General features: G+C 39.1%; 7 protein-coding genes across 7 annotated transcripts in view; 4 read left to right on the forward strand and 3 right to left on the reverse strand.

Annotated features, from left to right (window-relative positions):
• The window catches only part of tubgcp2 (tubulin, gamma complex associated protein 2), a 7,793-nt gene extending 7,596 nt beyond the window's left edge, over window positions 1–197 (reverse strand). Inside the window, exon 1 of the mRNA XM_044013639.1 lies at window positions 95–197. The gene's annotated coding sequence lies outside the window, so the exon portion shown is untranslated. The remainder of the gene's footprint in view (window positions 1–94) is intronic.
• A 773-nt stretch (window positions 198–970) lies between these two features.
• kctd2 (potassium channel tetramerization domain containing 2) lies at window positions 971–7,199 on the forward strand. Its single transcript, XM_044013640.1, has 6 exons — window positions 971–1,676; window positions 2,446–2,554; window positions 2,676–2,767; window positions 2,969–3,064; window positions 3,538–3,663; window positions 4,321–7,199. Exons 1-6 carry the CDS (start codon window positions 1,308–1,310, stop codon window positions 4,348–4,350), a joined length of 822 nt encoding a protein of 273 aa, XP_043869575.1. The 5' UTR covers window positions 971–1,307; the 3' UTR covers window positions 4,351–7,199.
• A 4,390-nt stretch (window positions 7,200–11,589) lies between these two features.
• slc16a5a (solute carrier family 16 member 5a) lies at window positions 11,590–22,004 on the forward strand. Its single transcript, XM_044014805.1, has 5 exons — window positions 11,590–11,744; window positions 14,989–15,462; window positions 17,984–18,127; window positions 18,614–19,453; window positions 20,930–22,004. The coding sequence occupies exons 2-5, from the start codon at window positions 15,093–15,095 to the stop codon at window positions 21,202–21,204; spliced, it is 1,629 nt and encodes a 542-aa protein (XP_043870740.1). The 5' UTR covers window positions 11,590–11,744; window positions 14,989–15,092; the 3' UTR covers window positions 21,205–22,004.
• Window positions 22,005–24,238: 2,234 nt separating this feature from the next.
• On the forward strand, window positions 24,239–32,318 carry tap2t (transporter associated with antigen processing, subunit type t, teleost specific). Its single transcript, XM_044013347.1, has 12 exons — window positions 24,239–24,489; window positions 25,332–25,877; window positions 26,236–26,350; window positions 26,505–26,635; window positions 27,170–27,375; window positions 27,742–27,939; window positions 28,575–28,703; window positions 28,813–29,001; window positions 29,081–29,254; window positions 29,482–29,641; window positions 30,482–30,618; window positions 30,907–32,318. Exons 2-12 carry the CDS (start codon window positions 25,376–25,378, stop codon window positions 31,099–31,101), a joined length of 2,136 nt encoding a protein of 711 aa, XP_043869282.1. The 5' UTR covers window positions 24,239–24,489; window positions 25,332–25,375; the 3' UTR covers window positions 31,102–32,318.
• Window positions 32,319–32,391: 73 nt separating this feature from the next.
• acsf2 (acyl-CoA synthetase family member 2) lies at window positions 32,392–50,893 on the forward strand. Its single transcript, XM_044013348.1, has 16 exons — window positions 32,392–33,032; window positions 35,675–35,870; window positions 36,830–36,958; window positions 37,203–37,256; window positions 37,349–37,467; window positions 38,267–38,429; window positions 38,513–38,608; window positions 39,112–39,263; window positions 40,521–40,612; window positions 40,701–40,777; window positions 47,723–47,830; window positions 48,064–48,215; window positions 48,327–48,468; window positions 48,797–48,907; window positions 49,019–49,087; window positions 50,211–50,893. Exons 1-16 carry the CDS (start codon window positions 32,932–32,934, stop codon window positions 50,271–50,273), a joined length of 1,824 nt encoding a protein of 607 aa, XP_043869283.1. The 5' UTR covers window positions 32,392–32,931; the 3' UTR covers window positions 50,274–50,893.
• On the reverse strand, window positions 41,506–45,996 carry chad (chondroadherin). The gene is made up of 4 exons (XM_044013349.1): window positions 44,999–45,996; window positions 42,791–42,954; window positions 42,411–42,569; window positions 41,506–41,935 (listed from the first exon to the last, which is right to left on the reverse strand). The coding sequence occupies exons 1-3, from the start codon at window positions 45,782–45,784 to the stop codon at window positions 42,428–42,430; spliced, it is 1,092 nt and encodes a 363-aa protein (XP_043869284.1). The 5' UTR covers window positions 45,785–45,996; the 3' UTR covers window positions 41,506–41,935; window positions 42,411–42,427.
• Window positions 50,894–51,209: 316 nt separating the features above from the next.
• Window positions 51,210–53,279, reverse strand: armc7 (armadillo repeat containing 7). The gene is made up of 3 exons (XM_044013350.1): window positions 52,840–53,279; window positions 52,242–52,385; window positions 51,210–52,155 (listed from the first exon to the last, which is right to left on the reverse strand). The coding sequence occupies exons 1-3, from the start codon at window positions 52,922–52,924 to the stop codon at window positions 51,809–51,811; spliced, it is 576 nt and encodes a 191-aa protein (XP_043869285.1). The 5' UTR covers window positions 52,925–53,279; the 3' UTR covers window positions 51,210–51,808.
• Window positions 53,280–59,890: the final 6,611 nt, after the last annotated feature.

The raw sequence follows: 59,890 nt of genomic DNA on the forward strand, positions 1-59,890 counted from the left end.
CAGAGTGTATCGTTCTCGTTTAAACAGCAGAATAAGGTAAGTCGCAGTAATTACAGCCGTTATTGCGGGTCAAACGCAGGTGTTAACACTGTACCTGTCGGCCGTGTCCCAAACACAACACCAGCGGACTGAAGCAGCAGAGATGCGAGGGAACACAACGCTCCCACAACTAGTCAAATTCTTCTTCTTCAGCTATTGTTCTAGCATAACTACTCTGTCTGCGGCAACAGCGCAACAGCGCTCCTACAGGTCAATTATGACGCTGCAACTGTATTTTTATTGCAAAATGACATTACAAAGCGCATAGAAACAGCCATATATAAAGTCATTAAAACACAGCAATATAATTAGCATTTAAATAAAATATATGCATTCCCACCTTGTGGAATGTGTGATATGATGTTTATTATTATTATTATTTGTTATCATTATTATTATTTTAAAATACATATTAGGTACAGGATAAGACTATACAAATATATATATATATATATATATATATATATATATATATATATATATATATATTATTAAAGATTGAGCAAATATATACAGCGTGAAATTGACAAATAGACAACAAAGAAAATAATAATAAAATAATATTATTTTATAATAATAAAATAAAAGAATAAAAATATTATTATTTATAAAATGCATTGTAAAATAATACATACGTGAACAAATAAAATAAATTTAATCATGCAGATAAAAGCAAGCAATGCAATTTTTTTAAAAAAGGTCTAAACATAAAGGTCAAATCTACAATGCATTATATTACATTACATTTTTTAGGTTTAAATCGAAGTCTTTCAAGAAAACACAAAAAGGGATTACATTTGGATTTGTGAATATGAAACGTCGTTAAAAAAAATATAACACGGTTGATTCAAAATGTATTGCTCTTTAGGAAACCAAAAACTATACAATTATTACAAGTATTTTATTTAGGAAAAACCAAGACACAGCGGAAGTAAACAATAATCACGTTACAACCCGGAAGTGTTGCATTTCTCTGATAAACGTTTGAATAGACAAGATAGACCAATTTCTCATAACAAGAGACCGTAAAACGCGATGCTGCTAACATCAAAAATCTTATGATATTCATATTTGTGTATTACTACTCGGCGCTGGAGGCAGAGGCGACCGAATGTGAGCAGCAACGCCCTGATGCCAGGCTCCCAGTCGGAGAAAAATAAGCTCGCTGTGTTTACAACTCGGTGGAGAGAGAGCGGGGCTATTTCCCCGCAGTGTGTCGTTAGCTAATCGTGCGGCTGCGAGTGTTTTACAGGCGAAGAAAAAAAAACATGGCTGAACTGCATGTCGTGGAACCGAGCGGTACTGGCACCATAGAGCAGCCCGAGTCACACCGCGATGTCCGCGGCACCGTGCGCCTGGCTTCGCCCACTCTCATGGTTCCTCCGCGGAACAGCCAGCTCAGTCCGGGCGCGGTGTCGAGTAGTGCCAGCGGTGGTGGAGGACGCTCGGTGTTCGGGTTCCCGGTGAAGAACAACCTCGGCTCGCCGTCCGAGTCGGGAGACAAACCCGGTTCACGCTGGGTCCGACTCAACGTCGGTGGAACATACTTCATCACGACCAAACAGACGTTGTGCAGGGACCCGAAATCCTTCCTGTTCAGACTATGTCAAGAAGACCCAGACCTGGACTCTGACAAAGTGAGTCTAGTAGAGCTGAACGATTTGGTGAACGTATCTAATTTCGATAATTTTTGGAAAACATATTAAGTGTACGAAAATACGATTTTATCATACAGTAAACCACACAATTCTGTCCGGTCTAAAGATGTTATATAATAACTTAACCATGCAGAGTTGTCAAAGTTTCTAACCAGATTTTAAGAACCTTGTTATATAACCCAAATATTATAACCCAAAAAATGATAACACATAACCAAATGTGATACAATCAAATTATTTACTACTACACTGTAATGCAGAATTACAGTGTAATTCTCTGTTCATAACTTAGGAAAATAATAAATTAATAATTGCACATTTCATCTGTTTTTACCACCCTGTGTGTACAATTTGTATTATGTGCAATTCATATGCAATGTACGTACAAAGTGTATTTTGGAACAGCCAGTGTTGCTTTGCATTGTTTATGTTGTTCATGCTGATGTGGCTGTGGAAGCGTTTAGGTACCCTGCGCTTGAGTCTAAGACCAAATATTTCCATGGGGATAAAAGGTTTATTGTATAGTGTCATTTAGAAAATGAGATACATTGACTGAGGAAATAATGGAGATGAATGCAGCAAAGTTGTGAAATGAGACAATGTTCAGGATTTACATATATTGCTTTCTTGTTTTAGGTTTTTTATATTTAATTTACTTTAGCAATAATTCTTACTTGGCAGCTTCGTGGCACCATCTTGGATTATGGTTGTAATGAAGTGATGCTATGATTTGGTGTGTTCCCTACAGGATGAAACTGGAGCATACCTGATTGATAGGGATCCCACATACTTTGGCCCCATCCTGAATTACCTACGACACGGAAAACTAATTATGGATAAAAATCTGGCTGAGGAAGGTAAAGTGTCTTATTTTCCCAGCTGCTGGATTTTGCCTCTTCAAATTTGATGATCAAACCAATGCATTTTTAATGTAGAGTAACCAAACAATAGAATCTGATGATTGTTATCTTTTGTCAGGAGTCCTTGAAGAAGCAGAGTTCTACAACATCGCGTCACTGGTGAGGCTGGTCAAAGAGAGGATACGGGACAATGAGAACCGGACATCTCAGGTACACAAAACATAAGCGGAACAGGTCCGATGACTGAGAATAGAAGTGTCAGATAATTTTGTGTTCTTCAAGTACAAATATACCTAAAATAGTATTTGTATTTTTTTAAAGGAAAATAGAAAAGGTTTGTTTGTGTGCAGGTTAATATTTTAGTTATAAATTCTATCTTTTTTGTGTGTGTGGTTTTGCTTTGTTGCCCAGGGCCCTGTGAAGCATGTGTATCGTGTACTGCAGTGCCAAGAGGAGGAACTCACACAGATGGTCTCAACTATGTCTGACGGTTGGAAGTTCGAGCAGGTGCAAAGAATTCAGCTTTTTCTCAGTCTTCATATTTTAGTTCCTGCTTTGGTTGCTTCAAAGCAGCTGTTATAAATTCAAGTTTAGAGACGGGCCTAAGAAGAGAATGTACTACTATGAGAGGCAGAGGCATGTGGGTTTTTTTCTTAAATGTGTCCATGGGAACAAATATCAGAAACTCAGATAGTCACTTTTTTTACATTGCCAATTTAATTTGTCAAACAGTCCAAAACCAAAAAGATATACATTTTACTACCACATTTAAACAACTTTACCATTAGTAACATAATTTTGATTCATAACAGCAGCTGTAACCAGTTAATTATTAGCATTTCAGTTTAAAAATCTACTCAAACAATTAATAGTTCCTATTTTAAAAAAAACAGAATAGCACCTTTATTAATAAAAAGTTCAAGAGCATGTATTGTGCATAGATTTTAATGCTTTTGCCTTTTTTCTGTGCACATCCTCAGCTTATAAGCATTGGCTCCTCATATAACTATGGCAACGAAGACCAAGCGGAATTTTTATGTGTAGTTTCCCGGGAACTCAACAACTCCACCAACGGCATTGTCATCGAGCCCACTGAGAAGGCTAAGGTGAGTGACCTACACTGACACTAGTCTACATTTTCCTTATTACTACATGCATATGTATGAAGTCCAGCAGTTGTATCTGGTGGTCAGGATCCCTGGACCCCCAACATGCTTGCAAGGGGCTGTGAGATTATTGACAGAACAGGAAAATGGGAAGGACCTCTTTTTGCTACCGAACTGCTACCTCTTAAGGTCTTAAAATGATCATGATAACAGTCTTAGAATTAGAAAGCCATATTGCATCTGTGATTTTAACAAAGCCCATATAGTGCATGCAATGTGTCTAAAAACTAAAATGCAGTTGTGTTGGTGTAGTCTTTACATTACATTACATGTCAATTAACAGATGCTTTTATCCAAAGCGACTTACAATGGAATTGAGTACAATCAGCCAGGGGTGGAGTCGAACTTGCGACCATTGCGACCATGATGTCTTTCGCGCACAGGGTACTGGTCTTAACCACTGAGCCACTCCACCCACCTTGAGCATGTGGAAGAGAAGAATCCTTTTGCGTGACAAACAACCTAAACATTGACCTGATCACATTAGCGTCTAGCTCCAGCTAACAACCATTGCAAAAATGGAAAAAATAAAAACATTAGTCAGCTTCAGGTGGATAATTTTTAATGAATGATTTATTTCTCCCTGTGTCCTCACAGATCCTCCAGGAGCGAGGCTCACGGATGTGAAGAGTGAATAACATTTTATCAACAAAAGAAAAGAAAACAACAGCGTGAACATATTCTCCATGAGTTTACCCCCTCTCCTTTACTTCTGTGCCATCACTAAAACCTTCTCCATTATCATCCTCCCCTCCTCTGGTGTGCCTTTCCTCAGTGGGGGCTCCCCAACGCCAGCCCTCTCTACCCATGCACTGAAACATGGCCCTAACTCACCTTTTCATTTCCTCCCCTCTCTCACAGCATTAGGAGCAGTTTAAAAGAAGTAACACGAGTGGTTGTCCTCATAGCAGCATTTTGATGGTCGGTGTTGCAGCATTGCAGGCTACAGTGCTGATTGTAGCCTTGTGTTGTTGCGAGTGGATTGGACGCCCAGCACAGAGCTGCTGTACATCATCCTCACCATCAACATTTCTATCATCCTAACTCACTCTCTCTCACACGTGTGGCTCTGTGGACTGCGCAGAAACCTCCTCAGGACTCTCACTGGACATAAAGGAATGAACCGAGCCTCCCTCTCTTTACATGAATCTGTTAATGGAGCGAACATCAGTGCCCACTGTCTCTATCTCTGCCCACAGTCTCCTTAGCTGATGTCTGAGGCAACTCACGGCACAACAAACTGAGCCAGGGGGTCCAGAGGTGGAGGGTAACACCAAGCAGTTGCAGGCAGTATGACGCAGAGTCCAATTGCTCTGTTTAAGCCAGTGTGGTGTGGCATTTCCTCTACTCCTGTGAGTCTTTTCAGAGACGGCTTAAACAAGTGATCGATTTTCAACTAACTGAAACCCTGCTTTGTTTTGGCGCGGCAGTGGCGCTGCTGGAGAATCTTGGCACTCGGCTCCTCCTGTTTGCTGTCTTCTGGCTCAATTTGGTTTGCTCCCACAGGGAGAAAATTTTGGATATTTAAGTGCAAAACAAAACCAAGACTCAACAAGACTATCTATGTACAATTTGTCAAGGCATGTGAGGAATCTATATAACTATATAGGCTACATGATGAAATTATATGATAATTTGAATGCAAATGATGTACTTATTGATTTCTGTATCATAGTTGTTATATATTTACATATACCGACGGTTGAGTTTATTTAAAAGATGGAGAAAATATCAGTTTCCGTAAGGTTTCCCACCTGCCGACATGGGTGTGAGTATGCGTATGCAGTGCCTCTCTGCTTTCTGACTGAAATATCACACATTTTTTCAGCTGCACGTTTTCTGTAGTGCTCCTCAAAGAAAGGTGTTACCAAGTTTTCTCGTAATGCTCCGACTTTAATCTCATGCATATCTTAAAATTGTAATTGGAGACAAAGCAAAGTACTTGGTGGCATTGCCATTCGTCCACACAAGTGTGTCGACGCGGGGGATTGGACTGTCTGTATGCTGCCTCAAAAACCCTGAAGCACCCTTCTCTCCCTGGCCTTGTGCTTTTCTCATGCTCATATCCAGTCACTTTGCCGCTGCTTCTGTTGCCACTCCTCAACTCACACCCCAATGACTGTGTTACCTTACATTGTGCAGCACTTGTAGCAGCTCTGGCACAAACATGAATCGTGCTCCTCATGCTTCAAACCCCAAGACACCAGCACAGAGTCACAGACATTATCACAAAATGTTCCTTAGTATCGCCGAGCCTGCCGCGTGCGGTGTCTGCAGCTATGTGAGCTTCTGGGAGGAGCCTTTATTTCAGATGTCTCTGTAGACGCATTCATCCAGGTATCCGTTATCCAAAACAACTGGACTGGATTTCATTCAAGAGGCCTCTTCAGTTTTGAAAGTTTGAGGTGAAACCCAGGAAGTTTGACTTTTTGTGAAAGGTGGGCAGTGCTCACTGTAACTCCATTGTGCTTTAACACCCTGGAGCAGCCCAACAACTGTCATTATTTCACATGTTGTATGACATGTTTTCAGTGCCAGCAGATGGGCACTGACTTGGCTCAACAGTTGTGTGTTTCTCTTTAAAAAAAAAAAAAAAAAGGCTTGACATTAAGTTGCTATGTGATAGTCCTCTTTTAAAGACATGTGACAACATTGGAGCTACATTGCAAATGCAGTATAGTAGCCTGGATTAGCTGCATTCAGCTGCCCACAATCTGAATTTGTAAAAAGTATTTTATTTGATAATTGCATTTATCAATCAATATTTAGGCATCTCCTTGTTTACTTATTCAATCAGACGATAAACTAAATAATCATATTTTGCAGCATTTAGAATTTAAACTTAAACATAGTTTAGTTTATAGAGCGTCATAAGATCTTATCTTCTATATTTTCAAACCTATAAAGAAGCAAATTATTCTATTTAAAAAGCTGCAAACTGAATTTTTGTGGCATTTGATTAAAATAAGTAGTACCAATAAATGTATGTAAGTGTAATGTTACTGGTGTGAGTGCAGCCCTGTTACATGAGCAACTTAATGCAACATTTGAGCCATGTTTACACATCACAGGAGGAAAATCAAAACATCTCACAAAACTGGCTCTGATTTGAATCGCTGCACCTTTTAAGCTTAAGGGGTATAGAGCCTTTATGTGAGTGACACCTGTCACTGACATCGATCACTTTGCTCCACTGCCCTTTGTATAAATATTTGATGCAGTTATGTTAAGCATGAAAAAGAATGCATATACTGGGGGAAAATGTACCTTTGCTGTCGTGAAGCTCCTAGACTGTTCAGTCAGGCCTCAAAGCTCAAACGTTGATGTAAATTCTTTGCTCCTTTTTTCTATTATTATTATTGTTGTTATTATTTGTTTGTTTTATTTTTCCTGTTACATGTGTGCCGTGCAGTTGTATTCTTCTCCAGTCAGAGTCGTGTACTGCTGAAAATGCCCAAATCTATCAGTGAGGAACACTTTTCACTCCCTTGTCGTTCCCTGGGTGTTTGCAAAGCACCGTTGGTGTTGTTTTCCTTCGTCTGTGTCCAGTGTTGTGCCTTTTGACCTGTGTTGTGCACAGTTGTTGCCCCTCTTACCACAAGGTGCCTCTCGTACCTTAAAAAAAATCCAGTAGGCACCTGCCTGTGGTAAAAAAAAAGTTGTTAGTGTTTTAGAGAGAGGCAAGCCAAACATATACACTATCCCCCTGCCATTGTTTTATTATACACAACTGCAAAATGAAAATGACAAACCGCTGCTTTATCTGTGCCATTGCATTGAGCTAAATCCACCCACACTCCTCTACACTCCTGTCGATCCAAACTCGTGTCTGTCTGTGCTGTGAACACTTCTTGATTTACAGTGTAATGTGTTTACAGCACTTCCAAATGGGAGGGAAGCAGGGTCGATCAGTTGAAGCAAGTCTCCCCCTCCTCTGCTTTTATCTTAGTAAAACTCCAGCAGTGCACTTGTTATCAGAAATCAATTGAACTATGAACTACTACCGTTACTTTGGGTTCAACTTTTCCTTCGATTGCATGCTGAAGCCATCTTTACCGATCCCCATTTTTAAATGTGTGTGTAATCGACCTTTAAAGCACTTATACTGTACCTGTCACCTTTGTGAACACCGTTTGATATCTACCTTGGTTGCATGGTTCAGTGGTTCCCAACCTGCCAGAAAAAAATGTTAATACTTTGATTTCAGATTTCTGTCGAGCGATAAGGCTTATCATTTCTCATAACTGCTTCTTTTAAGTGAGGCTCTGATGGTGAAGAATGATGTAAGAAAGTATTAGCATACAAGAGCCAATAAGGTTAACAAGGTAAAAAATGAGAACTGTTAAATATAGGCATATTAGCTTTTAGGGGGAGGAAAAAAAAGCACCACTTCATATATATATATATATATATATAGCTGCTTAAGAACCCCTTAACTAACCACTGAACTACAGACGGATAGATCATAACAGGATTATTTCAATTTTGTACAGACATTCATGAGCTCGAGTGGTTTTTTTTTTCTGCTTTTGATCGTCTGTGCTTTAATGCTAATTTGCAGATGCTGTGCAAACATGGCATCGCCCTCTCTGGAACGTCAGTATTTCACCAGATGGTTTCACTTCTTCAGGATTTCAATGGAACAAATTGGAAAAAAGGCCCCCCCCCGAACTGGTCGTACATGGAAACTGTGTAACCCATGACGAAAGCTTCAGCAATCCAATTGCGCCTAAACGGTTGGGTACCACTGGCATAGCTAAACTTTTCTGTGTGAGTATTGTAATCTTTGACCATTTCTTTTTTTTTTTTCTAACAAACAAAAAAACAGACTTTTATACTTTGACCTGCACTAGCTAATCTACAAATAATGTGCAATGTTAACAAATCTGCAAAAAAGTGTATATATATATATATATATATATATATATATATATATATACACATATGTATATATATATATATATATATATGCATACATATATCTGTTGTTTAGGCACGTGAAAACATGAGAGCATGCATTGTTCCAGAGATTATGATGTTTTGTACTGGGTTTTGTCTGACCTCTGTGTTAGTGCAAAGTGTATGTGATGCATGGTGGGGGTGGGGAGCAGAGGGAAGGCCTGGGTGTGTGGTTCGTAGGTTTCTTGTGGTCTTCAGTCGGTCTTCGGCCAAAACATCTTCTCTATTCCGCGTGTTCTGTTTCCTTGTTGTTTTTTGTATCTCTCACACATCAGTATAAACTAAACAGCAGACAAACTATAGCTTGTTTTTGAAGACAAATGAACCGATTAGATATCAGACCCAATCCTCGCCCCCTTCCGTGCTTTATAGAGCGTTTACGTGACCCGCTGCACCACACATACACGGAAAAAAAAACGAAAAAAGATTTTTGAATTCATGGGTCCGTTTTTTCCAGTAAACCTGTAAACACCTGCATGCTTTTGTGGGACATGCACACTTGTACACTCATTTAGATGTACTGAATAACGTCACATATTAACAATTACTTTGTGTTTGTTTATCAACAGTATTGATGTCAAATGTGAATATTGTCAATGGAGACTGTGGAGAAATGTTTGGAAGCTGACAGAAAACGTTTTGTCCGATTGTTTCACTTTTATTTATTTTGTATTTTTTGAATTTTGTCTACCAATGTTGTTTCTTTACATGTAACAATTTTAACAAAACCCAGTCTGGTTTTAATCATAAAATGTGTCTGTGTTTAAAAACAAAAAAAAAGAAAGAAAAGATGTTCATTGCTTATTTGTCCATTCTATTTATTGTGGATTTAAAATGAGGAAACATAATCAACAAAGTGAAGCTCTTCTATTCAGTACACATATTGGTTCTGAAGACTTTAAAAGAGGTTTACAGAGGAGATGAAGCACTGAAGATTATGACTGTGGTTCAATTTATTTTTTATCTAAAGCAAGATTTAGCACAACAATCAAATTTGAGGTTATAGATTTGCCTTAAAAAGTGCCTTATTTAAGTAGTTATTTGTTATGGAAGCCTGTTTTCTGCCACATGGAAAAAATATGTATACCTAAGTCATTATTATTAGATAGTAAGTCATAATTTTGTGATCATATTCCATACTTACGAGATTCTACGTCATAATAAAGAGGTAGTATCTCATAAATATGACTTAGTATCTGCTAAATTTGAGGTACCTTCTCATATTTATGACTAAGTATCTCATAATTATGGCTTACTAATATATATTTTTATTTTTCAAGTGAAAGTGGCTTCCACAATTTGGTAATTCAATGGTATAATGCGCAGGTGTTGGGTTCATAAAATGGATTTTGGTAAGGAGAGAAAGAGCGGACAGTAATATAAGAAGACAGTCCTTTTCTATTGAGTTTTACTCTGTGTTCTGATATGCACATATATATATACACACACACATATATATATACACACATATATGTATATATATATATATATATATATATACATATACATATATATATACACATATATTTGAACAAGCAGAGGGCAAAATACCTCAAACAACAGAACAAAGAGCATCCTGAGAGCATCTGCCCCAAAATCTCAGATCCAACCCAAATATTTAGAAGACAGACAGCATGCAAGATGTTAGAGTTAGTGATGGCAACGTCAGAAAGACAAATCATTTGGATTTGGACTTAAGGTAACTTTACCCTTCAGTCTGAGTTTCAAAATGAGACTGTGACCTTTTCCCCAGCTCCAAGTGTTTTGCCTCCTCTAGATCTAGGGCTTGATGCCAGTGATGCCTCTCACTCATGGCCAAGGGGCCACAACAAATGTGTCCAGCAGGGGGAGCTGGAGTAGTCAGAACGCAGAGCTGCTTCCACAAACGGAGAAAGTTGTGCTTACGAAAGACTGGGTGAGATGAACATTTTATTTATTGATTTATTTTAATTTTGTTGGTAGAAAATGCATATCAATTAATGATGTACATTAAATTAAGAAAAATTAATTATGCTGAAGAAGAGAATGAATAAGAAAATGTTGCTTGGTCTGAATATTTCACTAATTGTTGATCTACTTCGATTATCGCATATATATCGCATACTATAATTTATAGTATATCACATACTATAAATTATCAGGTGAGTGGTAGATTTCTGAGCAAAAAACGACCTTGTTGATGCCAAAGGTTAGAGGAGAATGGTCAGACTGCTTAAGTTATTCAAATAACCACTATTCTGTGGTCACAAAAGGCATTTTGTAAAATATTACATTATGTCAATGGTCATCATCATTGAGATACAGTCAGGTGTATTAATGTTTAAAGCGTTTAAAGCTGCACTGCATACCGATTAGCACCATCAAATAAGTGTGTCCTGGAACTACGGTGGCTTTCACGTAACAGAAAAGATGTTGCTCTTTTTCGTTCACCTCAAAACACGAAATTCATGCTATGGCTTTTTTTGTCTGTAGAAAGATGGTGGTGCAACATGGCATCCTCCGTATAACAAGGCCTTGCCTAAAGTACATGTAAGGTTTGACAAGAAGTCACAAAACACACTAAAAACATGGGTCACTAAAAAGGCTGATTTTTTTTGTTTTGTTTTATGTTTATATAAATGTATACACATTTATATAAACATACTTATGGGTAGTATATTCACTGCCGCTGATAAAACCTCCTACATGTTACACCATTGACCTTTTAGGCTAAAGTGTTGTAAAGAGTTACTAAAAACACACTGACATTTAGACCATATTGAATCTCTCTGCTCTCTAAAGTGTGCCACTGAGAGTAAACATTGGCGTGGGTGGGGGGTGAGGAGATCAAATCAAAGTCCCACATCCAGGCTTACTGGTGCCCGGGTGTACCTTATAAAATGGCCGGTGAATGTTGTCAGTCTCCTCCCACCGTAATCGGGCGGACGCTGGGACTCTGCGGTCAACAGAACAAACAGACCCCGGCTGCTGCTGCTCCCGCTGCTCCTCCTGAGGTTCTTCCTTCTCCGGCAGCCAGCGCGACCGCGCCTGTAGAACATTAAACCTCCATCAAACACGAAAGGGTGAGGATTGTTGATCTATTTTCTTCGTTTAAATGCAGTCGCTCACGGAGGAGGCGACACACTCAAGTCGCTTCCTCTTTGGTGCGTATGAGCGCTGAGGCAGTGATGTAGAGGATCTTCATCCACCAGACTTGATGGAAACCAGAGATATTTTTGTCTTTCCTTTGTTGTTTTTTTAATCTTCTCTTAGCGGAATTACTTTGTGACATGTCTGGTCTCTAAACCCGTGTTTAGTGTTAGCTTAAGCTTTCTTTTACACAACGTAAACAAGACCGAAAATGTTGAGGAGTCGCCACGTGTGAGACGTTACTATAGGTAAAGGGGGGGTAAGGGAGTATGTGTATTTAAAAAAAATACTCATTCAAATGTACTATCAACATCTAAAGTTCTTATGTGTTGTTATTCTCATCCCTCGACGGGCTGTCTGCTCTGCTGTGTCCCACAGGACGCATCTGCTGCTCAGCATCACTTTCATTAATCTGTCCACACACACACACACACCCTTTTCACTTTAGTAATAATTAAATAAATAATATACAGCAGAAAGGTGACAGTGTTAAGGCTGAGAACCATTCACCATTTGAATTAATGCAATTTAGGGACAATATGGGGGCAATATCTAATTGTTGATCCAATCTGAGTCATTTCCAACATAAACAGGTTTATTTTTTTTACATTTACATATGAAATAGAGCAGTCAAATTAAAATAATTGTATTTGCAGCCTTTGTGACCATTGTTGCGCGGTTTAAAATTGCCTATTTGATTTGAAATCATACCATTACTTGAATCCAGTTGCAGATGAATGGTTTTTAATAGCACTTTTAAGACTTGAAATGGTATCACACCATGGAATACTGCAATATTTTATTTCCAACAGCCCTAACAAATTCAAGTCAATATTTACTGCTATGCTATATTCAAGTTCTGTTTTATGTAGCTTATATTACAATTAATGTGTGTTTAACTTTGGAACTATAGCACTATTCTATGGTGAAATAATAACTATCCCCACAGTTCTTCAGGAGTAAAGGTGATCTACACTGCGTATACAAACAGTGGCCATGTGGATTGGCATCTAACCTCGGTGCAGCTTATTTTTACTGCATTAGGCTCCTGTTACAGGCCAGATTCAAAAACAGAACTGCTCTCAGGGACTTCGTTTGTTTTGTTGATTCTACTATCCAACCCCAGAAAGCAATCACGTGACTTGACTCTAGTGATGACTTAAGTCGTATATTTGAGGACTTGAGGCTTGTTTGACTAACGTTGGTAAAAGCCTCGACTTGACTTGGACTTGAGACTCGACTCAGACTTGAGTAAAATGACCAAAAATGATTTAACTTATGGAATATTTTTCTCATTACATTTTCTCAAATATTTACAAGTTATTGTTAGAATTTGTTGTTGTTGTTTTTTTTTATAAAACACTGAAAACATTGGGCAATCGAGTGACGCCAACACCACTACCTGAAATTCCATTTGAGACTTCCGTTTTAATCTAAATTTGCTACTTTAATCTAGCGCTAGTTAACATCTTGGTGGCTCAAAAGGTTGCCATTTTTTTAGCCTAACATTTGAAATTAATTTCCATAGTGTAACGTAGGGCTAATGTCAGTATTGTTTACATTTTAGGCCCTGTAGTTGTATTTATTTTAATTTTTATCTATGTTAATTATATCTATTTTTTTTATAAACAATTCAGGTGTGTGGGACCATGAAGCAGTCTTTTCATTGTATGAGTAAAACAGTGTTTCTGTTACAGATACAATTCTAAATATATCTAAATGTGGAATATGTGGGAAATCTCTCATCTTCTACTATATTCATACGACTCGACTTGACTTGCTCGATTCTAGCAAGAATGACTTCAGTCTTGCTTGAGACTGGAAGGCTAAGACTTGAGACTTAATGCATGTGACTTGCATACGTGCGACTTACTCCCCTCTCTCTGGCTCATATTGCTGCGTTGTGGATTTTCCGAGGCCTGAGCCACGATGTACTCGCACAGTTTGAGCAACAGGATGGGAGGAAGTAAGAGAGAAGCACTCTGGACAACCCCTTGACCTCCCATCTCCACAAACATGTTCAGGGGAATACGCATCTTGTTGTATTTGTTTAATGCAAATAAATTCAATTTATTTGCATTTCTAGTTAAAAACGTTTTTTGCATTTTCAGAATCACAGTAGATTCAATCAGATGATTGAACCCCCACTCCCTTCTCTGGTTTATGTCAAATGTTGCCTGGAAATACAGAAACAGGGCTCCTGACTGTCCTGACAAACCACTGTACTTAACAAGGATATGGCAGGGATCTTTTTCCCTGCCATAATATTCACACTGTGAAATTTACATTTTTAGTGCTGTACCTGCCGGACCGTTAAATGGCTGTGAACAGTAATCTACAGTTGACGCCCTGGAAACAGTCTGGCACATCACTTCCCTGTAGAATAGTGAACTGTCACATATCACTGGCTTCAGTAAAGCAGATGTTAATTACCGAGCCATGGAGCAGAGGCGCTACTCTTCTGTTTGCTATGGTTACCTTTAGAACACACATTGTCTGTGTAAAGCTAACAGCTGCATATTAACTCCATCCAAACGGAATATGTTAGTTTATTCGTTTTAATAACTAATAATGATCACATGCTGAGGTAAATTCTGCACTCAAATATTATTAAAAGATTATTGTAAGAGGATTTTTTTGTTCACAGTTCACTACAAAAATGATTTATTGTGGTCCTGCAGTGAAAAGTCCTTTGTCAGATAAACATGCTGAGCCAAAGTTGAGCCTAATATTATTCCCACACATTGGTGCGCAGTGCTGTGCCGGTGGTTATTTTCTCAGGAAAAGAACCCCGGTAGATGTTTCTCTGCTCAGTGGTTGACACAACTGGATATGATGACACCTGACTTTGGGAAATTCAGCTTTGCACATAGGGCTTTTCATTCAAGGGTTTTCTCACAACCACATGTTAGTCTGATGCTGGTCATCGTTTCTCTGAATACAGACACTTCCCTTTTCTCGATTTAGTTTCCCATAGAATGGCATTCATGTATTTACTGATTGTAAATTCTTGACTTTATGATCTTCAGGCCCTAGGCTCATTGTGATATTTTAGCATCTATCAAAGTCCTGGACCACTAACCTGATAATTACAGTTTATTATATTACAATTGCTCTCCAGAGTCACAACTCTTGCTGCTCTGCACGGTCTTATGTATTTTGCTCTTGTCATCGTAGGTTTCGCAAAACGGCCGTGGGAGTCACAGTGACATGGACAGCCACAGAAGTCACACACCCTGCAGAACTAACACAGGAGTCGTGCCTGAAGTGCCAAGCAGAAAATGACTCAGGGAAATGGAATCAAAGGGACGAGCGATTGTTGGCTCCACTCCGAGGACAGCAGCGTTTGTGAGCAGGCCAAAGGTATGGAGTGTGACAACGTTTATGAGGCCCACGACTGTGAACCCAAAAGTGGGGGACCGGGGGAAGAAGAACCCAGAGACTCTGAGGCTGTAAGGGGGCCCGTCACAGCTCCAGATGGCGGATGGGGCTGGGTGGTGCTGGTTGCCACCACCTTGGTCCTGGCTTTGACCCTGGCCTTCCCTTCATGTGTGGGGATCTTTTACACAGACTTGCAGAATGATTTCCACGCCTCTAACAGTGCAACCTCCTGGGTGCCCTCCATCATGACATCCGTGCTTCATGTAGGAGGTACAGCAGTTTATTTAGTTAGTCCTTTTCACACTCTAGCAATGTTTACTTTGATATGTTAATGATTAACATGTGTAATTAATTTGATGTGTCAGGGCTTGGTTGACTTGGTTCCACATTATTTGAGTCAAATCAACATCACAGTTTATCCACCGAATGTTTGTTATTCTATTTGAGCTAGTATTCAAGCACTAAAGCATAGCTAGCAGTACAATAAATAAATCCAAATTTCAGAATAAAACGGAATAATCATAAAAATACAAAATTACAGTTAAGGACATCATATAGTATTGATGTTAACCATGTTCGAATGACCAGCACCTCTTGTCTCACTAACCAGCATATATTATTATTATCGCACACATGTTCAGCATCAAAGATTATAATTGCACATAGTAGTAAACAGTGTATTGCACACCAGCACTGAGTATATGTTCAGTGAGAGGTTACGTCAGGCTCAGGAGAGATAACATAGTTCAAGTGTGGTAGTCATGGTTCCTGGATAGTTTTGTTTGTCTAGTGTACAGGTTGATCTGAAACACGTCTGACGGGAGGAACTTCACTGAGCTGTGTCCAGAATGAATGATGAATGAGGTCCTTGATAATGATTTTAGTCCTTTTCTTTTCACTCAATGAGTCTTGTGAAGAACAAGCTCAGTCTTGTAGAGAATGTTCTGTTTTTCACCAGCAACCATGGTAGTGTTGATGTGCACCTTGTCCTGTTAGTGGTCTTTATTGACTGAACAAAAACCTTGAAGTTCAGGTTTCACTCATGTGCTTTATTGCTGTACCCTGCTGGAGAGCTGTCGATTGGTTGTATTACAGTGAAACGTGGGGATAATATGAAACCTAAGAGTGGGAATTTGGTTTCATTTGAAAATTATTATTCCATGAAAAGATATGACCTGCTCATTGCCTGTGAGTGGCAAATAAATATAATTGAAGACTTTAAAAGCCACAATATCCAATTTCCTAAAATGTAACTAAACCCATTAACCACTTTTTTTGAGGTGAAAACCGGTGTATATGGGTATCTTTGTCCAGGTGCAAATCTTCACAGTTTAGTTTCCTGACAGCCCGTGTGTGACTGTCACACGGAAATAACACAATTGTAGACTTTCTTTTAATTGCATCTTATTTTGAGTGACTGAACACCGAAGGTCAAGGTCCTGTAATATTTGTATCAATTATTAAACGCTAGTTACTGATATGATGCATAAATGAAAGTTAAGTTGAGAGAATAAAACAACAAAACCTTGTGGAGTGATTAGGAATGTCCCATAAAAATATAAATACATTTTTAAAATAAATTTCTCTACTGTCGTGTCACGGAGCCTTATCAGTGCACGCTCAGTGTAGCTACGAGAATTATGTAACCTGCATGAGATCTGGATTATTAGTGTGTGCCTTACAAGGGCATATGTCCTTCGTCCTGTTAGCACCACATCCCACTTACAGCCCTCAGGGGACAACAGCGCCCCCGTTTTCTTTTGCACGTAAAACACACTTTTAATCCTCTCCATCCAAATCTACAAATCTAACCTTTCTGGTTAATTGAATTCCTGGAGGCATCATGTTTATGAGTTCTTCCTCTCGTGGTCATGACCTTCGTATCTCAGGAATGCTTAGCATGCTTGTCTTCAAATTTGGCTCAGACATTTGTGCAGACTTGAAGATGAACCGATTACGTTTTGGTGGTCATAGGTGACACGTCAAGGTTCCTGCTACCTTTTTGAATTTGATTTATCAGGAATGCAAGGAGGGGTTTTCATTTTATCTTCAGCACAAATTTTCATTTGGACTCACACAGGTGTCTCGATTTTAATTTTATAGATTTATATATGGCCAGGCTCCATATTTATACTTGTGTTTTTGCTGTAGCCCTGGTTGCACCACAAGCATAAAAATTGTTATTATAGATTGACATGATGGGAACCTCCTTATCTTTGTGTGTAAGAGATCAAGATTGTGGTGATAATAAAAGGTGACTTGCATTTATTCATTGATACAGAGTTTCTCTCATGTCTGTTACATAAAAGTGACTGAGCTGTTTGCTCAAATATGGGTCAAATGTGTCTCACTGCTTTCAGCCTAAGCTGCATTTTAAAAAAAGAGGCTTTAGATCTTAGAGCACTCTGACATCTGTGTCTTTGCCTCTAACTCATTAAGTATATTTATTATCCACGCCACTCACTACCTTGCGGCCTTGTTGCATGACAACAAAGGCACCAGATTGTTCCAACCTGACGACTCTCCTGTAGTAACCTTTAACCAACATACACTATTGCCACCACTATAGCACTATGCTTAACATGTACAGTATATCCTGTGCACTCTGGGATCTGTCATCGTGAGAGAACCAGTCATGCTTTCAGTAGACTCATTCAACCAGTAAGGATTATGGCTAAGCACAAGTAATGTGAAACATGCTGTAGGATTAGAAAAAGAACCCAGTCTCTCTTTTCTTTGCTTTTTTTTACCCTGTCTGCACAAAACTAAGAGAATTATGTCTTATCCACAGGTCCCTTTTGTAGCGTGTTGGTGGAGAGACTTGGCTGCCGAGGCACGGTCATGTTGGGTGGAGTCCTGAGTGGGCTTGGAATGGCTGCCAGCTCATTTACCCAGTCCATCACCCAGCTATACATCACAGCTGGGGTTATTACAGGTCAGCAAACAAGTCAAACACATGATTATACCTGACTATGTTAACACACTGCAGTAAACAGCCGATGCACTTACAGAGCAGCTGGCGAACATCTCCAAACATTGAGCAACTAAAGAGTCAGATGTTTATCTCAGGTTCTATTGTAAAAACAATAGAAATATTGTTTGACATAAATGATTAAACTAATGATAAAAAAGTACAATTGTTGTGTCATTTCCTGCCCCAAGTGGCCAAAAACTTCTAATGCTTCTTTATTAAAATACTTAAATTATTCCAGTTTAAAATGTTATCTATGATGAAGTCATAGATAACATTCACTTTCACTTTTAGTCATTCACTTTCTAGAGGATGGTCTGAAATGTGGGAATTGTAATGTGACATTATCACAATATAAAATCCAACAGCAACACAAGCTGATTTTGAGTGACACAGAAGATGTTTGGTACCCACTCAAACTCCCTACTTCTTCTTCTTCTTCTTCCACAGGACTCGGTTTCTGCTTCAGCTTCCAGCCAGCTGTGACAATCCTTGGACACTACTTTGTACGCCGTCGCACATTTGCTAATGCCATGTCCTCCACGGGCACAGCCCTGGGACTGTGCACTCTGCCTATCCTTGGTAACTACCTCCATACAGAACTGGGCTGGAGAGGAAGCTTCCTTGTTCTGGGGGCCGTGCTGCTCAACTGTTGTGTTTGTGGCGCAGTCATGAGGCCGCTCCAGCCCCGCAAGCACAGAGGCAAGCCTCTGATGAACCATGATCCCCATCCATCAGAGAAGGAAAAAGCCAGCAAGGAAAAAGGCTGTATGAGGATAGTATTTAACTACCTGCTTGCCTCCCTGAGCAAACACATGGCCTTTGACCAGTTCTACAACAACCGACGTTACTGTATGTATTCCATAGGCATCACCTGGATGATGCTTGGGTTTGTGGTGCCGTTGATTTATCTGGTTCCCTATGCCACCGCAAACGACATGGAGCAGGACCGGGCCGCACTGCTGCTTTCCATCCTGGGAATTGTCAATATTGTGGTGCGACCTCCAATAGGGGTCATTTTCAACATGCCCTGGTTCAAGGGGCGACACATTTACATATTTGCCTCGGCTTTGCTGGTCAACGGGCTCAGCAACAGTATCTGCTGCATTGGGCCAAGTTTCCCAGTGCTGTTGGCTTACGTGATAACCTACGGCCTGTCCATGAGCTTGGTGGGCTCCCTGATGTTTACCGTCCTCATGGATGTAGTGGACATGAGCCGCTTCCCCTCATCCCTCGGCCTACTTGCTGTCATGGAGAGCGTCACGCTTCTCATTGGGCCTCCTCTGGCAGGTAATGTAAAGCAAGCACAGAGAGTAACAGATCAAAAGGAAAGACAAGGAGCACCAGTGTGATTTTGTAGACTGCAGGCAGTATAAAGTATTCAGGAACTCTAAAAATAGACGTGCTCTTCCTGGAGGAGTCTGAGGCCCTGTTAAAACAGAGAAAGTGAATCTGAGAGTTTCAGCCTCTAAAACGGGAATATTTTCTGTTTGTTATGGGGTTTTTTGCTCCCTATAACAAAGAAATTATTAAAACGGAATAATTTTGGTTTCTGGACAAAACAAGACATTTGAGAACATCATCATTTACAGGTTTGGGAAACATTGTACTAAAATAAAGCCAAAAAAAATTGATGTAGGCACTATCATCCATCAGTCGTTCACTCCATGTTTATCACATCAAAACATTCCAAACAACTTGAAAAAAACTTTTTACCTAAAAAGTTCAAGATGTTTCGGTTTCATTTTTGCTGAAAGGATGTTGGCTGCAAGTCCAGCTGTAAAAAATGTTGTTCTTCTACCTCTGATAAATATAAATGTTTAAAGTCAAACTGTACGTGTCAGTACTGGACAATCAGGAACAGCTACACGACTACTAACACAGAACATGAATCAGAAATGCCCAACACACTGAAGTTGAAGTTGAAGTTCGAGTGCACCGTTAACTAGAAAGCACGAGCGCGTGTGTGTAATGGGATAGACCCGTGTCCTGCGGGTGAGTTGTCACTTGTTTCGAGCGTACACATTTCTTCCCGTGTGTCATTTGAGCTGGAGAAATACAGGAATAGAAGCTGTGCCTCCTCTGCGTTCAAGGCTGCTGCTGTTAATAACATTCAGTTTTGGCTGGTTTTGGCTGGTACAGAGATGACAAAAAGCTGCCTCCACCTCACATGACAGGACCCCCTGTTTTATTTGACTGCTCATACAATCTAGCACTATTTATTATTATTATTATATTATTTATTTATTTATTTATTTATTTATTTATTTATTTATTTATTTAAGTGGTCATCATCTTTGTCATTGACAAATTGACAAAAGTTGATCTCAAAGTCACTTCCTGCTAAAAAAATTAAAGCCCTACACTGCTCTTCTGTCAAGTTTTAAGAGTAAAAGATCTGGATCTGGATCTGGAAAAAATCGAATTACGCAATGAATTAAACAAACAGCAGCATCATAATGATTCAAAGTTAATTCTTCATTTGATCAAGTGGGAAAAATGGGTGAAACCGCCCTTTAACTTATACTCACGTAAAATTGTCACAGGAGAGAAATAAACTTTTCAATTTATTTGAATCATTTTCACTTTAAAATGACTCGGTTCTCACAAAACAAGTTGCGGCTGAGTGTATTTAGTTTCTGCTTTTCTGTCTTGTCTGTCTATCTAGTCTGTTGACACCGCATAAATGTCACACAACTTCTTGTTGAGGTCCTGACATTGGTGGTGTCAGAAAATGCTGACACCATCTTTTTGTTTTCCTGACAGGGATCCTGATTGACTACACTGGCCAGTACTACCACGTATTCTTTGTCTGCAGTGCTGTTGTCGCCTCAGCCGCCGTGTTCCTCATGGTGTCATTTTACTGGCTGGACAAGCAGGAGAGGAGAAACGTGCCTCAGCAGAGTCAGTCGTCCCCTCTGCCTAACCCGGCACCACCTGCTGTCGACATAGCTCCGGGCTGCCAGTACAGCAGTGTGCCCACAGAGGGAGACAAAGACAAGGTGTCGACCAAGGGGGCAGAAAACAACACCAGTGTCTGAAGCTGCTCACACAGCGTAAGCTTGCCTGGTGCACCAGATGGTGCAAAGTTTACATTTTAGTGGTTGAAAGGCTTTGCACACCTGACCTGGTCTCAATTTTGCCCTGTGAGATAAACATCTGCCATCTGGTCTGCCATAAAAGTTAGGGGGGAAAAAATATATATCGTTCTATGAATAATTAACGCAATATGATCTCTCAGAATCAGCAGATGTGCACTTGCAACCACAAAGTGATTATACTGTTAATTGTAAAAATGCTGCAGATCGTATCCATAGGATCACGCCTTCATACGTCATATGAGATATCTCACTTTATTAAGTCAAGTCATTTTATGCGATCCTAGGGAAATCTTACCAAAAAAAAGCATTTCAGATGTGTACTGTTGAACACTGGTATAGTCAGCTTAACCATCAGTGTTTTATTCACTTAATTACCATCAGTGCTTGAAGTGGTAAAAAAACAAGTGCTGGTACTCCCCTTATCCAGATACATGTCTGTAAGTATTACTTCATCATTTAACAATAAATTATGAAAATCTTCAGTAAATAAAAGACACCATAAGATGTAAGTAATGTTCACAACATCTATTTATTTAAATATTCAGTCTATATTAAAATAAATAACTTACTGCATGTTTCACATTTTTGCCAGCTCGTTTAGATTATCCTTTAAACTTTATAGTTGGTGAATATAACTAAGCATTAATGAAAATCTTTTAAACGCTTTTAATAGATATTGTTCTTCTTCTTCTGCCTTTAGGGGTTGGACACAGCAGATAATCTGCCTCATAGATATAAAATTCAAGACACTAGACTCATGTGAGAAAGGGTACATTTACATTTAAGCATTTAGCAGACACTTTTATCCAAAGAGAGGAATAAGCTACATAGAAGAAATCTTGGAAAGAACTCCACAAGATGGGAACAGTGGACTGATAGAGGGTGAGAGTGCCGAGTTGGATCCAAGTGCAGAAGGAGATAGGGGAGGGGCTAGGGTCAGTGCTAGGACAGAAGATGCTCTTGGAAGAGCTGGGTTTTCAAGAGCTTCTTGAAGATGGACAGGGACGCCCCTGTTTAGGTAGCGCTTGGTAGGTCATTCCACCAGCATGGAACAACACATGAAATAATAATAGTAATAACAACAATAATAATAATAACATTGATTTATAAAGCGCCTTTCACAAAACCCAAGGCCGCTGTACAGTTGAAAACAGAAGACAGATCCAAAACACAAACACTAACAAACAAACAATCATGTGGCAATCAAGTGTTGCTTCAACATGGTGATATACATGACTCCAGAGTTAGTGCCTGGGGAGTAGTCAGAGGGAGTGAGTTCCAGAGGGTTGGAGCAGCGACACTGAAAGCCTTGTTGCCAAAGAAGAGAGGAGACGAGACTGAGGTCAGCAGACCACATCCTTTGATGAACAGAGTAGTTGAGGAGTAACATAAGCATTTAAATTGGTTGGAGCAGACCCATGAAACACTTAATGAATAATGAATTGAACAGATAAAATAAGATAGAGTAAATAAAATGTATTTAAAATAGTAAAATGACTGCATACCGGACAGTACTGGCCCACTTCAAGCACTGGTTGTGATCAAATAACAACGTAGCTGTAAATGGGCGACATCAAGGTGGTAGAATACAAAGTAATTATCAAGGAAATAGTTATTATTTGTTATATTTTTCTTATTGTCAAAAAGAAATCCTGCATCATCATCAGGCCGCAGAAATATTACTGTACTGGGAAAATACATACGTCGTAGACCATGATGCTCATGATGGTCTGAGGTGTTTCTCTCTGAAATATCCTGGTGTATGAGGAGTCGTATTATACACAATAGAAGAGGATATTGTTGTTTGTTTATTTTAATTTTCTTTCATTCTCTAAATGTCATCCAGTTGCTACTGATTTAATTACATGTCTTTATATTTTGAAGGTGTCGATTTCCGATGTTCCTCGCTGAAGTGAAGGCGTCGATGTTGACTTTAAAACTTTGAGGTTGCATTGAAAAACAAGGTTGTTCACTGTTGCATGTAGAACATCTTATCTATTGTAATAGTCAGCATATTAATTATGTTTCTGCTTCAATGTGCTCTTTATTTCTTTACGGAACAGTGCCTTTTTATATGTATATGTATACATATATATATATATATGTATATATATATATATATATATACAAATTCTCAAAGATCATTAACATCCACAGGGTAATATCAGACCCTTTCAGGAACAAACATTTCATCACAAGAGCGCACTGAGGAAACGTACACATTTAATGACACTTTAAATGAGTTTACCTGCAGGTCCATTCAGAGTTTATGTGACAGACTTGTCCTTCAATGAGTGAACACTTGGACATTTGAACAAAGCTATTTTATTCCAGATGTGACTGACAATGATTATACTGTACATTTCAGGTATAAGTGAAAAAAAAAAAAAATTAACCAGATGCTCCTCTACAATGATATAATTTATGAGTTGTTTTTAGAGCTTGTCTTGCTTTGGGCCAAATTATACCTTTTATTATAAATTCTTTATTTATGCAAAACATAATGATTATAAGGAAAATAAATGTTTGATTATCAGTCATTTCTTTATTGTTATTTTGTGCTTTATTGTGTGTTTATTTATTTATTTAGGTTTTGCCATGGATGAAGCCAGTTTTGTGCATACATAGCTTTGGGTACAGACATAATTCTTAAACAGTGTCAAATTACATTTAAAAAAAATATATATATTTAAACAAAGTAAACTGTGCCATTACTTTGAGAAGACAAGGACAGTAGTTGAAGAATGAACTAGCACTGAGATTTATACTATTACAAACGATTTTGAAAAGTAAAACACATCTTCACTTAATTCAGTGTTCTGTCTTAAAACAATGATTTAAGAGCTATACGAAATCAACAGCAGGTGGCGATAATGCTCCGAATGTGTGCAATTCGCTATTAAACAACAATAATAAGAAGAAGAATATTGAGGAAATGGCAAAATTGTTATCCATGGAAAAAAGTCAACACCGCCATCTTGTGGCTACACTGTAAACTGACGTGCAGTAATTCAGTCTGTTACGTCTTTAAAGCTCTACTTTTCCTGCGAAATTTATATAAAACTAAAAAGCGAACCTGGACTTTGGTCAGTGCTTGATATGTCGAGTGTTATTTTTACTTTTGTTCGCGTCATGGATCACCGTTCATACGCCACCCCAGTCAAAAAGAAAGTGAAAGTGAATGACGGAGCAGTTGGTAGCTAAGTCGAGGACGGCAAACACCAGGTAAGATGTCCAAAAAATAGCGGCAGTGCAGAAGAGAAGCTGCACAAATGTTGGCTTTTTGGTTAATGCAACGTTTTGAATTCAACCGGGCCTCTAAAAACGGACGTAATGTCGTACTGTTGTGTGCCGTTTTGCATCTGTTCTGTGTGAAGTGGAAGCTGTTTCGCTAACACTAATACTGCAGGGGAAAAATAGTATGTCGATACTTGGTAATTTTATTTACCCATGGTCTGCTTAAAAAGTAAACATTCTATGAGTTTCTCATTTACAAGAGTATTTCTGTTTTACTACAGTTTTAGTCTTTTACCTTAACTTTAACTACATCTACTGCTGCTTTACAATAGATCTAAGCATGGAAAACCAACATTATGAACATAAGAGCACATGCAGAACTATTAAAACAGGAATTGGGTCAACGTGAATAAGTAAATAATCACTTATGTAAAGAAAATGTGCAGATACTGCCATAAAAGTAATGAAAAATGGGCTTTTATAAGTTAGTTTATAAGCTAAATGTTACACTGCCCACCATCATTCGTTCATTTGAATATGTATTACACATTTGCTTATCCTACACTCATCTGTTACAAAAGCCCTGTACCAGCTCTACTAATGTTAAAACTTGTAAGATTTAGATCTGCAAAAACCATTCCACTTATAGAGAGTTAGTTGCCAACTTTTTGAGTATTTATTCAGGAATTCATGCTTTCCATCGTCTTGAATATCTACAGATGGTCTACTTTAGGGATCATCTTAAGCACTTTTACAATTTTTTATTAAGTCAAACAAAGTAATCTACAGTGTGTGTTATAACAAAAACAATATTTTTATTTTTGTTCTAGGATCAGATTCAGCCCCCAGCAGGTTGACCATCCACCAAAGTAAAATGAGAGAAGTGGCAGCAAGTGGATTTCTCATTATTCTTTTTGATGCAATGCTGACTTTGGCACTATGGGCCGGACTGGTGATGCTGCAGTGGTCCATTTGTGATCAGCTGGCACTTTTATGGGCTTTTGGTGTGCTAAAGTGGGCTACTCTCCATGTCTTCACCTCCATGCTGGCTGATGGAAAGCCCGAGCCTGTGCTCTGCAGGTTTGTCGCACTCCTCTGCCTCCTTTCTCCTGTTCTTGAGAGTGGACGGATCTTTCTGGCAGGTCCTGCAGAGGCTTATATGAGACCATCTCCTAACCTCAGCGTGCTGCTCTTGGGCCCGATGTGCTCGTCACTGGCCTGTGTAGTTTGGGAAAAGGGTCTTTGTGCTGATGGGAAGAGAAAAGGTGTCAACAAAGAAAACACCAGAGAGCTGCTGATGAGAGTGCTGCAATACTTCAGACCGGACACCTTTTATCTGATTCTAGCATTTGTGTTCCTCATCTTTGGAGTTATCTGTAAGTGTGAAATAATTACTTTATTACTATTTCAAATAGTGAATCACCTGTATATGACTCTACAACCGTAATTGTTGTGCAACAAGTGCAACAACAGTAATAGGTCACCACAGAAGGTTTTTAGAAAGCACCAGTGATTGTGAGCTCTGGCTGGCTCTCAGATGAGAAGTGAAACATCATCATGGAACCCGAGCAAGTCTAGTTGCCGTAGTACAGCTGCATAAAATCCTCTAAGATGCTACAGTTGCTATTTACAGCATGATATTTTAAGAACTTCAATGTGATCACACCACAGAAACTTCATATGCAGTATTTGATCCCTGTTTATGCCATCTGTGATATTTATCTTTCCTAACAGGTGAAACATTTATCCCATTTTATCAAGGAAAGGTAATTGATATGCTTCGGGGTCAAGAACTTCACTCTAGCTTCTATTATACCATTGGGCAGCTGGCACTTCTCTGTCTTGGAAGGTAATTGAACAAAATTAATACTATATTTTCATGCAACATTCAAACCAACATAATTGCTGTGGTGCGATTTGTTTTCATGATTTGTAAAAAAAAAACAAAAAAAACAAGCAATGAACGAATATGCCAAACTTTTGATATATCTCCATCTTGACAGTGCTTTGTTTTCTGGCATGAGAGGAGGGATATTTATGTTCAGCCTGGCCAGACTGAACAAGAGACTGAAGCATCTGCTGTTTGGCACCATCCTGCAGCAGGAGGTGCCCTTCTTTGATGAGAACAAATCTGGTGAGAAGCACATACAATATAATTTGAATGCTGTGATTTACCAGGTTAACATTTTGGCCCCACATAAACATCATTCAGTGTATGTGGAAACCTTTTAAGGTCTGGTTTTAGCATATGTAGCTGTTAAACTAGAATTAAATCTTTATGATTTAATTATTTTACTCATCTAAGAATTGTGTTTTCATTACCATAGATTGAGCCCATTGTGTACAACCTTTTTACTTAAGCAGCCCGGAAAAAAACCCACCAAAAGATGGACTTAAACAAGTTTTTCTTACAAGCTTGGAGGAAACGGTTAATATGAATGGTATTCTGTAAATTTCCACCTAAACAAGGCTACACACTCCGGGGATACATCCCAAAAAAAGTAATTCAAAAGGTTTAGTTAATCTACAAGTGTGTATGCACTATTTTTGTCCATTAGCTACATCTTTACATATAAAACCCTATAGAAAGAACAGGACCAATTTGATTAGATCTTTTTTATAAATATACTGAAACTTGAATGATCAAGGTCTTCTTTCTTAAATCCAGGACATCTTTCCTCGCGTCTGCATTCTGATGTGGACCGGATGGGCCGCACAGTGGCACTAAACGCCAACTTGCTGGTTCGCAGCACTTTTAAGACTTGCCTCATGCTCATATTGATGTTAGACCTGTCTTGGGAGCTCACCGTGTTCACCTGCATAGAGATGCCACTCTTGGCCGTTCTACAGAACAAATACATTACCTTGTCTAAGGTAAGTGTTCTTAGTGTTTATTAGTCATAGTCCAGCAGTTGGAGGCTGTGTGCTTTTTCGTCTTGCCTCCTTTGTTGTGATTTAAGGAAAGGAAAGCCTCTTTATTGTCATCATACAACCGAAATTGCACAAGGAAATGACTAAGGGTTGACGGTGCCACAAGGACCAACCTGACTTCATACATGTTTTTGATGGGGTTACTGTGTGCAGTGTGGTGATGTCACCACAGACAAACAAAACAAATAGAAAACACTACTATATTGACTAATATCACAAAGAGACAATTTTAACCTGTTAAGTCTTAGTCTGATCTGATGAATGCAGTTACTTTTTACTGAACTGGCCTGTTATTGGTTGTCAAAACAGGAGCTGAAGGACCAGATGCAGGAATGTCAAGCTCAGAACAAGGACCTGGTTTTCCAGACGATCAGCGGGATTCGTACAGTCCGCAGCTTTAACGCAGAGGAAGATGAAATGAAGAGCTATAACAAGGCTCTCGGCAAGATGCGTGCTGTCAAGACACGTTCACGTATCTACAGTGTAATCTTTCTCATTATACGGAGGGTAAGGACGACACTGACCATCAGTGGATGAACCATGTAGGACCAAGCTGCAACTGTTAGTGATGTCACCCAGGATTTTTATCAAAAATGCTGTTTCAAAATTGAGTTAGTAAATCCATAACATTTTGAAACCCCCTGTGCATGAGAGCTTGTTAAAGTAATTCAGGGTTCACAGTGTGTTGAGCTAAGAGGAGCAGCTTCAAGATGCATTCAAGAAACATCTTAAATTTCATCCCTTCTGCAAACACGTGCATTCCATTAAGTAAATATTTGCTGAAGCTGCTTGATACCAATGTGATTAATGTTGATGCATGCAGTCATTTTTTTAATATAATTAAATAGTATAAATAAATAGTCACATTAATTGATAAACTTAAATTATCAAATGTTCAGACCGGTCTCTATGTCTGAAACCTTGAGATTTACAGTGTGGGCTATGCCATGTTGATGTTTTGCAAACTGAAATTCACAGACGTCACCTGCAACTAGGAACCTATTTGTTTTTGGAATGAGCCCCCATACAAACTGTATGTGCTGCCCCAGTAACATTAAAGCACCATTTCATTTAGGAGCCTGTGTTATTTGCAAATGTTTATAACTGCAATATCATTAATTTCTCTTTCTGTGTGCATTTAGATGGTGAGCCTGGTGATAATGATACTGATGCTGATACAAGCCCGCAATCTCATTTCCTCAGGCCGACTCAGCATCGGAAATCTGGTGTCTTTTTTCTTATACCAGAAACCGATGTCAACCAATTTAAGGGTGACCCAAGTTACAGATATTCACCGTGCAAATCCTGTTCTTTATGTGTTTTAGTCATAACATACTGTACAGCGTTCCTCTCACCACTGATCATTTCTTGTTCTCACAGGAGATTTTGTATGCCTGCGGAGAGACATTGTCCACAGTTGGAGTCATTTCCAAAGTGTTCAGCTATCTTGACAGAACACCAAAGTGTAAGAAGGCGGGTGAGCTGGCTCCTGAGAAGCTGCAAGGAAGAGTTGTTTTCCAAAATGTCACCTTCTCCTATCCCTCAGCTCAAGATACAGTAGTTCTGAAGGTGACAGTTTGTTACTCTACTCTCAACACCTCATTGTGGGCTGCAATTTCATCATGACATCATAAACTGTTCTGTCCAGTCAGTTTCAATGGAGCTGCAGCCAGGAAAGATAACAGCTTTGGTCGGTCCCAGCGGCAGTGGAAAGACTTCCTGTATCCACCTCCTGAAGAGACTGTATGAACCTGAGGAGGGACAAATCCTGCTGGATGGAGAACCGCTGCACCGTTATCAACACCATTACTTCCATAATAAGGTAGAGACAGCTCAGTATGATGTAGATTCTAATACTAATTCCTAAAAACAAATGTATCAAAAGCAGAGACAGACAACATGCATGATTCTGCACCTTACGCTAGTGCAATTATCTGGTGTTTCTGTATGAGATTGTCATACATGAAATACTGTACCACCATTTTCACCTCGTAAATTCCATCATCAACCAGTGAGTCACAAATACTAGCATGTGTTTCAACTTGTCAGGTCGCCGTGGTATCTCAGTCTCCTGTGCTGTTTTCTGGTTCAGTGGGGTACAACATTGACTACGGCCTGAAGGACTGTAGCATTGAGAAAGTGAAAGAAGCTGCAAAGAAAGCCAACGCACATGACTTCATATCTGGACTGGAAAATGAGTATGACACAGGTACAGAACTGTCCATGACTGTGTGCCTCGCACTATGTTGAGTTACTGGATTCATATGGTTCTTCATTTGAAAGATACGATTCCAATTTGGAAAACCCTTAGATCAGTCTTTTAGTATATTATATATTTCCTGCACAAATCTTGGGAAACTCATATCCACTAACAGCTCAAGGTCAAGTCTTGCGTGACCTTGAGCTGTTAGTGGATATGATAGTGGGATAAGATAATAATGACCAACTTAAATATGGGTGCAGATTTATAACACAGGGGTTGAAATCCATGTATCCCAAATCATGAATGCTTGCTCTCACTAAAAACAACAACAAGGTTTACCTAATAAAATCTACTTCAGCTTAAGTCTGCAATATCTTAATAATAATGTTATCTGCTTTATCTCACTGTTAGAAAGAAACTTCATGTAAACCAGTCCCCTGCACCAATGTCTGTAAAGAATATTTGCATTTTTAACTGGCGGGGACTCAGGAGCTGCGACTGCTAGTCTACTGTTCCTTATTTGGTTTGTGTCCCTTAGGCTAATCCAAACTAAGAATTTCAAAGACTCAAAAGGTAACACATTTGCAGTTAATGATGGGAGACATCAGTGGATCAACAACGTCTGTGATGGGATGTTTCTCTATGGACTTTGGTGCAGAAGAGTGAGTTTCCAGTCAGAAATTGTAGTCTAGTAGCGAGTTAAAGAAGATATATAATTGATCCAAGCAAAGGTAGACTTTTTTTTCTGACACAGGGGCTGACTATGACTATGTGTTTACACCTCATGTATTGATTTATTAATTAGTTGTCTGAATATCAACTAATGCCTGTTGGTATACTTCACAGAGGTTGGAGAGTGTGGCAACAAACTTGCAGATGGACTGAAACAGTGCATCGCCATTAGCAGAGCTCTGGTTCGAGATCCGCAGGTTCTCATACTGGATGAAGCTACCAGCAAACTCGATATTGAAGCACAGCATGCTGTAAGTAAAACATGGCCATTGCATGCTAATGGCGCCATTCAATCTGGAAATAACAATATATTGAATAGCCACCATGGAGCAACTCCACTGGTTGCAAATAGAGATCAGTTTCACTGTCTGTCATGTCTAAGGGATGTGAAATGTGCTTATTTCCCACTTGATTTATATTAGTAAACTTTTTCCTGAGGAGTTAATGTCTCAATCACTCATTTAAGTTCTTCAACAGCATATGATGTGAATTTTTAAAATTTTGATCTAATTTCACATATGACGGTGTCTGTGTCATAGGTTTTGCAGGAGATTCTGTCTTGTGGTTGGACAGTCCTGATCGTGGCTCATCAGCTGAAGACTGTGGAGAAGGCTCATCACATCATCTTCATGGAGAAAGGAACCATTATGGAAGAGGGAACAGATGAGCAGCTCATGGCCAAGCGAGGATTGTACTATCGTTTGAAAGAGGAGATGTTCTCTGACCACATCTGACAGAGACTCAGTGCTGTTCTTTCACTGTTTTGTACAAATGAACAAATGTAAACGGTCTGTATTTATGAAGTGCTTTATGCTACAGTTTTGCCATTCACCCATTTGAGCAACATGGGGTCAAGTGCCTTGCCCAAGGACACATCGGTATGCAGATTAGATTTAGTTGATGTAGAATAGTCGGAATTGAACCGGCTACCTTTGAGTTAGAAAACAAACTGGCTCTACCACTGAGCTCCCGTCACCACGTCGTCTGCTTGTTTCTTGCTTCAACTTTGTGCACAAGAGTATGATGAGTGAGGACAGTGAACAGTCTGTTCACTGTCTGCACTTTTGTAAGTCGCTTTGGATAAAAGCGTCTGCTAAATGACATGTAATGTAATGATGACAGAGAAAGTGAGGTCAAAGTGACGTCAATGATATTTGGATGTTTTACACGAATTCCTGTGAGTTGAATGTAGATTATTCTACATTTTGTCTGAAATGTTTTAGATAATATGGCAAAAATTAGGACCTAAATCCCTGATTTAACACATGTGTGACAGCAGCAAAGTGTCAACGGCGCTCAGATGTGCATTTGAATAGCCAGCATAATGGGACCTCAACGGGAAAAAGAAAGGGGAACATTTTGTTTGTTCATTATTGTTCATTAGGTTTTTATTTTTTCACATTATCAGACAAACATCTAATCATGATGTTTAAAATGTATAAACTGGTAAGTGTAATTCTAATGGGTTGTTGTTTTTGTGTGCAGCACTTTTTCTTTCATCTTTGTATTTTTACACTCTTGTTTTGCTGTTGTATTTGACTGTCTTTATTCATCTTGTAAGAGGAACAGACAGCACAGCACAAACAAGGTGGTCTGAGGTAAGGAGTTACTCTTCGGTTCTTATCCCCCACGAACACTGCCGTCTATCAGACAGAGTCTGGGAATCTAGTGATACCAGGCACACAGACAGACAATAGAACATCAATGCACATTAAAATGCTATGTGGATAAATTAACTAATGCATCTGTTTATACTGCAATTTTCCCATTACAATTACCATAATACAATACACAATATTTGTTCCACAGCTGACTTTGATAAGTGTGACTTTGGTCAGTGGAGGTGCAAATCCTCATGTTCATTTAGAAACGGATGGTTTCCATATGTAAAGACAAAAAGATGTGTGCATTTTTTTTTTAAGTGCTTCTTATAAAGTTCTTTCCACAGTTAGAATGTTGTTTTCATTTGCTTATGCTTATGATCATGCTTATAATCTCTCAAAAAGTTAATGCAAATTATTTTGTTCAATCCCACAAATTTAAGCCGAAAAGTCTTTGTCCAACTATACATACGTGTGCGCGCGCGCGTGCGTCGTATGTGCGTCACGTGACTCCTATTATTGGTCCAATCACGATCAAGTGATGACATCCGCGAGAAGAAGAAAGCTTTAATTAACTAGAGTCGTAGCTCATTTGCCCCTTGGACGGAAACTCTTGCCATCCACATTCCAGTCTATTTATTGTACATTTTCTGTATGTAGGATGTATTTCCTCATTGTACATGTTTTAATGAGACGAAAAAGGGGTTTATTTAGCAGTTGTGTTGTATACAAGCTGCCACCAGCATGACAGGATTGACTGATTACATCTTATTAAATATGGATGTGGGCTTCACTGAGAGCAAGAAGTAAACACGGCAGTAGTTTCCTCTTGTCCTTTGTCTCTGCCTGTGCGTGTGTGTGTGTGTGTGTGTGTCTCCGTGTGTGTCTCCCTCCACGCCTCAGCACAGCACCCGTTGCTTTTCTTTGCAGAAGCTGCAGCAGCTGTACGCACACACACACACGATGATCTCCCTCTCACTCCGGAAACATTATGTTCTTAACAAGACTGTGAAGATTCTGCAGAAACCATGGATAAAACGGACAGGATTACCTGCAGCCACTCGGTGAGTAAATATATTTGCATTTACACTCATCATTCATCGATTTAAAGAAGTTATGTGTGTCTCAGTCTGTGGCAGATCAGTGTGAACATGAGAAAACAACCCCAAATACAAATAAACAATAAATAAACTCATAGTGGAATAATTGACTATAAAGTTTATATGCATTAATGTCCTGCAATCCATCTGTTAGTCGCGAGCTCGATTCTTTGGCAGTGACCTGCATTCATTCTTGGGGATCACAAGAAGCTGCCACTACGTAAATATGTAACATGAACGTTAAACGCAGACGGTTTCCTGTTGCTTTACTGTGTCACGTTCAGCCTGAAATCATTGATTTTTTTAAGCGGTTTAAAAAAAATTGAGCCTGTGTGATTTTGTGCTACACAGCAGGAGTCCGTTATTATATAATTTAGTAACAAAGTAACACAACTACACCCACTACAGAGATTTGTTTACACCATGTGGTGGAATGTGATTCCTGGCAACCGTCGGTGCCCGTGTGGCAGTTTAATTCACTTGAATTGACACTTTGCCCGGCACTAGGTCAAAGGTCATGTTATGCTAAATGTGGCCACTGAGTTCAGTGCTTGACGTTTGTGTAGACATACGCTTGCATGAAAGGAAATCCAAACTTTACACATAATGCATTTATTTTATTTAGTGTCTATATTCTGTTGTGTAAAAATTTATAGATTTTGAATTTTAATTACTTATAGCAGTGTTTTAATGTTTGCACTTAAGTATACAATTCACTTATTTAACTTTATTTATATTTTTTGCAACTTTTATTTTTATCTTTTTTACTTGTTACTATTAAATAGAATGAGAAGAGTTGGTATTATGGTCTGTATTTACATAGAGTTTTTCTTGTCTTGATGATCTGCTCTACACTATAGTTATGCCATTCACCCATTCACACATCTTTCATACCCATTCAAGGACACATAGACTAGCAGAGCCAGGAACTGAACCCACAACATTCCAGTTGAAAGACAACTCGCCCTACCACTGAACTACCATGGCTCAACCCTTACTCCTCTCTTTTTTAATACTTTTACTTCCAAAACTTAAGTACATTTTATATCAGAAAATTGTAAATGTCGTGTACTTTAAGACTTTTACTTATTATAATATTATATAAAAAAAGTGACTTCAACGTCTACCAAATCATTTTGTACTTTTACTCAAGCATCCTTTTTAGGTACTTTATACAAGACTGACAATATGTATATTGTACACATGCAAAAGTATGTTTAAACAAAAAGTACTAGAGATGGCACAGACTTAAGGAACTTTTTAAGTCAGTACTTTTTGTTTAAACATACTTTTGCATGTGTACAATAAAGATATTTCCATCACAGCTCTAATAAAACAATTGAACCACATGAACAAATTGTGTCTCGGGTAAATATTTATACAGAGTCCATTTCTTTGCAGACGTCCCAAACAGTGAATGTTTGGGGGATGAGAAAATCCTTTTTCATGTTTCCTTTCCAAAATCCAAAAATAAATCAGTCTTTTATCTTGTGCCCTGGTGCCAATCCCAGCTGACACAGGGCGAATGTGGGGTACACCCTGGACAGGTTGCCAGTCCATCACAGGGACACCTAGAGACAAACAATCATTGACTTTAACATTCACACCTACAGTCAATTTAGAGTGTCCAATTTGCCTAATCCCCAAATTTGCATATTTTTGGACTATGGAAGGAAACCGGCTGAACATTTCTCTTCCCTATATCTCCCCCTGAGGTCAAACATATTATATAATAAACTGGGTCCAGTGTTAAGTCAACATCCAGAGTGGTTTTGAATTCCTGCTTGAATCCCCAGCCAGAATGGTGTCAGTCTAGGGCAATCCCTGTCATGTTTTTGATGTAATGGAGGGTTAAGTATCTCATTCCTTCCATATTGGACTTTTTGTGATTTTATGACCCTGTTTACACACCCTTTCCCATTTTTCATCTTCAGTAATGCATTTCAAGTTCCTGTCAAGTTCACTCTTAATTTATCTGTTAAGTATCTTCAGAAATTAGCTTTAGGCCACTGCACCTTGACTCTGAATATGACTATGGATGACCTGGATAAATGAAAACCGCCACAGATATTGTGTTTCTATTATTAGTGAAGTAACTGCTTTGTTTGTTTACTATTAAAACTTTTCTAAGTTGCTACTTTGGTAGTTGTGCTGTCCAGGGTTGTTATTTTTGCTGACTTTCAACTCTCTTAAAATTGAGAACTTGCCCCAGTCCTGTTTACCACCATCAGTGAAATTAAATTGATATTAAAAATAAAATAAATTCATAAATGATAATACGTTTGCCACAGGGACAGCCTGATGAACAATGCCTCTGGTTTTGTTTTTTTGTTTTTTTTGCTTTCGTGGATCATAAATGCAAAAACCTGTGTATTCCAGGTTCCTTGCATTATCTATGTCAGTTCTTTGACCAAAGTTAATATAATTTCTTCTTTTTCTACCACCTGCTGGCCAAGTTATTTCCTTTGGCCTTTTGCCACTACTTAATTCTGCCAAACAGGAAATGTGGGAAAAGAGGAAGCTGGAGAAAATCTGATAATCTCACTACTCAGCTATGACCACAGTTAAGTTGAAAACATGTTCTAATAACCCGTGTTTCCCTCCAGCGGCATCCACGTGGACTCTCCCCCCATCATCCCAACTCTCACCACCAGTTATGCCCACGGCACCTCGTCCACATCTTTGCTGCACACCACGATAGCGGAGTCTCTTCTCAGGACGGTGGAGCGCATTCCTGACAGAGAGGCCATGGCCTTTCTACAAGACGGAGTCCGTAAAACGTTTGCACAGTTCCAGCACGATGTGAGTTTGGTCCTTCCAACCATGAATAGATGTAACATTAACTGATGAGTGATGTCTTTGTACAGACAAAACCCCGTAACGTGAGCAGGATCATAGCCTCTTGAACTGAGTAGTCCTGCACACTAATGTTACTTGACTCCACTTTGGTATACACAACTATTTGGTCCTCAGACTTTATTGGAAGAACACATTTTCTTTTATTAAAAAAACTCCCAAGAGATGACATCAGCTGGCAAACGTTTAGAGAACATATTTGTATGCTTCGTCCTTTATCTGAAAATGGGTTAAGCCAAGAGAAACTATAAGACCCGAGGGAGTGTTTGAGTGATTCTCTCAGCGTATAGCTCCGCAGAGGGCTAAAAGAAGCTAAAGTAAGCCCAGTACTTTTATAGAAAAGTAGAAAAGTAAGTCTGTTTCTTGGTGTTGTACTCAAAAAGACACTGAGCATCAAAAAAGTTTGATGTACCAGAGTTTCCTGCAGCATGACACAAACTCGAGCCACGGACGGACTTCTGTTCAGTTCCACAGTCTTTTATGCCAAACAGACGGTTAAAATAATAGAGTCAGCAGTTAATGTATACGTGGACATGAGGTTGGTGCTCATATGGCCATAAGTCTGTGTCTGATAGCTATTATCAGCACGTTGGCCTCCTGTGTGTCCTCACATCACTCAACTTTGCTGCTGCTTCTCCTCCCAAAACTCCTCTGCACTTCATAGTGCCGTGATAACTTTACCATGTGTTGTCTCTGGATAAGGTGGCTGCATGCATTTACTGAGTAAATTAATCCATCACAAATACTTGTAATAACCTCTAATTTTATGATAATTTGTAAATAATATCACACAATAATAAACACACCTAGCAATGGATAACAATACAAACCACTCAAGAGTGAGTTGAATGCAGTTAGGTACAATTGTGGGGCAGAAAATCGATGTCTTTGTAATGTGTCTGCAGGTGGACAAGCTTGCAGCTGGACTCCTGGCGACTGGACTGAACAAAGGCGACAGGCTCGGCATGTGGGGGCCCAACACGTATGAATGGATGTTGTTCCAGTTCGCCACAGCCAAAGCTGGCATTATCCTGGTGAGACTGGTGGTTTTCACTCATTCTTATCATTATGAACACAACATAATTAATCCGCCGCTGAAAATAGAGCTGCACGATATGGTAAAAAAAATAAAATAATAAACAATAAAAAAAATAGATAGATATAGGGCCTAACTGTCATTTTCCGTCTGTAATCCTAGCTTCCACATATACATTGTTTTTGCCTAGGTTTTTTCCTCCTATCATTAAAAAAAGTTTTTCTTGTTTGACAACCCATCAGGTGGCTTTGAACCCAGCATACCAGCTACAGGAGGTGGAGTTTGTCCTGCGTAAGGTCAGTAATGCTCCCATAATTGTTTTATTGCTACGCCTGCCAGAGTTCTTATTCGATCAGAAGAGAAGAATCCTCTGCTCCTCCTTTCACAGGTCGGGTGTAAAGCCATCGCGTGTCCCACACAGTTTAAGACTCAGAAGTTCTGTAACATTCTGCAACAAATATGCCCAGAGATCGAAGCCTCCAGCCCCATGGACATCAGGAGTGCCAGGTACAGGCCCTAATGTGTTCACACCAGTGTGACGCACAGCAAAACACTTGTGCATGTCAACTGGGGCAAATATCTCATTCCAACGCAGGAACACAGACCATATCCCTGCAAATTCAGAGGTTTAGACAGACCGAGAGGAGTTTAGCTACACGTTACAGTTGCACACTGTTAGACATGTGTCTTCTGTAAGAAGCTGGTTTTGATAATATTTCAAACTGAAGGCCCCTTTACAGCAGAAAGTGTCACAGATTTAATTTATCACTGTGTCAACTTTCTGACAAAGGCAGCATTTATAAAAGGCTCGGTTTTACTACTGCGTCAGAAGTATTTTCAAACAATGTGTTTCATGTTTAAAAGAGAAAAGATTTCAAAGGTGTAGACCAGCTGGTTGTTTGTGTCTCGGGCAGGGCCTTTCAAGACTTTTTAGCTGTTCAAAGTGTTTGCTGTTCAATAATTTGTCACAGTTCATATGAATGATTTACACAGAGTTTTACCACCACTGCACGTAAACACACCCACAGAAGCTCATGATTGCCAGCTAGTACTTTTTTTAGTTGGTGCCATAAATGGCTTTTGTGTGAGCATTGGATATGAGTTCCTACCACACTGTAGGAATTTGATCCTCCAACTTCAACATGGGGGGAAAAACATGTCTTCCGCTTCTGTCTCTTTACACACACAGTGAAACTTTGAACAATAACATATTGTACTTTTATGTTTGTTAGAGCTTGACAGTAACAAAGCATCATGACGAACATTCCTTTTATTGGTGTGTTTTGGTTTGTTTTTTTGCCCTCAGACTTCCAGATCTTCGTACTGTGATTGTTTTGGATAGTCGACAGCCTGGAATGCTTCACATGGACGACGTCATGCAGGCTGGCAGCAGTCAGTATGTGCAGCAGCTGCAGGATCTGCAGAAGAAGATCTGCTCTGACGATCCAATAAACATCCAGTTCACTTCGGTTCGTTTGTTTATTTGTTGCATATACGCCGTACAATATGCTCAGCACTGACATGATAATAAGGTCCTAATTTGGATTTCTAGGGCACAACTGGATACCCAAAGGGTGCCACGTTGTCTCATCACAACATTGTCAACAATGCTTACTTTGTTGGCAAGAGAACGGGATACACCTGGAGGGTGAGTCACTCAATAACCTCACGCATCATCAGGGGAATTTAATCTGAATCCAAAGTTCCTCTCCAGAGTGCAAACACCCTGCTCGCCCCTCCCTTTCCCCCAAACATGTCAGGGAGCGATGGTGGCCTTCAGAAAGCAAAAATGCATGTCGTCGTTAACAAACCTGCCGAGATGTCTGACATCTGATGAGGGTTCCATAATACAGACAGACTTCAGGTCATATCATAGTCATATCAAACAGCTAATTTGTTTTCATAGAAACATGGTAGTACACATAAAAGACTTGTTCTACAACTTAACAAACTATTTCATTTGAGAAGCATTTATACAACCTTTATACAACTATTCATATGAGTAGTAATATTCAATGTTTGCCAACAAACCCTCTGAGATGTTCCACACTGTACAATGAAGTGAATCTGTGTTATGGTCCACCCTTGAAGGTAGTCGCTGCACGACTGTTCTCATTCCCCATTTGTATTTTCTCATTTTGCCCTTTCCAGCCTCACACTCGAATCTGTCTGCCTGTGCCGATGTACCACTGCTTTGGCTCTGTGGGTGGTGGGTTGTGTATGGCCATTCATGGCGTCTCCCTTGTCTTTCCCTCCCAAGGGTACGATGGAAGAGCCAACTTAGCAGCTATGGAGAGCGAACGGTAAAGTCAGAGCTCTTGGCCATTGACAAAAATCTTGAACTGCACATATTGTTGGCTCCACTAGAATTAATATAGGCTTTTAATGTGATCACCACTGATTCTGTATGCTGGGGATTATGGATCTGATACTCGAATTAAATGAGATATGAACTTAAAACCCAACATATCGAGTAAAGGCCTCACTAAGAACAAGTAAATAGAGATGTGTGCCACACTGCAGTGACCCTGTAAGCTTTATGGACTTATTTTAAGCTAAAAGAGAGAAAAAATGCAAACAAAAAGAAGCAATGTCGTGTTGTGAGCTGTCAGAAAGTTAGAGCATTATGTTTTTGAGGTACAGCTTAGGTCTGAGTGCTTAAATGTGTTTACAACAGCTCAGTTGTTTATTAGGGGTAAACAAAAAAAAAAGAATGTACTAGACTATATCAGTATCTATAGACAAACGTGATACTGCTGGTATCATATCTGATAAAAGAAAGTTGTATAGTGCCATCCCTATTTAGGATTTAGGCTTATAAACCAAAAAAATGTAATCTCTGCAAAAAAGGTTTTTCAGGTTACGCGTGGGAATAATTCAACAAAATAAGAGCACCTTTTTTAATTTACTGTATTCATAAAATTCCCTGTCATTGAACAAAAGGTGACCCATAGCCTCGTTATGAGTCAGCATGTCAGATACGACCTCGGAAACTTTTCTCCTACTTGGAAGACAGCCACTGTAATGTCATCAACCTCCACCTGCGCCGTGTCAGGCGAGTCTATCAGACAGATATTCATTGTGACCTCACTGATAAGGAGGTCTGTTCATTTCTTATCATCGTGGTCATGTGTATTTTTGTAGTTGTTTGAAGAAACGTTAACAGATTCTTTAACCCTTAAAACACAGAGCAGGGGCTGCTTTTTTAAAACGAATTAATCGTAATCAACGACACATACAAAGAAAAACTTCTAAACTCACACCCCAGGATGTCCATATGAGGAGTTGTGTATTATTCCTGCAGCGTGTGATCTGTGCCGTGTGAGCACTAAGGTTTAATAATGCACCCATATGTCTTCCTGACCTGTGTCCAAGATTTTAGCTGGTCAATAAAGTCATGTGGTGTTGCCTTTTTATTTACGGTTATTACTTATGGTCCCAATATTTAACTTGTATTTTATATTTTTGGTATAATTATGATTAAAAGAAATTGCACATTTTGGTCAGAGAAGGTTTTATTTTGGAGGTTTGTCAGTGAAGATGTCTGTCTTCCCTTACAGGTGTACCTTCATCTATGGCACCCCCACCATGTACGTGGACATGATTAACCAGCCAGACTTTGCTAAGTTTGATCTTTCATCAGTGAAAACGGGTAAGGAAAAGAATACGTACACTCTCTTCAGACCAAATTTCCCTGTCACAGTGTGGATTTGACTCGTTTCCTTCTTTGTGAACCGCAGGCATCATGGCTGGTTCCCCATGTCCTCCAGAACTCGTGAGGCAGGTGTTCTCTGTCATGGGCATCAAGGAAATAACTGTAAGTTATGAATTTGTTATATCTGAGAAAACAATCCTTCTTTGTCCACTCAGTGATGCAGTTCATCTGCCACACAGCAGGGGGAGACACATCATACGGGGAAAAAAAGCCATTCTGTTCAGCAAGAGCATGAAAATACATCACAGAAATATTTAAAACAAAATGAAAGCTTTATTTTCTTAGAGGTTTATTGGATGTGAGCATGTCTTACCAGGTCCAGGAAATGACAAGAAATTGAAAATACATGTACATTAGATGAGCAAAACACTTAATAACCACTTAACCACTGCTGTTGTGTGAGAAAGTGTTAGTCCTTTTTAATAAGAGATATGCTTTGAAGTATAGACACAACGGCACTTTTTTTTAATCATTTTAAGACACCGTCTTTTAGTGTCTTTTGCGAGACGTTGACTCCATTTAGCTCCTGGGATACTTTCAATAAGGACAAGTAGCACTAAAAAGACAAATATATGGCTTGGAATTTTTATATATTTTATATATATATATATATATATATATATATATATATATATATATATATATATATACATACATACATTTTTAATCAAATAACAAGATCGGCAAAAGGATTATTACAGCATGGAAGTAAAAAAAGTCAACAAAATCCAGTCACTCAAACCGTTTTACACATTCTCATATCAGAGTGAAACACCGTCACTGTTGGCTGTAATCAAGCTGTAAAACACAGTAGAAAAAAAAGAAAGAAAGAAAAAGACTGCCATTTATTTAGGTCTAATCAAGACAGTATTGACCTTTTTAAAAGATATCTGGATCAGTCTGGGACATCACAAAACATAGTACCGCCCCCTTGTGCCAAAAAACCTTATTGATGCAGCTTGAAACTCCTGGTTTGTTGAAAGTCATCCTTAGCAAAACATGTTTTTCATTTGTTTGTTTACTGCTTGAAACATTGAAACATGACATACTTGTCCACAGTAGTCATTTGTAGTGTAACCTTTATTTTGAAGGGTAGCTTCATTGTGTCCACGGTCCATGGATTCCCCTCTCTCCCCCAGATGTGTCTATAAATGTGTCTTTTTAACCTAATGACAAATTGACAGATGGACAGTCTTTAAGAAGAATTGAGTTAGCATTGTTGGTCTTGCTGCACATTGTAGCTCCTGCTCACAGCTTCTCCTGTGGAAAAGACACAGAAATCAGCAGCCAAACCAAACAGAGACCCCATGACCTGTACGTGGTGTACTGGACCCAAAGGCCAACATGGAAAAGTTCAGACAGGGACATAGTAGAGGAGAGAGTTCTGTGGTCAGGGGGGGAAAAAAGAGAAAGAAAACAAAACGATGCAAAGCCAAACGTGGGCCACTCCAAAACCACCTTAAACTTCATGTGGTAATATCTGAATCCAAAGTTGCTCTGGTCAGAATCCCACACTGAAAAACTGAATACTACTGAATACTGAGACCATGGCAGGAAATATGTGATTTTTGGTTTTAAACATAGGCCATACTAAGGTGAGGAATAATACAGCACTTTTAAACCAGTGAGGGTGTTATTTAAAACAAAGCTGCCTGCTGGCAGCACGGCAGCTGCAAGGACCTGCACAATTGTGATTTTGATTTTTGTTTTTATCGTTTAAAATACAATACTGTACCTGTGCAGCTGTGGTGTTCAAATACGGGTGCCCTTTTTGGGTACCTTTGCTTTCACTTTGCAGCCACTGAAGGCAGTGCTCTCTCTGACTTGCTTGCCTTTCTGCGAAGGTGGAGAAGTGCACGCTGCGTCTGGATGAATGCGACTAGAGTCCATCCATCTACGGGTAGAAACCAAATAATAAAGATTACTTTTGTAGCTACAGCGTAGAGGATGGCAGTCAGTTATGTTAGAGTTGCATAATGTCTGATCGAAAGTTCTAAATATTCAATTTTTATAATGAAAAGACAAGAAATGCAATCAATTCTAATATCGGCAATCTGTCAATCAACTAATCAGTTAATCTTTACAGAATAAACATCGATTGGTCTTGTTTCCCACCTGCGCAGTGGAGTGAGTTGGCATGTACAGTTCCAAGAGTTGTTGGAGAGGGTGAGATTGGTCAAGGTTCCAAACTTGAGACTCTTGGGCAGGGACTTAAGCTTGTTGTTGTCCAGGTACAGCGACTTTAGGGCTGTGACTCCAGTAAACGCACCGTCAGCAAACTGGAAGAGAAGAGTTTGAGTTGTTAGGAGGAACTTAAAAATAGTAAATAATTGCAGGTCTCCCCAAAACAACTCCGTGCTTAGGTGGTAGGTGTCTGTCACACCGACCACCAACAATCATTCTTGTGTCATACGTCAGACAGGTTCAGTGTGGGGGAAACCTCACTAGTGTTTCTCTCGGATGAAAGCCTCCTCTCATGCTTCTCCTGCACCACAGTATAAACACTGACAGTCACTGCCCTCACTTTCACTTCCCCTTCTCTCTTGCAACGGTGCTAAAAGCTTCATAGGGGTGTTACACAAACTGTGTCAAGTTGTGCCTGTTCAGGAAGAAGGGGAGGTTGGATTAGAGCGGAGCTTAGCCTTGAACAGGCGTTTTATGCAAGTCTTTTTGGAAATTTCCACTGCACAGGGACAAGTAGCTGAGGCTTGGCATTGTGAAGCAATGTAAGATGGATGTTTTCCAGAAATGGCTGAGGTGTTTTTTTGCTCTCTCTCTCCTCTCTCCTCTCTCTCTCTCTCTCTCTCTCTCTCTCTCTCACTCTCTGTCGCCTTCCTCTTTGGGCCATTCCTCTGCCAGGAAGGCATTTGTAAAGGACCCAATTGTCCATTGAACTGTAGTGATGGCGAGCTAAAAATACTCCACTCCATGCAGTGTCAAACACCCTGGCTCCATTTCCCTCTCCTTACCTGTTTACAAGACACACTCGGCTAAAGCAGGCAACACACCGTGCTGAAAATAACACTTGTGTAATAATTAGACGTGCTTGGCTGATGTCCAGCAAACAAAAACATTCTAAAATACCTGCATTTGGCTGGAAAATGGCTTAACCTCACCGGCCATATGTGCTGCCCTCAATGTCTCCTCCTGCACCCACCTGGCTCTCACATACTCCTGGCGTGAGTAGGCTGTTATTTAACAGTTTTCCCCTCTGGGATGCCGCCTTGCTGTGGCACAAGTACACTCAAATATTGGATTAACCTCAAGCATGAAGCAAATGTGCATTCAGGAATGTCTTAAAAGTAGTGTGGTATTGCATAGAGCTTATATTGTATGCATGTATGGCGGAGCTGTGCAGGATATGGATGAACAGACTATGAAAACTGTCTCATGTCTGATAATTTATTGAGGTTAATTTGTTGTTACTAGACAGATTTGCTTACGTTTCTTACAGAAATGTTGCATTTTCAGTCTTCTCTAACTTTAATTTATGATAAACGTTTTTGCTCCACTACTCAATTGTTTCCACTCAACAGCATCGCCACTGTTGTGAATGTGACACTTTGAGCAAATAAACAGATGCATGAGTTTTTGTGCATCCTTAAGTTTGATCTGCTCCCAAATCTGCTTTCAATAGTTGGCTGAGTTTGCAATACTGGGCTAAACGAACCAAACAGACTAAAAAATAATGCTTGTGGGATTCTGACTTGATCTTGCTGGCATTTATAAGAAAAACAACTATGGAAGTCCATAATTGACAATATTTGCAACATACCTTTCTTCCACAAATCTATAGCCATACGTAAAATCCCAGTATTCTTTAAAAACTAATGGATTGTCTTGAACTATTGAACTATACTTTATGATTTACCCGATTCTCCTATTTTATGTAATTGTTGAGAAAAAAAATTGCTAGAAATATCAATGTATTATTAACTACTGCAGAGATATCCGTTGCATATAAAAATATTAATCAAACGTAGTTTAACGCACAAATAATCTTTGGGTCTCAGCATAGTGTTTGATTTGCACTCTTTATCATATCTATCTGTTGGAAATATGGCTTATAAGATCACTGTATCTTAAACTATTAACCTTCTGACCTTCTGTGTCCTCTACATGACTTTAAACTAAACTTTAAATCTAAATAGTAGTATATTCACTATAGTCACAGTATAGTCACATTGTAGTGTATTTTATGCAGTTTATATAGTATGGCTCACTTTTTAACCACAGCATCGTTCATTGGTCTGAATGCATGGTAGGATTTCAGTCATTAGAATCATGTTGACTCATAAACACTCGTTAAAGCCATGGACTGACCTTCTCCAGTTTCATGTTGTCCAGGTGTAGTTGCTCCATGTAGCGTCCAAAGCTCTGGAAGGCCTTGTCTGGGATGGTCCTCATGGGGTTCCTCCCCAGCCTGAGTTCCTCCACCACACGCAGTTTGCTCATTGCCGCCGTAGGATAGGTGGACATCTTGTTCCTGTCCAGGTGAAGTATGGCGAGGTTCTCAACGTCGTCCAGAGAGCCGGGCTGCAGGGTGGTCAGCTCGTTCCCGCTCATGTGCAACCAGCGCAAGTCTTTGGCACCCGTGAAAGTCCCGGCCCGCAGCTCACGCAGCTTGTTGTCGTTGAGCTGCAGAACGAAGAGGTTGATCATTGGGGAGAAGATGCCCTTAGACAGGTCACTAATCTGGTTCCCATCTAGATAGAGGTAGGTGAGCTCAGTGAGGTCATCAAAGGCACCGGGCTTGACCCTGTGGATCTCATTGTTGGACAGGTAGAGGTAGACAAGCTTCTTCAGCCCTTTAAAGGCCTGGGTGTCGATCTCTCGGAGCTGACAGTGCTGCATGTGCAGCGAGATGAGACCCTTGCTTTCGCTGAAGGCGCCGGTAGGAATGCTGCCCAGGTTGTTCCTCTGAAGATTCATCAAGCGGGTGGCCTCTGAGACCTGAGGGATCTTCTTCAGTCCCACACTATCACAGATGACGTGCTGAAGGTCACCGTGGCAGTGGCAGAGGGTCGGGCACTGGCTTGGCGCTCCCTGCACTGCGGGACCCAGGACCAGAAGGCAGGTCCCCAATAACAACCAGCTCACACAACGCATCCTTAATGTCACCAAGTCCACTTACTTTGTTAGACTGTCTTCTAGCAGACCAAGAAGATGCAGAAGAATCTGAGTGGAACTGTGAAATAGAGGCTTGAACTGAAAAGGTGTGCGTCTGCGTGTGTAGAGTGAATCGGACGGAGAGAGGAGAGCAAAGGTGTGCAGAGCAGAGACATTCACGTTGAGAGTAGGATGGTCAGTCAACAGAACACACAGCACTATTTATAACATTTACTTGCGGAAAAAAAGTGAGGAGGGCTTGCCAGGGTGTTGGAGTAAGAGGTTTGCAGGAGGAAGTCAAGTGTCTGTGAGAGTTTAACCCTAAATGAGCTGGAAGATGACAAGCAGACCACTCATTCTCTTCACTACTCTCCTCAAATTTGTTGTTTTTGTTGTTTTTTTTCAACAACGTGGCATAAGGTCAGGTTGGGTTTATTCGGGCCGGCTAGACGTCTATTGTTTTTCATTCTGCAGCGGAAGAAAAAGGAGCCGCTCCAGTGCAGCTGTTGTATAACCCGTAATAGTCTCCAGATGTTTGGCTAGAACCAGGATGCTGCTTAAAGTCAGAACAATTGCAAATGACACTTCCATCATCCCAGGAATGAAAGTTTTACATGCCTCTGTACATTCCTGTGTGCATTCTTTCTGATGGAAAGGCGACGGGGTGTTGCATGTAATGGTCCTTTTCACCCTGTGCTATTATTGTGATTGTAGAAATCAGGGTCTGATTGCAAGACATCGAGTAGCGCAAGTTATTTTTCAAAGCCTGTGAAAAAGAGCGGCATCTGGACATTTTTAATTCTAAAGAAAAAAAAAGGTCAGAAATGGTGAAGCGGGACTTGGTTGGCAGGCTCGTGTCAGAGGAAGGTTTGATTTCAGTTGGGTGAATTAAGAAGATGGATGAACCCACCCAGGATAAATGGAATCTAGAGTTTACTTAACAAATCTAACATTTTATTGGGAATATCATCTCCTCCATGAAATATGTTCTCAAGGTTCTGTTTGTCCTTCAGAGACTGGCTCTTTTTTTCTGCTTCTGCTTGAATTTGCACCTGTAAAAACTGAAGCAGCAACATGAAGCTCTAGTTATTATAGTAATAGTGTAATCGCTTGTAGTGGAGTAAACATATACAGACGTCCTTAGGTAATGCTGAGACTAGCAGGACTGTTACAAAGACCAGCAATTTATTTATTGCTCATTTGGCGTGCATATAATATCTAGCTTGTTCTACAATTTAAACAAATCTACGACATCTATAGGCCACAGTCCCTTTTAGTACCAGAATAAAACTGATGCAACGGGGAAACATTTACATTTCAACCATGTTTGTTCTGTTGACATTTTTGTTTAGTATCTCTTTCACGCGCGAGTAGATTTTTTGCCCTAGAAAAGTCACTTTTCTTTCTTCTCTGTTTGTCTGTAATTAGGTTGACCTCTCAAATGACCTGGGGGCCACTGAGTGTGTAGTTTGGTCTGTAGGAGGCCAGTCAAGTGAAAAAAAAGTATTTTTTATACATCATAATCAAATAATATTTATGATGACTGATGATGTTTATTGTGATATAGAACAATAAATAGTCACACTATAGATGTATTATGATGCAATGTGAATCCAGTAATAAAAAAACATCCAGAAATAACTCATTATAACTTGATATGAAGTGGTGGATCCTTTTCGTTCACTAAAAACCCACTTATTTGATTTTAGTCAAATAAAAAAGAGACAAAAAATAAATCCTGTGTCCCACTCCATCATATTACCCAGTACACATGTGCAAGTTGCCAGCAGAGCAGCACATACCTCACCGAGCTCTGAGGCTCACACGTGTTGAGTAGAAAGTGAATGTGAAAACCTCAGTAAAGAGAAAAAGAAGGGTCACTGGCCCTGCACCGGCCGGTTTATCATCCCTCTGCTGTGCTGTTTGTGTGTTGGACAGGTTGGTTATGGGACCACAGAGAACAGCCCTGTGACGTTCTGCGCCTCACCGACGGACAACATGGAGAGGAAGAGCGAGACCGTCGGCTTCATTATGGACCACGTCGAGGTACACCGGTGTAGTGTTGTAGTCAAGTCACTAAACCTCAAAGAAAAGTTGGAATTTAAAGTAAAAGCTTGTGCCTGCAAAGTTGAATGTTAGAGCTCACGTCAAGAGTACTTAAAATCAGGATATTTTAAATTTGAATATTTTTGAGTGGCCACTTTCAACTTCCACCCAGTCCATGACAGAAATCAAACTTCATTAAAAATCAATACACGTTTAATTTGACTTTCCCACAGGCTAAAATAGTGAACCCTGCCACTGGAGAGGTGGTACCTCTGGGAACGACAGGAGAGATAATGATCAGAGGATACTGTGTGATGCTGGAGTACTGGAATGACAAAGAGAAAACAATGGAGTGCATCGGTAAAGACGGCTGGTACAAAACTGGGTGAGTGGAAGCTGTCCTCAAAATCAGAAGCAAAGCAAAACAAAAATCAGATTTTTATTTTATTTTTTACTTTAGTTGCTAATGTTAATCAATGTCTCCTCTTTCATTCAGAGACACTGGCAGCATGGACGGGTACAGCTACTGTCGCATTCAGGGCCGCATCAAGGACATGATCATCAGAGGAGGAGAGAACATTTACCCAGCTGAGATTGAACAGTTCCTGCACACACATCCCAAAGTGAAGGAAGTGCAGGTGAGCTCACACAGCGAAGATATACAGTACACATCGAGGATATAGAAAACAGAAACATGGAATTGTATGTATAAATAAATATATTCTTCACACATTTAAATAAAAAAAGATTTGTCATTGGTTGACTTAAGGCATTCTTTCTCATTCAGTCTTTTCAAATGTAGTTTATTTCAAATAAATTAAAACTAACTCCAGCCTTGTTGCATCAGTCAGTTCATTTTTTAAAGAATGCTGTGATTTTCATATCCAGACCGTTTCATCTACTGCTGCTTCTGCTCCTGCTGCCGAAAAGGTTCATATGCTTGTTTGTTTTCTTTGGTTTTATCAGGTGGTTGGAGTGAGGGATGCTCGTATGGGTGAAGAAGTCTGTGCCTGTGTCATCCTGGCGGAAGGACAGGACTGTACTGTAGAAGATATCAAAGCTTTCTGCAAGGACAAGGTCAGGCACACGTTCCCCTTCAGTATTTCATGATGAGTTGGAACCATGTTACACTTCTCCTTTTTTTTTACTTATCTACTCAGTGACTCTGTCTTTCTCTGCTCCTGTCAGATTGCTCACTTCAAGATCCCTCGCTACGTACTTTTTGAAACGAGCTTCCCACTCACCATGACTGGAAAGGTAATCCTTCAAATCCCCAAAAATAGGGATGGGACTATGATACCACTTTTTATGACTGGAGTATCTACCAATATACCAATATTAGTCCGATTTTTATAATAATAATAATTTTAGACCATTTATGAACTATGAACCTGTGCTGAGTCATAATTCTCCAACTGTGTATGAAATATTGTTCTCCCAAAAAGAAGAGATAATAAGACTCCGTTAAAATGCTTTGCTGATTTTTATTTACATTTTAACAATCTGTGAATAGTGAAGCATATATATATGGAACATATATACATTTTTATCTGTCTGATATCAGATCCAGTGATTTTGATACTGAAACTTTGATTATTTCAACTGTCTGCCTGTGATAAATTAAGCAGGGACCAAATGAAACGTTTCTCTAATCGGATGTTGTTTAAGATAATTTACTGTAGACATGGCATAGTGTTTATAATTCCCCCAGACTGGAGGGAAACGGAGCAATACTGCATACTCACCATATCCTGTGAGACAAACCCAGAGCTGCATATCAGATAAAACCCAGGCTCCTTCAGTTCACTTTATTCCACCAGAACAATCCTCTAAGTGTTAACAGTGCTTTGCAGTCTGACTGCAACACTAAAAGGAAATGTTTATCCCACCAGTTAACATCATTTGGCGGTAGAATGTGAGTCTTTAGTAGAGATGTCAGATGAGAAACTGAGGCTGTTTGTCTATTTTCAATTGACAGGCTTTGGCAGAGTTTAGGACTTCACATGACAAACACACTTCTCCCCCTTATCTTAGCAGTAGACAGCATCTGCTCAGTTTGTGCTAAAGTGTAGAGAGGGAGTTGGTCAGAATCCAGACTATTTTGTATTTCTTGCAGCAGCACCTCTAGCTCAGTTAGTCTGCGTTTGGAGATTAGAACCTGACGAATCCAGGTGTCTCTTCACAGTGGTGCAGAAATGCATCTCAAATTAATTTTGCCACAAAGAAACCAGAGATGTAGGGACATAAAAACAGTGAAGCAAAATATCTGCCGAGCCCACTCTCTTCATGTTTATCATTTTACTGAAACGCGACACAAAGCTTGCACACCGGAGGTGAAACTTTCTGTCAATTCACCACATTTTTCCTCTCTCTGTCTCAGATCCAGAAGTATAAACTGTCCGAGGTGGCCGAGGAGAAGCTGGGGCTGAAGAAAGAAAAATGAGGAGCACTGCTCTTGTATGGACAGAATGAAATTACTGTGAACCGTGTAGCCCAAACAATAATTATTATTACATACCAAGCTGTAGAGAAGCTTAAAGACATTTAGTCATGTCATGTATTTTTCTCACAGCCGACGAATGTACATGTAAACCTTTGATTAATCAGTCTTACAAATAATACACTTACAGTATTTTGTTTTAAAATAATGTGAACTATCTGCCTTTTTTGTAATTTCTTTTCTATTTAAAGCTTTAGATCTTCACTGTGAAACTTGGTTTTGGAGCTTAGCGTCTCACACGGACTGGGGGAGTTCTATTTTTTATATTATTGTGAGGATGAGATTTATTGAAACAATGAAAAATAAAGAATAACACCAGACTAATCCTTTAATGTCCACTTTGCAATAGAAATACAGTTAATAAATACAGTCTGCAGATAAATGTATGGTCTTATGCGGCTGCTGGGTCTTACAAACCATATACCAAAAGATCAGTACAAAAAGTGTTTAATCAGTTTCTACTGTTCTTTTTTTATCCTGCAGAAATATCTTCTTTTTATATAAACTTGGAATAAACTTTTTTTTACCTTGTTATTAAAACCAGGCATGGGTGTTTCAATTTACGGGAAGCATAAATGTATTCTTATTGATCTTGGTGGCAGGTGCGCGCCTCCCTAAACCAATGCAATGTCATTCGGAAACACACACCAATTTAAAAATGAATACTTTGCGGTGCATACATGAGCCAGCATCACAGATACACACACACATACATTCTCAAACACCTTAAAGAATTTCCTCTACAGTCTGACCAGGCCACATGTGCAGTCCACCTGATGCTGGACTGCAGGATCGGATGTCGTCTGCTGTCTAGACCTGAAGGACTCGGCCCAGAAATAGCTCTTAAGAGCCCAGAAGAAAACAAACAGAACTCTTGGCTCTTACAAAAGAACCTCAAGGTTTATTGTAGAAGTTTTTAGTCTACATATTTTGGGTTTGGATTTGACATTTCAGGACATGGTCATTCTCCAGCTGGCCATAGCATGCTCCAACATCTACAAGCAGGTCTTATGAAATCACCTGAAAGCCAAAGGAATGTACATTTTTTGGGGGAAATTGATAGTGATATTAATCCTGCAGAAGGTGAGCTTGTTTTTACAAGCATGGTTTAGTCACTGATTTCTGAATAGTTCAGACTTTTTTAATAGTTTGGGAGTTCATGAAATTATATATAAATGTTATTAGTAATAACCTGATTTGTCTCTCAAGCAATTGCACTGTGTGCGGTTAATCGCTTAAGGCTTTACATAAACACTTCAGTTTCCCTCATGTTGTTTGAAAAAGCATAATGAACTCAAGTTGCTCACAGCAGGTTAAAGGAATGAAAAAGTACAAGAAGATGAGGGCTGTTGTGACTTAAACAACATATTTTACCAGTTTGGCTGAAATATGTTGATCAAAGTTTTGTTTTTGCCACTTTTTACACCTGTGTGCTCTCTCACAGAGAGCAAAACGGATCCATTTTCCATGTGAATACCTCAGTTGTCCTTGGGCAGAGGAATACCAATTGCCGTTTGCTGTCCCTGCATCTGCTGCTCAGCCTGGGCGACCTGCTCCCTGGTACAGCAGTCCTGCAGAAACACAGCAGCCAGGTTGCGCAGACGCGGACTCTCCGAGAGGGAGAAGCGCAGCATACACTGCAGGAGGGCCGGGTCAGTGATCTCAGAGCGAGACGAGGGTGTTGAGAGGTTCATGAGGGTAGTAATAGCTGACAGGACAGTCTCCTCCCTCTGGCTTGAAAGACGGTTTGTGACTAAGCTGATCCCGCTGCTCTGCAGGATGATGTCTCTGCATTCAGGATCCATGCTGAGGTTACACAACCCTCCTGAGAAAAATTGCACATATGAGCAGTGAGGCAGTGTCATACCAGGATGATGAAAACAAACAGGTTTTGTTGGTGTAAAATCTCACCCATCCCAAATTCCACAAAGTTCTCGTTCTCTTCAGTCAACATGTCCAAGAAGAGGTCAGGTACTTGCAGCTCCCTTAGATACTCCATGTTCTTTGGGTCATATGCAAAATTGGCCAAGTTGGCCAGTACTTGCTCCTTTGCCTCTGATGTAATGACAGAAGTTGTGTAAGCAACTGAGGAATAGATAAAAAACTAAACTACAAATAAATTGTACAACCTGACTGATAAATCTGCTCATTATTTGATATCAGCCAACATTCGCATTATTATGGACATAATCAGTATCAAGAGGCTGCAATAAAACACCTAATATTATTTAGAAAGAGACATTCAGAAAAGACATGACACATTTCGTCAAACAGATAACACTGAGGTTACTTTAAAAGGTGCAATAAGATGTTTGCAAACAGTGCCTTAGTAAAACGATTACATACTAACTACACAGTATTGTTTCAGCTTATATACTGTATAATGTCCATACTTTGTTTTTAAGTCTAAATTCAGAAAATGTTATTTATTAACCGTTTTCAGTGAATTTAACAAAGATGTTTTTGTTGAATGATGAAAAACTAAAATAAGAGTATAGTGTGTTCTCACCTTCACTGTCCGTGTCCTGAAACTCAGTCACCAGCGTTTGTAAATATTCAAACCGATCAGATCCTTCAGAAGAACCTTTCCACATATTGACTATATTCTAACACTGTTTAAACGCCTAAAAACAGAGCATGTCATAAACTATCATAATAAACCAACAATGATGCAAAAATGTTCTCATTTAGTCATCGTTGTTTATTACAGTGTTGTTCCTCCGTTGGTCCGTTCATAAAATATGTCCGGAGGAGATCGCGATGAGAGCAAAGATTCCGCATTCTTCCGCGTGAAATTAAATGACTCACAACACGGAAACAAACACACACAAAACCCACACAAAAAAAACATCTAATACATTCTAAGTATTTGGCAAAATGTCATGATGTTCCGGGGATGGTTTTGCAAGGTGAAGAGGCTCAGTAACTGTCGTTACGTTGGCCAGCTTTGTGAAGGTCACTGAAGTTAGCTTCTGACTCGTAAGTTAAAGAGAAACTTACAAGCTATGATTTTAGTTTGTCTAAAATTGTACAAACATTTGAAATATATTATATAATATTAAGTAATGCAACATATTCAAAGTATATAAATGAAATACTAATACACATAACATATTAATATGTATTGTCAATGTTGGTTGATTTTCTTCTTTTAGAGTTTTAGAGTGGATATCTTTTGATGTTTGTGTAATTCAAACCAATGAGTATATCATTAAGAAATAATATAAAACAAAACACACACTATTGTAAATAATTTACTGTTATATCGGATCATAAGTATTTGATCTGCGTTCTGTTTGAAAACTGGCTTTACAGTAATACCAAAATGCTAAGAAATGCCAATTTTGGCATGTTATTATTCACCATCTACCAAAGTCGATGATGTAGACTCAGAACTCGGAAGCAACAAATCGGAAGCTGTGAATGTGAAGCGAACTTCAGCGTCAGGTCTCGCTGCAATGAAGAAACACAGACTGTCCGCTGGAAAACGACTGTCAAAGCCACTTCTGTTTGGAACACTCATTGTTGGATTAGCCGCTGCGTTTTACAACAGGTACCGACAACTGCAGGACTGCATTTTGTTCTGCAGTGAACTATGTTTCTCTGTCTACTCGCACTGGTCCACAGGCTGTCTGTGTCTGTGTGTGACCTGCATTTTCTCATCAGCTAATTCCAAAAATTAAACACATTAACCACGCATAATTTAACATGTTTTAACAGGAAAATCACAGGTGTTCTTTATAACTTCAGGCTCTGTTCAGCTCAGGTTACTCACTGTGAAAGTGAACGAGCATGTACCTTGAAACTGAGGAAGCTAAATGGAACTCAGCTCATTATTAATTTGATGATTTACACCTGCGCTTTTCTTACCTGTCAAAATGGCTGTTATACAGGACCCGTGACCCACAGCAACAACTACTACTAAATGAATCTCAAACTATTTGTGTGTGGGTTTTTTTTGCTGTTTCATAACAAATGTCTTTCAGAGTAGTTTTGGTTTGAGGACAAAACGTGATATTTCTATGGTTTCTAAAACACAGATTGGCATAAACAAAACAAATGAATGGATAAAATAATGAAAATGATCATTAGTTGCAGCCCTACATTGGCCTACTGTGGGTTTTATGTGCTAAAATGCTCTTGACTGTCATATTAAGTCACAACTATTTATAAACGATCTGCACATGAACTCATGGTCAATTAAGAATAAATATTTGCTGTAGTTTTGGCTAAAATAATTCATTATTGGAAGGTTTTTGTGGTGATCGAGGTACAGAAACTGAGCATTATCACCACTTTAACTCCCCTTGCTTTAAGTTGATAAACTACATATGACGGTTGTACTTAAGCATCTGTTTGAATTTGTTAAATCATTCAATACAAAATTCACATGTTTGTGAAAGACCTCAGTCACAGGTCATAGTCATCTTCAAGAGTCAGCTGTAGGTAATCATCCAAGAGGCAGTGTGGAAAGGGATCTATTACTTTCTTTAACTGTATAACAAAATGTATCAGCATTATTTAATTTTTTTCCAAAATGATTTAGTGAATCTATATTTCCTATTGAAAAAGATTTGTATTCGATTAGATTCAGAAGATCTAATACTGACAATTTGCCTGTATGGCAGCAATGCATTTGTCCTGTTTATTGAGTAAAAAGTGGAAACAATGTAATGGATTTGCTCTTATTTGACTGGATTATGAGATGTAAATTGGGATCAGCGCTGCATAGTGATGAAAATAATGTTGACTGACTAATGTTTCTGTGGCCCATGCAGGCACAGCTTTTTTCCAGATGTGACTGAGCTCAGGGCACAGGAGGAAGCGCGCAACAATGTCAGGAGGATTGAAGTCCTGGAGAGGAGGCAGAGGCAGAAAGATGAGCTGGCTGAGAAAAGAAGAGGGAGCAGCTGAATGATGTCTGTGAAACCCTTATTCATTTGTGTGAGGACAGTGAAGGCTTTTTAAAAAAACAAAAAACACCTAAAACCTGATATGTTCCAGTTGTCATCACACATCATTTGTCCTCTGTGTTGGAGACATACGCTGTTCACATATGAATGGACCATGTGACTTATGTGTTATGTCAGTTTTGAGACATGTTAATAAATGATTAAATGAACCAAGTGCCAAAAGTGAGTTTTGGTATTAGCTCATTTCTTGCTCGTTGGTCCAGCAGAGGGCAGCCTTGTTCACACCATCTATCCTACTGTTTATCCACTGAAGGTGATGTGAAGAGCTGGAGTTCACCACGGTGCATGAGAGGAACGAAAGAAACAAACCACTTAAACCACAAGAATCAGGCAGCAGGTTTTTGAAGCTGCCTCTGAGTTGACTGAATCCATCACAATTAGTGCAGAAACTAATGATTATTTTTCATAATCGATTATTCTCCCAATTAACAGAGTACTTGCTTGGTCCAAAAAATGTCAGAATATGGTGAAAAATGTTGAGCGGTGTTTCTCGAATATTCTTTAATGTCTTGGTTCGTCCACAAACCAAAATTATTTAGTTTTAATGATTTCTTTGTTGCATTGAGCAAAGGTATTCTACATAAAGAAAATATTCACATTCACAGAAGCTGAAAAATCAGAAAACCAGTTGTAATTATTGATTAAAAACACATTGATTAATCAATTATCAAAAACGTTGTCAATCAATTTAGAAATTGTTTAATGAATTATTATTGCAGCCATAATAACAGGACACAAAGTCGTGAATTTTTTTGGACAACATACTATACTATGACTTTTTTGACTGATTTTGGACGACACAATATACTATGACTTTTTAGTGTGATTTTGGAAGACATAATATACTATGACTTTTTTGACAGATTTTGGAAGACATGCTATACTATGACTTTTTTGACTGATTTTGGATGACACTATACTATGACGTTTTTAATTAATTTTGGACGGCATACTAAACTATGACTTTTTAGTGTGATTTTGGAAGACACAATATACTATGACTTTTTCAGGTATTTTTGGACTATGACTTTTTTGACTTATTTTGGATGACATACTATAATATGACTTTTTTGTTTTTGGACTTATTTTTTGACTGACATACTATACTAAGACTTATTTTGGATGACATACTATACTTTTGAATATTTTGGATGACATTTATACTAAATTTTGGACTTATTTTGGATGACATACTATAATATGACTTTTTTGAATATTTTGGATGACATACTATACTAAGACACGGCTAGTTTTGGGCGACATGACTGTTTTTGGACAACAGACTATAGTATGACCCTTTTGACTGATTTTGGAAGACATACTATACTAAGACTTTTTGGACTGATTTTGGACGACATACCATCAAATTCTCCCGTACTGAATAATAAAATTGTTAAATATTCAATCAACCCTGATACATTTTTACAGTTTGTCTGTAATCAGCGTTTGGAGCTCCTATTCATGAAGTGATGAATGACGGCTGCAATAAGTAAGAAAAAGGCAGGAGCGACAAGGTTCCTCTAATCAAGCCTGTGAATGGAGCCGTTTCAGGGTCATTGTAATCTTTGGAAAGGAACTGCCGCGAGCGAACAAAGACACAAGTGCAAGAAAAATATGAACATGAATTTAACTGAACAAAAAACTGTGCTTCAATAAAAATCACTGAAAAGCTGAAAAATCAAAGGGCAAGGTCAACAACACTTAGTCCAGTTCTTTCAAATCTCCACACGGTGATTTTTTTAATCATTTTTAATGATATACTCAGTCTTGTTGTATAACAGGAGCAATCCATGTAACCTTTAAGTAACATTTATATTCTATTGATTTGTAAATGTACTGAGCCTTTGAGCTATTGCACGAAAACGCTGTACATTTCTGACATTTACAGAACTGTTGTGTTTCCCCTCAAGCTGTTTTTCTTTAAATATACATCTCTTTAGCATTTACAAAACACAATTAAGACTTGAAACATGTTAAAGTTTAAGATCAAACGTCAACCTAATGTTTCTTTAAAAGGAATTTATTTGTTTGGGATGAAAGATGGAGTCGTAAACACAGTAAGCGGCGCAGGGAAGTGAATGACTGTTGCTGCTTTATGAGTTCGGGTTCTGTTTGCATCACTTCTTTTATAGCAGACTTCATGTGCTGCCTGAAGCCTTCGCAGTGACGATTTTTCCCTCTTTCTTCTGCCCACTGTTTGCTGGCCTGGTGTCAGGACCAGAAAGAATAAGCAGCAGTGAATAACGTGAATGAATCAGTGAAAAAACCCAGCTCTTTATATGTAGGATATGTTATATAAGAAACACCCACATGTCTGTTGTTTATTTGATGAAGAGAATGTGATGCTTTTGCTCGTATCATAAACAGACGCTGGGTGGTCCAAAACGGATCAAGAAAATGTCTAGGTAGAAACAAAAGCAACATCCTTAGAAATGTATATCCAGAGTTTTACACAGCAGCATCCTCGAAAGCATCCATAACCTTCCTTAAATTATGTTTTAATTCAAATTAATGAGATTAAACCACTGTTTAATCTCCGTTTTCCAATAAACACATTTCAAGCGCATGTGCATCACCACGAGTCATTTAAAACTAATATAAAAGATTGATAACACAGTTGTTTTTGTACTGTATTGCTCCACATGAATCAGCATGAGGCCGCTGTACAGAAGGAGGCATTTTATCAATCAGTTTATCGATGGATAAACAAAGCGTTTCAACCCTTATAACCTGTTCAATACATACTGTATTAGTCAGACTACTACTCAACTACTCAACAATTAAGAAATAAGACAGAAAAATAAGGTTATTTGGTTAGAGTCAATACTCTTTGAGTGAACTTCCATGAGTGAATTAATGTAACACTACATAATAATTACTACATAAAGTATAGGCTTTAATGCCTTAACAGTGATAATATATGACGCGATGAGGGCAGATAATGCTGTGTCACTGTAATGATATTAAAAGCAGTGCGACAGAAATGCTACAAATGATTAAATTCCCTAAGTATATCTATATATAAAGTTTATGGCTGTGCACGTCATTGATGCGAGTCATCTTTGCTCTCCTGCACACCAACCATTCATTCTAACGGTGTCATCAAATTCTCAGATGACGCAGCCGTCTTATCGCGAAACACCGGTGTCTGGGAAAGTTGTGAAAAGATGTGATTTGTGAGGCACGTATATGTACCTCGCAGTAAATGTTGACAGAAGGTGGAGGAAAGTGTTTCCAGAGGCTCGAGCGTCGATGATGAATCCATCACTCACATCTGCTCCCACAGGAAACTTGACATTGACAGTAGAAGGATGCACCTGGAGATTTTCTTCCTGATTTCTGTTAAGACTTTTTATGGGTCTGTGGACTCTACACAGTCATAAGATTCAGTATTTCAGATGGGATTGGTGACCTTCTTCTACCTTCTAGTATCTTTATGCAGACAGTCGGGGAGATTGCAGAAGTTGGTTCAGACAAAACAGACTATGACCAAGCTGCACTTGGAATATCACCTCCTTCCATCAGACTCTCTACTTATAATGACTGAAAAAGGTTTTTCCTCCATCAGTGAAGCTTAAATCTGAGAAATATTGTAATGTCATTTTGGATGCTGCATGAAATAGAAGCTGTAGTTCACTGTACTACATCAGTAACATGCATCCAAGTATAATTGCTTCACTGATCTCATCTTTTCACAACAACTGGGTAGCATGGTGAGTGGTTAGCAGTGTTGCCTCACAACAACAAGGTGCCGGGTTTGATTCTCAGTCTGGGACCTTTCTGTGTGGAGATTGCATGTTCTCCCTGTGTCTACATGGGTTTCCACCGTGCTCTCTGGTTTCCTTCCACCATCAAAACATGTATTTATCTTAATTTTAACTTATTTTGTTTTGTTATGGGTTGTCTGTTTTATTTTGTTTTGCCTGAATGTCTGTATCGTGTTGTTTTCTTATGTTTGTGCTTTGCTAAAAAAAAAGTTCAATAAACATATGTTTGAAAATCAGGCAGTGTTTGTACTGCTTAAGTCGAACACAAGGCCTGATTCTCAAGTTGGAATTAAGAAATTATGATTCTTACATGGACTCAAACATTAATTAAACATTAAACTGTATTTAAAAAAAATCTTCAAGGATTTAAGTCACATGATTAATGGATGCTCTGTATGTAAACCACACTGATGCAGATCATTCTGCAGTTTCAAATTGCAATAAAACTTAAAAAAAAAACATGTTAGACACACGGTTGGTCCCTTGTAGTTCAGTCCCAGAGGCGCTGATCAACCCACCATCTGACCTCACAATTTCAGATGTATAATGACAATAAAGATCCTTTCTCTTCCTTTCCTTTCCTCATTAACACATTTAATCTCAAATATCTCACAGATAATCTAATAATAATCTAATTCTATCCTAAAATGTTATTTTTGTAAAGCACACTGTGTTGCCATGTGCATGCTGTGCTTACTGAATACAGATTGACCTGGATTTAGAAATGATATATTAAAGAAGACTAATTCAAATTTTTAAGAAAGTTTAAAAGATTAAGGACAAAAAATTGCTACAATCAGGATTGAACATTGTGTTTCTG

Source organism: Solea senegalensis, linkage group LG18 (assembly GCF_019176455.1).
Source record: "Solea senegalensis isolate Sse05_10M linkage group LG18, IFAPA_SoseM_1, whole genome shotgun sequence".
NCBI lineage: Eukaryota > Metazoa > Chordata > Actinopteri > Pleuronectiformes > Soleidae > Solea > Solea senegalensis.

Excerpts from the sequence above, each read along its gene's own strand:
- kctd2 (XM_044013640.1), top strand. The coding sequence starts at position 1,308 with ATGGCTGAACTGCATGTCGTGGAACCGAGCGGTACTGGCACCATAGAG. Across the intron at positions 2,768-2,968 it reads ATGAGAACCGGACATCTCAG|GGCCCTGTGAAGCATGTGTA; the intron begins GTACACAAAACA and ends TTTGTTGCCCAG. Across the intron at positions 3,664-4,320 it reads AGCCCACTGAGAAGGCTAAG|ATCCTCCAGGAGCGAGGCTC; the intron begins GTGAGTGACCTA and ends GTGTCCTCACAG.
- slc16a5a (XM_044014805.1), top strand. The coding sequence starts at position 15,093 with ATGACTCAGGGAAATGGAATCAAAGGGACGAGCGATTGTTGGCTCCAC. Across the intron at positions 18,128-18,613 it reads CACAGCTGGGGTTATTACAG|GACTCGGTTTCTGCTTCAGC; the intron begins GTCAGCAAACAA and ends CTTCTTCCACAG. Across the intron at positions 19,454-20,929 it reads CATTGGGCCTCCTCTGGCAG|GGATCCTGATTGACTACACT; the intron begins GTAATGTAAAGC and ends TTTTCCTGACAG.
- tap2t (XM_044013347.1), top strand. The coding sequence starts at position 25,376 with ATGAGAGAAGTGGCAGCAAGTGGATTTCTCATTATTCTTTTTGATGCA. Across the intron at positions 25,878-26,235 it reads CCTCATCTTTGGAGTTATCT|GTGAAACATTTATCCCATTT; the intron begins GTAAGTGTGAAA and ends CTTTCCTAACAG. Across the intron at positions 26,351-26,504 it reads GCACTTCTCTGTCTTGGAAG|TGCTTTGTTTTCTGGCATGA; the intron begins GTAATTGAACAA and ends CCATCTTGACAG.
- acsf2 (XM_044013348.1), top strand. The coding sequence starts at position 32,932 with ATGATCTCCCTCTCACTCCGGAAACATTATGTTCTTAACAAGACTGTG. Across the intron at positions 36,959-37,202 it reads CCAAAGCTGGCATTATCCTG|GTGGCTTTGAACCCAGCATA; the intron begins GTGAGACTGGTG and ends ACAACCCATCAG. Across the intron at positions 37,468-38,266 it reads ATGGACATCAGGAGTGCCAG|ACTTCCAGATCTTCGTACTG; the intron begins GTACAGGCCCTA and ends TTTTGCCCTCAG.
- chad (XM_044013349.1), bottom strand. The coding sequence starts at position 45,784 with ATGCGTTGTGTGAGCTGGTTGTTATTGGGGACCTGCCTTCTGGTCCTG. Across the intron at positions 42,955-44,998 it reads ACAACATGAAACTGGAGAAG|TTTGCTGACGGTGCGTTTAC; the intron begins GTCAGTCCATGG and ends CTTCTCTTCCAG. Across the intron at positions 42,570-42,790 it reads CAACTCACTCCACTGCGCAG|ATGGATGGACTCTAGTCGCA; the intron begins GTGGGAAACAAG and ends TTCTACCCGTAG.
- armc7 (XM_044013350.1), bottom strand. The coding sequence starts at position 52,924 with ATGTGGAAAGGTTCTTCTGAAGGATCTGATCGGTTTGAATATTTACAA. Across the intron at positions 52,386-52,839 it reads TCAGGACACGGACAGTGAAG|AGGCAAAGGAGCAAGTACTG; the intron begins GTGAGAACACAC and ends TCATTACATCAG. Across the intron at positions 52,156-52,241 it reads CTTTGTGGAATTTGGGATGG|GAGGGTTGTGTAACCTCAGC; the intron begins GTGAGATTTTAC and ends AATTTTTCTCAG.